Below are 72,089 nucleotides of genomic sequence, written 5' to 3'. Positions count from 1 at the left end.
TCGCCAACTTTCACTAACACTTTGTTAATTATTCTAAAAACCAATAACCCCAGTAGGCTATTATCCCTTTCCTTTCACCTTGTACTTTTGGTTTTTGAATGCCCGCCACCACCCCGCCACCTTTCTACATTTCCTAACGCCTTATTTTGCCTACATTTCCTTATCGATCATATTAATTATGAACAGTTAATATGTAATTTAAAAAATGTGTGCGCTTTTTCGAAATTTCTCCCCGTGTTTTCAAATTTCAAAAATTTAATTTCCCACTTAAATTTTATAAAATAAAATTTTATCTCAAAATCCTTGGAATTCTAATGTTTTATTTTTCCTACCTGATAATGACGTGCTGCCCAAACATACAGCAACCAACAGTAGAGTCTGGGGGAGGTTTAGAGTCTTCTTGTATCAGTCCACTTCCATCCCACCTTATTGCGCTTACTCCCATAAAACCCAATCTATTTCGTTCCATTTCCCTTTTCAAGTTTTCTAACTTTTCTGCTCCGATTAGGGATGTAACGTTCCATGTTCCTATTCTCAGTCTGCGTTTTGCACTTTTTGTAGAGTTCCATGAATACTGTCTCCCCCGAAAATCCAAATGGAAAACTAGTTTTATTTTAACTCCACTACCTTAATTTTGGCTGGTCTTCAAACATTCTGTTCGAAAAAACATTAGGGAATTTTGTTAATTGAGCCTGAAAAAGGGCAAAACTGCAAGTAAACCACAAAGTGGTATACATCATTGAACTCAAAATAAAAGGGGCTGTGATATCAGAATATCAGCGCCGCAGTTAAAAAAATGAAATTGTTGGTTCCTCAAAGACGAAACGTCCGATAAAAAAATAAGAACGCTCCCTTGAAGGACATTAAAAGATGCTGTGGAGGTATTATTGGTTTTGCTGTAGGGCAAATATTCCTTGCGCAACTTTTCTCCCATTCTCTTTATACAGTGTATACAGGGTGTAGCACCTAAGATCCCTCGGATCATAACTTCCTTACCATAAAAGATATCGAAAAAAGTTTTAATGCAAAATTGTACACAATACCGCCGGCATGTTTCAAAAATATTTTTGATTTGCTGTATTCTAGTGGCGTATCAAACTTGCATTTTTTTTAAATGGAACACCCCATATTTTATTACTGATTTGGAAAGTACCAGAAAAGTACTTATCTTTTTATGTAACATATCCTGAACTTTAACGGTTTCGCTGTTATAACCTTTTTTCTTCCAAATTTGACAGTTTTTCGAATTTTTTTTAGAGAAACTAAATGGCGAAGGCGGCTAATTTTTGAACTGAGGCACAGGTTAAGACCTCTTCTACAATCAGATAATTTTGTAAGTACTTTATCGAAACAATAAAATTTTTGATTGACAAATTTTGAAGAAAAAAGGTTATAACCGCGAAACCGTTAAAGTTAGGGATATGTTACATAAAAAGATAAGTACTTTTCTGGTACTTTCCAAATCAGTAATAAAATATGGGGCGTTCCATTTAAAAAAAATGCAAGTTTGATACGCCACTAGAATACAGCAAATCAAAAATATTTTTGAAACATGCCGGCGGTATTGTGTACAATTTTGCATTAAAACTTTTTTCGATATCTTTTATGGTAAGGAAGTTATGATCCGAGGGATCTTAGGTGTTACACCTTGTATAAGGAGCTTCTTTATGACATAGTTTCGTGGAAAAAACTCCCCTAAAAGAGTTGAAAAATTAGTTACCAATAGAGAGAAAGTTCGAAAACTCTATTTACGTGTTTTCTATTTCCCATTTTACATACTTTCTCAATAGATTTTGTATTTTCTATATATTACATTCATTATTACAGGGAATTTTTCCTAAATGTATAAATAGGAACTGTGTATACTAAAAAAACCATGTCAATGCATGGAATAGATGGCTATAGGCAACCGACGTAATAAAATTCTCCCGTGAAGGCCTGCAAAGGTTACGTGAGCGATTCAAAATGTGTTTTGTGATGACGTCACTACGAACTTTCCCGAACGCGTACTTAATTACTAATTTTGGGCTTATTTTAAAACGGAAAGCGTAGAGAGGGGTCTCAAAAATTCACAAAAAATTCAAGAAGAGTTTTAAAATGGGTTTCGGGAACGTTCGGGCTTTAATTTTTAACTACTAAGAGAGAAAAAACAATTTTAAAATTGATCTGCTTATATGGAGTATAATACAGGGTGACACTTTTAAAACTTTCAATGGGCGATATCGTTTTTTATATTAGAGGTATCACAAAATGGCCAAAACCGTTTCGGTAGAATCGAGGGGGAAGCAAAATGGTCGTATAAAGAAGGAACCAACTTCAACCTCGTACCCCCCGCCACCCCATGCCTAAATTTTGAATTGTGACGTATCACTTGTGATACATCATTGGAAAGCTCTTAAAAAATGCTTTTCAGAAATACCATACACTGGTGCATTTAAACTGCCCATTCACAATTTATGTAATAAAAATGAGTAATTTGAGTATTTGATGAATTTGTCAGTGTTTGAAATAAAAAAAATTTCTTAGATCTAGTGATGCTTTGGAAAAACAATGACAGCAATTTTTAATAAATAATAATTTCTATTGCTTTATTTGTTGATCGGTTATTATTATTTTAGTCTCGTTTTTAGTATTTCTTGGCAAGAAAATTACAAATTTTGAATTTAACTAAAGATTTCATAATGGTGTACACGTTAGCCGAAAGAGTTGAAATTATTTTCATCTATGGTTCTGAAGCGCGATCTGCATTTAGAACAGCAGCTGTTTTTAATGCCCGACACCCAGAACGACGTGTCACTCACACTTATGTTGCAATGTTAGTGACTAAATTTGAAGAAACTGGGTCAGTGGAAAATAAGGAAAGAGACGGACCAAGAATAATGGATGAAGCTACTCAGATTGAAGTTTTAGGTCATTTTGGTGCAAACCAAACGTCATCTATTCGAAAAGCAGCGACTATGACCGGACTTTCGCGAGAAACTGTACGACGAACTCTTAAGGTGCACAAATTCTACCCTTATAAGATGCAGATTGTACAGGAACTAACCGAAGACAAGACTCCGATCGAAGAATCCAATTTTGTGAAATAATGACCGAGAATATTCAAAATAATCCGGAACTGGTGAAAAACATTTGTTTTAGTGATGAATGTACATTCTTTTTAAATGGAAATGTGAACAAACATAACTGCCGGTATTGGGACGATAAAAATCCTCATCTTTTTCGCGAGGGGCATACTCAACGGCCCCAAAAAATTAACGTCTGGGCAGGTATCTTAGGTGATAGCATTATTGGTCCTCTGTTTATCGAAGGAAATTTAACTGGAGATACTTACCTAAACATGCTACAAAATACCGTCGAGCCTCTCATCACTCATGAAATAGAGAATCAAATAAATCCAATTGACGGAAACATGAATTTGATTGAAGATTTCATACATTTTCAACAAGATGGGGCTCCTCCTCATTACTCTATGGCTGTTCGTGAATTTTTAGATGAGAAATTTCCGGGACAGTGGATAGGACGAAGAGGTCCTATAGAATGGCCAGCACGATCTCCAGATCTGACACCATTGGATTTCTTTCTTTGGGGTCATTTAAAATCGGTTGTGTACAAAACTGAACCAGCTTCCATAAATGATCTTCGCTACCGGATAGTCAGGGAGTGCCGTTCACTTTCCAGGGAAGTGTTTAAAAATGTTAGAAATGAATTTGAAAACCGTTTGTGGTATTGTTTAGAACAAAACAGTGAACTTTTGAACATTTTATTAAATAAAAGTTGTTTATTTGCGGAGTTCAAATTTTAGTGTAATAAATTGTGAATGGGAAGTTTAAATGTACCAGTGTATGGTATTTCTGAAAAGCATTTTTAAGAGCTTTCCAATGATGTATCACAAGTGATACGTCACAATTCAAAATTTAGGCATGGGGGTGGCTGGGGGGTACGAGGTTGAAGTTGGTTCCTTCTTTATACGACCATTTTGCTTCCTCCTCGATTCTACCGAAACGGTTTTGGCCATTTTGTGATACCTCTAATATAAAAAACGATATCGCCCATTGAAAGTTTTAAAAGTGTCACCGTGTATATGTAGAAAAAAAAATTACTTACACTGAAGGAGAGATAACATAATGCACACTTGTACATGCAAAACGCAGAGATTAGCAAAGGTATTTAAATGGTTTAGAAATTTGAAGCATTTCAAACTTCAAAACATTTAGTTTTTTTTCAGTAGTACAAAAATCGGATGGAATGAGGTGTTATCCAACACTTTTTCTCCTACGCACTAAAATTTTTTATGCAAAATGAAAGCTATACAACGTCAAATTCCTACATGTGTGATATTTATTATGAAATAGACATAGGGATTTACGTGTATTGTTTTTCCCTATGTCTACTTCTAAATGACAAAATCACTTCTGAAGCGCGCCTAATTTTATGTAACCATAATAACTTCTTACAACAAATAAAGATCTGGATGTCATATTAATTAATTTGAATTTGGGTTCAGCGGAAATAAACCTCTTACGCCCCTTAAACTGTTGCCGGCACGATACTAATTAACAATATCAGTTATATCACCAACAATATTCAAATTAATTAATCTTTGTTTGTTTTAAGAAGTTATTTTGGTTGGCGCCCATCAGAAGAGATTCTTTTAAAAGTAGACATAGGGAAAAACAATACACGTAAATTCCTATGTCTACTTCTTAATACATATCATTTCATATAAAAGTTTTCGAATGGAGAAAATCTAGAAAAATCGTTGACATTGTTAGGGAAACTGTTTGTAGATAGGGTGACTTCCATTGCAGTTGAGCCGTTACTTTAATCACCCCATACAGAACAAAAATTGTACGTAAAACAACATAGCTATTACTCTAAACGCGTTTACACCATTAGGAGACCATTTGTAGGTGATCTGACATCTTCTGTCCTCGAATCGAAAACGAAACTAAAAAATTACACCTCACATTCCACGATGAATGAAGGGAATCAATGAATGGTCCGGGGACTGACTTTGCCATTGTAAAGGGTGGCCTTCAACAAAATTAAATAACAAATGTTTTTAATCAATGACGTGTACCAAAATCCAGTTAATCTTTTAAACGGTGCTGTCGTCGTCGGATTAGGCGTGACTTGTCTCAGCAGGATACTTTTGTTATCCCACAAAGGCGCAGTTTAACAGGTATTTTAGGTGTTAAATTTATCCTATTCTACGTCCTGTCTATTTAATAATAACGGTTGTCAATCAGACATTCCCAAATATGACCTCTCTGTTTATTCTAAACTGACGAAAAGTTGACAGATTTATATCTTTATTTCTCTTTTTTTTGGTGAAAAATTAGGGTGTGGGAAATTCTGGTAGTACGCCACTGCTCGATATTGTTTTGTATTAAATCGTAAAATAATTTGAGACCACCGTGGATGTCCCTTTGGAGAATTCGAGTGTAGGTTACATTGACACGGGTCGACATCAAGTACGGATACGGACGAAGACTAAAAGACAAGCCAGACTGCTTGGCACCACACAAAGACAGGAAGTTGTAACACGCCCGTCCCTCTTAGTACATCATCATCTGCTCATAAAATCTTTCCTAATGATGATTAAGGAATGTCGAACTGCCACGTTTGTTGAGTTATAGTCGCTTTAATTACTTTGGTTGGGGTCTCAAAATGCTGTAAATTGATAATCTAACCGATTGATAATAATAATTTTCTTAAAATTTATAAAAAGAACCAGTTATAATAGCGTGGTGTAAAAAATATAAATTGCCATTACACAAACTTTTATCTTATTTTGCAACCCATTTAAATGATCGGGACTCCTATGCTATACCTTTAAAATTTTCTACTAGACGAGGAGCCCTCCTGTAGGTTAATAGGTCCTCGGACCATTCGTAGGTACCTTGTAAGATATGCTAGGGATATGCGAATGGGAATATCTCAGATATTCTGAGAATAAACTTAAAAGAACCTTCTCCTTCTACTCTGAACATTTTCAGAACATAATGCATATATACCACTTCTTTAAAAACGAGTCATGAGTGAGGCCTACTTCACAATTAGTTTTTTCATTTTTCTTGGAAAGGTAAATCATTGGAATCGCAATTTTCGAGCGCAAAACAGCACTAACGTTGCACTAATAATCACATGTGGTTTCGTAATCTATGTAAACGCTAAATCTAAAAACAACGAAAGAATACCAGCACTAACATAGCACTAACACCGTGTGTGTTCATTATTTCGATAAGTAAAATTTGAGTGTAAAGTTGACCTCGCCCCGGTTATTTGGGTGGAAAATCCGCCTACGCAATATTCACTATATAAATTTGACAATGGAATATTCGCCCTCTCCCTATCTTGTAGGCGCGTTGCCTAATATTTCGCGCTATTGAATATATTTGTCCTTGTCCTCCAAAATATTTTCCCAAAAAACTAGCATCGGAATATCCACCTCCAAAGACAAATGGAAACATACTCTGGAACTGCACGTTAATAAATTCACCCTCAAAGCGGAACTGCGTATGTGCAAACTATTCGAACATTCATTAATTAAGAAATCGTTTCGGCCATATCATTTTAATGGCCATTATCAAAGCACTAAAATTAAAGTTTTATAAACTATACTTATTACATAGGTAGGTATATGAATTTATATGAAAACGACGTTTATATTTAAATTAATGAATTAAACTAACTAGATGAAATATATGATTGAATGTGGTACTTAATAACGATATAAATTTGACATTTTTGTTAGAAGATACGGGCATTCACTTATCATTTCATTGAAAATTTTTGGGTTGTTAATATTTTTGTGGATTTCTAAAAGTTCATGATTTACTAAATTGTGATAATTATATTGTGTTTGTGTAATAACTCTAAATTTTGAGGTAATTTAAATTCATAACCAGTATTTAATATGTGTGAAGCAAAATAGGATTTGGTATTATAAATTTGATTGTTTTTAATTTCTTTAAAGTGTTCGTTAGCTCTAATATTTATATTTCTGTTGGTCATTCCTATATATAAACCCCTACAAGTATTGCATGTTAATTTGTATACACCGCAATTTTCAAAAGGAGGAATTTTGTCTTTATGGTTGCCGAGAGACATATTTAAATTTTGATAGGGTTTACAAGCTAGTTTAAAATTAGATTTTTTGAAAATGTTAATAATTGAATCTGAAATGTTAATTTATATAAGGAATTGTACCGATATATTTGTAATTATTTTGTGTAATAGGAGTTAAAGTTGTTAAATTCGTCCACAGTATCTTATTTTTTTTTGTTGATAATTTTTTGTAAAGTAGTCAAAGAGAAACCATTAGCAATCGTAATTTGTTTAAATATGTTTAGTTCCTTATTATAATTGTCTTGATTTGTAGGAACGTTTAATAGTCTGTACTATGGAGTTAATTGCAGCTAGTTTATGGTTATAAGGACTACAACTGTATGCAGGGATGATATTATCTGTGTGTGTAGCTTTTCTATAAATTTCAAATTCAAATGTTTGTGGTGTGAATTTGGATGTCTAAAAAAGGTAAAGCGTTTTTTTGTGGATTATTATTATTATTATTCGAACTTTCATTTTATGGAGGGCATTTTTTTTCGAATTTTTAAAAACCAATTGTTGATTCGGCATGGTCATGTTAAAATACCATCAAATTTTGTCGTTCGGTCTGGGGGTAGGACACATTTGTGACACTCGGTTTACTTGAAATTTTATAAAACACTTCCAAGTTCAGTGGCGTTAAAAAAAGCACAATATTGTGTTTACTATCACTGAGAAAATACTGGAAAAGGGTAATAATAATAAAATCTAATGTGAAATTCCTGACTCTCCTCCTCCACTCACTTCCTGTCTCGCACATCCTCTTCATCCAACCTCTTCTCTTTCAAGTCCTCCAAGACACAGTCATTTTACTCTCCCCTCGACCTGCATTCAGCTCGCTCTTCTTGTAAACATATTCCTGTTCCCTTCTCATTACATATCCAACCAAACAATTGCACATTTCGCTCGAAGGCATCAGTCACTTCACCCATCTCCCTTATTGTATCATTCCTGATCCTACCTCTCCTAGTTTTTCCCATCGTTCACCTCAATATTCTCATCTCATCTCGGTAGGTTTATACTACCAACACTGACCTCTCCTCCAAACCACATGATGTACTTTGAAAACTTTTTTGAAAGTTGGAAGCAACTGTCTTTGTTTGCCTATAAGGTTTTCAAATTACCTGGATAAAAAAAATGATCGAGAAACTTCTCTTACTAATGTGATTAAAGGAAATCGCAAGAATCTTTCTAAGGTGATACATCAGATCTTTTTGGAGTGGGTAAATCTGCAAACCGGGGTTTTGGAGATGGAGATAATCTTTTAGGTCGTCGGGTTACTTCGAAAATTGAAGATGGAAATATTAGCTGAGCTGTACGTATGCTATGTTCAGAATTTCAGATGATTCTATCGCTGCTTACTCTGAGGATTCACTTCGAATGCTGGAAATGAAGCATCCACTGTCTCCCCCTAATATTGACCTCTTGCCTATTCCAGATCATTTGCCACCATTTCCGGAAATTACTTTGAAAGAATTGCTATTCGCTGTAGCAAGTTTTCCTCGTGATTGCGCTAGAAGTGTCGATGGTTTTCGACCACAACACTTTAAAGATTTGCTTTAAAAGTCTTCAACATCCATCATATCACTAACACGACTTGTGAATTTGATCTTACAAGGGGAAATATCTGAATTTTTCATCATATTTCCTTCGGAGCTTCACTGATAGCTCTGAATAAAAATGATGGACGAATAAGGCCTATTGCCGTCGGAATGACTCTACGCCGCCGTTTAGTTGCGAAGATCATCTGTTCTTCCAGCCTATTTGGCTTAGATCTTGTTCGTGCTTCCTGTCGTTTCTCAGATTATTGATTTCAATGATGCAGAATGGATTTCTGATACAATTCACCAATGGAACATACTTGCTGAATCTCAAGAACCTGTTGAAGAAACTGGTAACATCCAAAAATCTTGGGACACTCCTTTGGTTGAGAAGTTATTCGATCAATTGTTCAATAAATTCGTCAATGATCCAGTACATCAAGCAAGGCTGTTAGCACTGAAAAAAAGGGTTAGGCGCTTGGTTACATGGTTCCTGACAGGCAAATCTCCACAGATCTTGAAGATTCTGTTTTGCAGATAAGTGTTGCTTTACGCTTAGGTGCTACAGTTTGTACCCCTCGTATATGTAAATGTGGTGCCAATGTGGACAAGTTTGGGCATCATGGTTTACCTTGTCAGAAGAACACAGGAAAATACAGTCGCCATCGAAACATATAGAATGTCAGAAAAGAGCATTCTATGAGGCTGGTTATTCAGTTATCTTAGAACCTCCTCATCTTTTTGGAAATGATAAAAAACGACCCGATGGGAGAACTCTAACACCTTGGATGGAAGGACGATGTCTAGCATGGGACTTTACTTGTGTACTTATGTAATTCATATCTTTCTCCTCGGTGAAGAAACCAGGTTCGGCAGCCGCTTTAGCAGAACGCAGGAAGAAAATGCTTAGCTGTCCTTGAACCTACATTTATTTTCAATGGATTCGCTGTAGAAACCATGGGTCCCTGGGGAAATGAAGCCAAAATGACAGAAGCAATTGGTCAACCCTGTTTATTTACCAGCGAATAAGTTTAGGAATCCAAAAAGGCAATTCCGAATGCATTTGAGGAACTTTACCTTTTTCTTGAGATTATTTTGATGAAATTTACTATGTTTTAAAACCCCGTTCTTATATGTAATTTGTTCCTGTTCTATTACTTTCATTAAAAGTTTACTTATTAAAAAAAAAGATCAGACAATTTATTTAGGTCGGAAGGCCAGTAGGTTGGTTCGCCGGTGGAAACATAGTTCAGATTATTTAGAAGTTCTCTTCCCTTAGTGGTTGTTATTCTGGATCCCCATTGAGAGCTCTTGGCGTTGCAATCGCCTCCGGCAATGAAGCGAATTGAAATAATGCATAGTGCCCTTAGTAAGGTGCGTTAAAAGAGATTTTGTCATTTAAAAATAGACATAGGGAAAAACCATACACTTCAATACCTCTGTCTACTTCTTATTTTATTTATTTATTTTATTACTGTATATGGAATAAATTCTTTTTTAGCGTTATTATGAACTATTTCCTAAAATTCTAAAACAAGTCGATTTGTACTCTTTATAGTATGAAAATTTACCTCTACTAACTCGCTTCTGAATTATAAGCACCTCTCATTTTGAAATAAAAAGGGATTATACCGATTATTTTAATTTAGTGCAATGATAACTTTGAGTGTCTAGTTTTCGATTCTTTTAATTAACTCTTCACTTTCAAATCATTTTTGGTTACAAAGAAAGGCTAGCTCGACGTTTTCGTGTGAGATTTGATTTAATTTGACTCGACCAACTAGCATGCATCAAACGAAAATAAAATGGAAGGGTAAAATTTAGAAGTGCCGCCACTGAATTTCACGTGGTGCCAAGCAGTCTGGAAGAAACGGAACATGTGGTCCTTCGAGGAACGCCAAAAACTCACCTACCTACTCTTTCGGATTGGTGCTGACAAATTAACGCATTGTGAAATGAAATTTAACACCGTTACGGCTCCTTTAAGTTGTAAAACTGCAGGATGCATTTTAAACATATGGACGGAAAAAAGGAAGTCACAAAAGTCAGAGCGATCAATCATCGTATCCTAATTTTCCCGAAATTTAATTACTTACTACCGACTTGGCGCAATAATAAGCTACCTGCACGTGGAACGTATTTCGGCCATCTTTGATGATATGCGAGGTTTTGAGTAAGTTTGTTAGATGTTATTGTTTACGAAAGACGTACTGTTTCGCTGATAAACTTCGCAACTTGCCCGAAGGCAAAGTGTAAAGTTATGTAAGTTAAATTTCCTGATCGGTGAACTTGCATAAAATCCTCGGGAAATTTGTTTAAGATCTACCTACCTACATTCGCCTCGTTGTTTGAAGCTTTGGCTTTCTAGAAAGATATACTTAAGATATATGAAGTAAGTTGATTTCTGATCGTGGAACTAATTTGGTAGCCGCCTTCTTAACTTAGTTTGTTTTTTTAAATAATGATAAAAGTATAAAAGTCGTTGAATTTGCGAGTCGTGATTGGGCGTTAAATATTCATTGTCTTATGAATTATGCGTTATTTACTTGGTCTTTAGTCATTACTATTGGATTGATACTATACTACTTCTTTATATTGCAAACTATCTAAAAGATACAGTATAAATATTTTTTTATTTTGGACAGATTCTCATTTAGAACCTTTCTTCTAGACGAACCTATTACCTACCTAGCATTTGCAGGGCTCTCCTATCAAAAAGAACCGCAACCAAAAATTGCGAGAACGCATCTATTTAAATATCTAGGGGGTAGTTTAATGGCAGGTTTACCTTACTTTTAACCCGCACCCTCAGCAACCACCACTTTAAAAATGTAAAATGCACCCCCAGTCGAGAAATTGAAAGATTACCTATAAAAAGAAAGCAGCCCATAGTTTTCCCATAGGTGCAATAAACTTTATCGTGTAGTATATATAGAGATTTGTTGATGAAGTTCCCTTTTAGCTTTATTTTTTTAACACACATTGGAATACATAGTTCCTTTTGTCTGAGAACTGTGGGGGATGCAAACAAACGCGCACGCTTAATTCACAATTGCATTATTTCAAGGCGAACGAAAGCGATTACATATAAACTAAAATCCTAACATGTGTAATATCATGTCATCATGGTCATCCAGTCTTCCTTTATCAAGTTATCGTCATTCGCAAAAAAAGAGTTTACCTTCGATTTAGTGAATAATACAAGTACAGAGGTAGTTTGAAATTAGTGTTGGAACCGATTGGTTCGTTCTTACCACAGCCCCGCGTATCGTGTGGAAAAATTAGAGGTGAGTCCTTTAACTAATTAGAATGCCGTATTTAAGATCAATTTGACAATCCTCAATTGGCTAATTAATATAAAGGTACCATAAAAACTGTTGTGACATGTATGTACCTTAAACATTGATATATCCACATTTGAACGTGTCATCAAAGGTGTACCACAAGGGTCTATTCTAGGACCGCTATTATTTATTATATACACCTCAACTTTGATAACTAGCCTTCAGCACGCACGTTTACATTTGTACGCCGATGACACCCAAATTTATTATTCGTTTCGTCCTTCTGATGTGGAAAATGCTTGCCAGTATTTAAATTCTGACTTAAATTCTTTGTATTCGACCTTTTCTGCACATTCCTTGCAACTTAACTCTAAAAAATCTACTGCCATACTGTTTTGTCGTCCTCATCATCGTGAAATGTTACTTGCTAAAATTAATATTAATATTCATAATCAAACAATTATTTTCAAAGACGTTGTCAAAAACCTTGGACTATATATTGACTACAAACTGCGGTTTAAACATCATGTATCTACTTGTCTCCAAAAAGCGTACGGCAACTTGAAAAAAATTTATCCTTTCAGATCTTCTTTTAGTTCAAAAATCAAATCTTTACTTTGCGAATCACTCGTCCTTTCTCCCTTAAATTATTGTGACGTTGTTTATAGTGCGTGTTTAGATTCTATCGATCAACGGCGAATTCAAAAGCTACAAAATGGATGCTTGCGATTAATATTTGGTATAAGGAAATTTCAACGTATTTCTCATAAGCTAAAGGAAGCGAAGTGGCTGAATATGCATTGCAAAAGCGAAGGGATCTGCATAGCTTATCGCTTTATCACTCAATTATTCTAAACAAAACACCAGCGTATTTGTATGATAAAATAACTTACAGAACAGATGTTCATAATTTAAATTTGAGGTTTAGGGGATTGATAAGTCCACCATTACACATTACATCTTTTTTCGAAAGATGCTTCACTTTTAACATCTACAAATTGTATAATCCCCTCCCAAATTCTCTAAAATCCAAAAATCTAAAACAATTTAAACGCATGTGCAAGTCAATCATGCTAGAAGCTCAGGTATAGTGGTCAGGTAGTGTGCTAAAATCGTAGATGTTACAATGTTACTGTTGCTAAACTTTATAATTTATGTTTTAATTTTACTATTTTTTTTCTTTTTTCTTGTTACATGACGCATACAACTGAATTTATAACATTTATGTGATCATTTAAACAATCGTTATGGGTTGAGTGGAAGAGCAGCGAGTAATTTTTATTACAAGCTGAACGCCCTTTGAGCTGTAATACTATCATTTTCCTTTCTACATTTTGCAGCTGCTACTCAATAAAGGCATTATTATTATTATTATTATTAAAATATTTCAAATTAACACCCCCTCGCACGAGACACACAAATAAGTAATCAATTTTAAAAATGGTCTCATAAAAAATCGGCGTGCAATCGAACAATCTTGTTAGCGATTCTCTTCAACCGATCAAATCCTTAATACAAAAATCCTCCAACACGCACTACGTAATGAGGTGAGGTCATGAGGTGCCATTTTACTGAAGATGGGTGAAGGTTTCAAGTTCCACTCGCTCCTTGCAATTTTTCCATCTTTTCCATAACATCCTCTTCGATAGTTCTTTCTAGTAATTTCGCCATTTGTCAATAAGCACGTGTTTGATACTGAGGGGGCTAATAATGGCATCTCTAACGAAAAGCGTTAAGATTCTGGGGTTGTTGCGTATGTCCTTTCGAAAAAAGACGTGGATGCCCAGAAGATTTACTTTTTTACATGGACAAAATATTCTTCCAGTTTAGCAACTTCCGCCACCCATTCCAGACAAAGCCAAATTTTTCAAATTGTGATACTAACATTAAGTGGACGGAGATCACTTTTGAGACCATTGCATTTTATTTGTTTGAAAAATGGTCAATTTAGTGTAAAATAACGAACATTTTCTGTGTTTAGGTAAATTATTTGGTACCAGACCTGGTATCAGAAGAAATTGAGAAATTCCGGCAAGTGGACGGAGATATCGGTGAGACCTTTGCTTCTTATTTCTTTTAACAATAGCCGGATAATTGTTAAATAATGAGCCTTTCTTTCTGTTTAGGTAAATGACTTAACTTAGAGCTTTAGTATTAGAGGAAATAGAGACAATTTGATTTTTTTTTATTGTCAATAAGGTGCAAAATAACGAGCCTTTTTCTGTGTGTATAGGTAAATTATTTGGTATCAGAAGAAACTGAGAAATTCAAGGAAGTGGACGGTGATATGGGCGAGACCTTTGCTTTTTATTTGTCTAGAAAATGGTCCATCAATGTAGTGTAAAATAACGAGCCTTTTTCTGCGTTTATGTACATGATTCGGTATCAGAAGAAATCAAGAAACTCAGACAAGTGGACTGGGATATCGGTGAGACCTTTGCTTTTTATTTGTTAGAAAAATAGTCAATTTAGGGTAATAAACGAACCTTTTCTTTGTTTAGGCAAATGATTTGGTACCAGAAAAAATGCAGGCAAGTGGACCTAGATGTAGGTGAGACCTTTGCATTTTATTTGTTTAGAAAATGATCAATTTAGTCTAAAATAATGCTTTTTCTGTGTTTAGGTGCATGATTTGGTATCAGAAGAAATCGCGAAATTCAGGGAAGTGGACAGGGATATCGGTGAGACCTTTGCTTTTTATTTGTTTAGAAAATGGTCAATTTAGTGGAAAATAACGAGCCCTTTTCTGCGTTTAGGTACATGATTTGGTATCAGAGGAAATCGCAAATTTCAAGGCAGTGGACGGTGATATGGGTGAGACCTTTGCTTCTTATTTGGTTAGGAAATTGTCAATGCAGTGTAAAATAACGAGCCTTTTTCTGGTTTAGGTACATGATTTGGTATCGGAAGGAATGGAGAAACAAAGGCAAGTCGACAGGGATATGGTTGAGCCTTCCCATTTTATTTGTTTGAAAATTGATCAATTTAGTGTGAAATAACGACCCCTTTTCTGTGTTTAGGTACATGATTTGGTATCAGAAGAAATCGCGAAATTCAGGGAAGTAGACGGTATGATATGGGTGAGACCTTTGCTTTTTATTTGTTTGAAAAATGGTCAATTTAGAGTAATAAACGTACCTTTTCTGTGTTTAGGTAAATAATTTGGTACCAGGAGAAATGGGGAAACTCAAGCAAGAGGACGTGGATATCTAAGTTTTTTATTTGTTTGGAAAATGGTTAATTTAGGGCAAAATAACCAGCTTTTTCTGTGTTAAGGTAAATGATTTGGAATCTGAAGAAATGGAAAAAATCAGTAAAGTGTATGGGGATATCGGCGAGTCCCTTTTAAGATCGTTGGGAAAAAGACCAAGAGCATTATCTCAATGACCAAAACATGAATTTTGATCTATTTTTGGCAACCACATGGATTTTGATCAAAACATATCAAAATCATTATTCTTGCACTGATATCGTTGGGACCAAGATTAAGAGCATTATCTCAATGACCAAGACACGAATTTGATGCATTTTTGTTAACTATAAAATGTATTATGTAACAATAAAATAAATTGTCGTTAGAAGTGATTGTAATACTGAGGATCCTTCGATAGTTCGTGGTATCGGTTTATTTGTTTGGAAAATGGTCCATTTAGTATAAAATAACGAGCCTTTTTCTGTCTTTAGGTAAATAATTTGGTATCAGAACAGATGGAGAAGTGCAGACAATTTAACGGAGATATCGGGGAGACCTTTGCTTTTTATTTGTAAAAAAAATGGTCAATGTAGTGTAAAATAATGAGCTTTTTTCTGTGTGTAGGTACATGATTTGGTATCAGAAGAAATGGAGAAACAAGGGCAAGTGGACAGGGATATAGGAGAGACCTTTGCATTTTATTTGTTTAAAAATTGGTCAATTTAGACTAATACACGAACTTTTTCTGTGTTTAGGCATAGAGGAAATACAATGTTTTTTTGATACCACAAGAATGGAGAAACTCAGACAAGAGGACGTAGATATCTTTGCTTTTTGATTGTTTGGAAAATCGTTAATTTATATGTAAAAATAACTAGATTTTTCTGTGTTAGGTAAATGATTTGGAATCGGAAGAAATGGAATAAATCAGGAAAGTGGATGGGGATATCGACGAGTCCCTTGTTTCTTATTTCTTTGAGAAGTATGAGATTGAGTGTAAAACAACGAGTCTCTTTCTCTATCTTTAGGTTCACCGTATACGACTTGGTATCAGAAGAAATGGAGAAATGCAGGAAAGTGATCGGAGATATTGGTGAAACCTTTGCTACTTATTTCTTTGGGAAGTAGGCGATTGAGTGTAAAATAGCGAGTCTCTCTTTGTGTTTAGGTAGGTACATAATTATCGAATAAATGAAGAAAATCATCAGGCAAGCAGGCGGTGATATCGGGAAAACCTTTCTTTTTTAAAACAAAGATCAATATAGTGTAAAATAAGAAGCCTTTTTCTGGGTTTAAGTACATGATTTGGCATCAGAAGAAATGGAGAAACAAAGGCAAGTGGACAGGGATATGGGTGAGACCTTTGCTTATTTGTTTAGAAAATGGTTCTCAATGTAGTGTAAAATAACGAGCCTTTTTCTGTGTTTAGGTACATGATTTGGTATCAGAAGATATCGAGTAATTCAGGCAAGTGGACGAGGATATCGGTGGCACCTTTGCTTTTTATTTGTTTAGAAAATGGTCAATGTAGTGTAAAATAATTTGCCTTTTTCTGTGTTTAGGTACATGATTTAATATTAGAATAAATGGAGAAAAAAAGGCACGTGGACGGGGATATCGGTGAGACCTTTGCTCTTTATTTGTCTGGAAAATGGCCAATTTAGTACAAAATAACAAGTCTTTCTCTGTTTTTATAGGTAAATGATTTGGTATCAGATGAAATTGGAGAAACTCAGACAAGTAAACGAAGATTTCGGTGAGACCTTTACTTTTTTATTTGTTTGGACAATGGTCAATTTAGTACAAAATAACGAGCCTCTTTCTGTGTTTAGGTTAATGGTTTGGTATGAGAACAGTTGCGCAAAGTGGATGGAGATATTGGCAAAGAGTATGGGTACTCTTTAATATTGGTGAGTGAGACCCCAAGATTTGCAAGAACGAGTGTTTATTTTTGCGGTATTTTCTTGGGTTATAATTTATTTGGTTAAAATTTGATATATTTTGAAGTAAGGACGTATTATCTTAAGATACTTGTTTGGTACTTAGAATAGAAAGACTAAGGTTTTGAATTGTGTGGTTTCATAGCCGGATTTAAAGGTTAGTTCGCCAATTATATGCGCTTTTGTATGTCATAATTAAGTATTTTTTTAGATGAGTGGCGGTACCTAACACTCTGTAGCATATAGCTAACTCCAAAATTCTACCGAAGACCTTAACATTGTTGAAGAATGGGTAAGAAAATCTTGCCGTAAGGAGAAGTGGGTCCCTAAAGATTAGCGAATATGTGGCAAGCACTTCCCTTTATCTGACAACTTCGACTACCATTTTGTACTTATTGTACTCGTAAATATATTTCATATAACACAACAGCATTTTATTTAATGTCTCCTGTTAAAAAGTGTCTAGAGTTTTAATTCCCAAAGCCTAGGAACCTATTTATGATTATTAGGTATTTTGGCGATCGCGAAAATCAATTCGAATTACCAAACAACATACCTGTCTCCAGAAATCTTTGGTGAGACTTTTGTTTTTATATGTGTGACAAATAGCCGATTGAAAGTAAAATAACGAGCCTTTTTCTGTGTTTAGGTAAATGATTCCGTATCAGAAGAAATTGAGAATTCAAACAAGTGGACGGAGATATGGGTGAGACCTCCGCCTTTAATTTATTTGAAGAAATGTTCGATGCGCAAATTTGTTTAATGGCGGTTTTCGCACAGAGTTTAGGAGTTTGGAATTTCACTTTGTGAAACAATATCAATAATGACACATATTTAATTGTGCAGGAGGAAAGTTTTTTTACCAAAGTTCTTAAACTGTTCTTGTTCTTTACAACAAATCGTAAGGAAAGTGGAAGTATTTCGGGGTATATTCGGTCAAGAGATGCATAAAATGTACAATGGGTTTCAGTTTTTGTATACATGATTAAAATTCATAAAAATAGTGGGTCCGTAACATGTGGGCATGTAAAATATCTTTGGATATTGAAAAACTGAAATAGTATATTACATACCAAGGGACCGCAGTGTGTGTGTTTCAATCCCTCGGGATTAGGACCCTCTTTAGTCCTGTAGTTTACACCGTGTTCAAGATAAGGAAGTCACGGATCGCGGTAACCATAAAGACACGATGGTCAAATTAGGGAAAAGTTGCGCCATATTCTCTCGTTTCTCTTTCATTTCTCTCATTGAAGACAGGGGAGATTGCTTTTACTTCCTAAATAACTAAAATGTGTCACCTCTATATAATGCCATTGTTTAAACAATGATAATGCCCATCTTTTCTCAACTCCTCTAGAGCATACTAACCGTTATTACTACAGGGCCTTCTAACCATTTGGATTCTATAGTACAAGCCTTATGGGTAATCCGCCACTGATAAGGTGATTGTCCGTCAATTTGAAAATTAGTGATTATAACACTATGCATCGGCAGTTATGGAAAATGTGATCGCGCCACAAGTAGAGAGACTACAATATTACTGTAATTACAGATTACCAATGATTATAGGCACTTGTTCTTTTGTAGATGGGCGAGAAAAGCATGTGTACGGTAAAAATATGTAGCAATCATTCAAATTTATTGTTTAAATATAGGCAAACAAATATTGTCTAGATGTCAGCACCTACTTATGTAAAAATAATACGAAACCTAGCGCACCAAAATAGAACTAAGATTTGTTACAGCATCCTTCACGATCCTATAATCCCCGTACTTCAGTACGTTAAAAGTTAACTGCGACAAACGTTAGTAAACGCCGATAATAGATGGTGGTAAATTCCCGAATTCAAATTTTCAAGGGTAGAAGGGAATTTGCATGAAAAAAACAAACTCGATTGGGAGAATATTTAAACGAACGATTACGTAAGTAATATAATTTTATGTAAGATCGTTCTAAAAATACGCATTTACACACTTGCATCGGATTTCATTCGGTAGTTAAAAAAACGATGAAATAAAATGGTGTAAAAAAAACATTCCGGATGTTGTAAATCATGAAATTTAGGATAGCAAAAGCCTGCGAGTGGAGAAGACATTGTTTACGTCTATCAACGGATTACTGTAACATTTAACATGCCTTCCCTTTCCTTTGCAGGATGAAATATTTGATTCTTTCACCGAAATTCCGCTTTTCGTTTTGAACTATTTTACGCAAGAAGGAATTTTTTTGTGAAGTTGCGAAATTACTTACAGTACATAGAAATATGTCGATTTTTTCATGCTTTTTTAGTTATTAAAATTAAAATGTATTACAGAAAAAAAATGCGAATCCTTTGATTCAGCGCAAGTGCATGATTCACTGAGACCGCTGGTAGTCACCTTTTCTTTATTTTTAATTAATTTTCTATAAGGTAATATGTGCAAATTAGAATCCCTCCCTTCATTTGGGGGACGAAAGTATCAACAAATTTCAATTTCAATTTAAAATGTTTTTTCTTTCTCACATATAGGTACATCAAAGCGTCTTAGGGTGATCTTTTCTTTTAGTTTTACCATTAAAATCAATTCTTCAGTGTGCTTAGATCCGTCGGAGAATAGTTTACATGGTTGAGATTCTGGTATTTTAATTTTTTGAGATTTCTTGGGTTTACTTCTTCTTCTAGGATTATTGTATTAATAAATTAGAATTATAATATAATTCTTAATTATTATTATGTATTATACAGGGTGAAAATTTTGTCTGTAACACTGAATATGTTTTCAAAACAACTTAAAAAAAAGCTCTTTATGGTATCCAAAATTATAAAAAGTTTGCTAGCAATCTACTTACCTACTTTAAATTTGTTGTCATCAGTGGCGTACTTTTGCATGGTGAAAGTTGGCTTATTTTTTTAAATGGCAGCCATCTATAGGTACCTACTGTTCATTTCATATTCTTAAAGACCTAGACCTGGCAGCATAAAGAACTTACAATATTACAATATTACATAATCAAATTTAAGGGAAACACCTGAAAAAAACGTTATTCTTGCGTTCTTTATGCGAACGCAAATTATTGTATCAAAATTCACAACACACAAAAGGGATGGGACCAACAGATTTTCCTTTGTTGCGGATTGCCCTTTTCAATTGTGAAAAGAATTAAAAAAACTCCTATCCCAGGATGGCGAAAGGAGTGCTTTAATTCCGCATTATTCCACATAGGTCTCGTCTCTCTCTCTCTCTTCCTTTCTTTCTTTCTCTCGTACCTAAACATATAATTAAAGTAATGAATTTAAAATTTTTTGGAAATTAAAAAAGAATCTAGATTCTAATAGGATTGTAATAAAATGTAGGAATTCTGAACGATTTTAAGATCCTGTAAGTACTAAAGATCATATAGGTACTTATACATGCTAAAAGGACTTTCTGAGATGATTGTAAGAAAATTTTACCAAGAGAAGATTGTAATTTATATTGTTATTAACATTTTTATGAAATTTGGTGTACAGCGTTCATGTAAGTATGAAAGATCATTTTTTGACCTCTAAAACATTTTTTTTATTTCCAACAGTGACGTCCGTACTAGACTCAGACTAGATATTGTTTAAGAAAAAAGTAGTAGTACGCCACTGCGTTATCTTAAAATAAAATTAAAATAAAACAAACAAATTCGATTTAAAACAAATTTAATTTCTAGACATTTTTCATATCGTTTTCGCATAAAAAATTAAATTCATTCATTTGTACGCTGTTTTGAAATTAAGCAGTAGGTAATAAAAATTAAAAACGATCTTGTATAGGTAATAAGCAGATTTTGTTTTGTTTTGCAAAAATAAACGCTTGTCGTACGGCAAAATTCATAAAAATATTTGAAGCGGTATGAAAATGACAATAAAAATTGATTTTTTTCTTAAAACTTTTAACACCCTGTATCTCAAAAGTCCAGGCATTTTGGATATACTTGCATAGAAAGCTTTTTCCTGAAAATCCAAAAATCATACCCTTAAATATTAGCATGTTATTAAAAAAACACCCTGTATAAGTATTGCTAAGTTTATATTTTCAAATTTTTTGACTTGTTTCCTTTTATATTTTTTGTATTTTTAGCGTATGTGTAAATAATGCAGCTAATTTGGCGTCCGAACCGGAAAACCGAGAATACTCAACCCTGATTCCGTAAAGAGAGTTTGGGGAAAATTTCATGATGGAAACATGTATTGTTTGTGCAGGCGTATATTTCTCTTATAATCAGATTAACTTCATACCTACTATCTCAGTAAACCAAGGAAAATCGAAAAAAATCGATCTTCTCCTTCATTATTGGATTTTGACGAATCCCCTGTTTAATCTTTATCCGCATGGCACTATGGCAGTTTTACGATTCTTTTGTCTTCTATCGTGTTGATATACGGTCATTCCACTCCATTTTCACTTTCCTGTGTATGTGTTTTTACGAGTAAGTATATGGATTCATTTGTCTCTGCAAAGCAGACCTGTTTCCGACTCCCATTCCAGAGTCTAAAGGATTAGAAAAAGGATAATCTAAATCTCATCGTCCGATGGCAAAAAAAGGGAACAATAAGCTTAGGAACTCAACGAGTTGGGGGTGGCCAGGTTAGTTTGCCCCAAAATCTTCCGTATAGAGTTCCTGTTATGTTGAAATTACAATTCCGAAATTCCTTGAGTATAGGTACTATTGGCTGTAAAATTGACCGTAAAATTAGGCAGGTATGTAGGGTACTAGTCGGGGTACTAGTTGATCTGGATTATCTTTAATGAAAGCAGTACTTACCTACGCTACCTATAGCTACTTTTTTCATAAATTTTAATTTTCATTTCCTCAGACGCAGTCCAGATTGGGCCGAGTATGAGAGAACCTATAAGAAATTCGTCTCTTTGGAGAACTCGAAATTTAAAAGGATTTGATAAGAACTTGAGGGGAACTTATAGTGGGAAACTAAGGGATACTACACGAGGGAGGGGTTTGAAGAAAATTGGAAGAGCACTGAATTTTTTGGGAACATTAGATGACCTGAGACTTACTGCCTATTTAGTAGTATTTAGACTTCCATTAATAACTTAGGTAAATCTAAAAATTTGCATACATAGGTACCTACTTACTTAGTTTTTCTTGATCTATCGAAAGAAAATATTATCATGATCGTTTCAGTTTCGGTTTTACCGGATATGGATAGCAACATTCTTATTTTAAATAGAACACCCTATACCTATATTGTATTGCATTTTCGAAATCCACATGTAAGTCTCTCGATCTGAAACCCCATAGCTAGACTTTTGTGTTAAACAAAAATCTCCTCTTACTCGACATTTGTTTAAAATTATCTCATCGAAAATGCGTTCTATTCTATTGATGAATTCGTCCGAGAGTGTAAATCTATTTAACAAATTTGTTTATGTTTTTGCGATTTTTTGTCTTTGCGTAATGTAATCTCGTTTTATATGTATACCTACATTTATATTTTTATATAGCTATAATTCAAATTGCATGTTTTCATATATTATAGATATTATTTTTATTAATTGTTGACGAGTGTAACTGGCACAGACACGTTCCACACAATAAAGATCTATCTATCTATTCATCTTCCTTAACTTGTTGTATTGCTCAATTAATCTACTTCAATTTTATTTTTCTCCAATGCAATTTTTTTGTTTTTCTTCCATTTTCACTTGTGCTATTTCCACTCTACAATATAATAAAATAACAATTTTTTACAAAGTTAATCAATTGGTTTTGCTCCTGGGTTCTTTTTCTCTTTCGAGGACTAGTGGAGCTCCCGGTCCCTGGCTCGGTATAGTCTTCAAAGAAACCTACGTTCTAAATGCCAAGCCTCATTTCGACATTAAAACATAAAAGCCTGTTTTTTCCTGTTCCCGTTCCCGTGGGAATTTCAGAAAATGTTTATATATGCACTTGAATGGGGCTTGTGGATCCTGTAAACAATATCAAAATACGAAGAATCGCATATACCGGTTTTCACAGTGGAGGAATTTTTGACAGTCGCATTCGGAAACACAACTTTTAATCCGGCTCATATTCAATAGCACTGATCCTCGAACCCGTATAGAAATCAATTATGGCAAAAGGTTTGACATCGCTGTCTCTTTTCGTTCTCGTGTTAAACGAGGAACGGGCGGACGGACAGACGGACGGGCAAAACTTTCCCATGAGGGAATTTTTTTTCGAAAATGAAAGAAACAAAAACATTTTAAATGCCGCAATCGCAATATACGGATTTTTGAGTAGATATGTACCTAAGATTTCTTAAAAAAATTGTAATTTTTGGGACTATACTTTTATGTCCCTTGTGGACGCTGATGTATACAAAGTCAAACAAGGAAACAAAAGCACCTAGGTATCTGAAATACCAGAAAAAAGGACAGACCTTATATGGATTCTTATATGCAAAGGTATTACCTAGTTTTCATTTAAAAAAGTCAGTACAGGGTGCCCCATGACTCGATGGACATAGCTGAACACCATATTCATTCGTCAATTTTAAGCCGAAATTGCCTTATACACTTTGTCCATAACTCAATAATTAAGGCGAGCAATATTAAATTAAACACAAAATCAATCTAGTAGGCCATGTAATTGTTTTGTCATATTGTTATGGGGACATTGTTTATTCTTTGACGTTGTAATTTTCAAATTAAGAATATGCGGATATTCTCTTTATTTACTGATAGGTATTGTGACGAATATTTAAGAGCGACAATGAGCAATGAGGGAATCAGCGGAGGTTTCCTGATCGAAGAATACCTATACCTGATAGGCCATATCAATTATTTACCTAATCTTAAAATTACAACGTCACAAAATAAACATCAATGTCACCATAACAATATGATACAACAATTACATGGCCGACTAGATTGATTTTACGTTAAATTTAATATTGCCCATAACTTCTTAACTATTGAGTTTTGGATAAATATAATATAAGAAAATTTCGACTTATAAAATTTACCAAGGAATAGGTATGTTAAGCTATGTCCATCGAGTCACGGGACACCCTGGTATTACCTACTACAACTCACAGTAGGTACACGAATCATCTAGGTATTCTAATAGGTATTTATGTATTAAGAAGGGCATAATAGTGATGTTTATATTCTCGAGGGCCTATGGCCCGAGAGCTTTTTAGTCGCCCGAGAGTATAAACATCAGCTCATGCTCCGTGGTACATACAAAATTTTATGTTTTACAAATAGTTTTCTTCGTCAAAATTCGTTTACAAAAATTATCATTATGTTTGATTGAGTATGCGTGGTTCGAATTTGTTAATGTGATTGAAAATCATCCAAACGGCAAACGTAATTTTAAATAATTCAATTCATCGTAATGAACAAGAAGTTCCAGAAACTATAGGTACGAAATAAGGCCAATCTTGTGATTTAGTAGGTATTGACGTTTCTAATTTTCAATGATCTGCAAATATTTGTTTGTTTTGTCATTAAGTATGAATGAGTTACTATGGTGATACTTAATGCCCTAGGGCATAAAGTGGTACTTTATGCCCGCGTATCACAGATATAAAATGTGCTATGATAGGTTAGTAAGACATAAAAGTGGTTTATAGGAAGTTTATAATTTTTACAGGGTATTTTTTTAAGAATTAAAAAAAAATGTTCCGTTCGTCCATTTATAGGGGAATGATCCTAGAGCCCTGGAATTTTTTGCAATATGTACCCTATACCTTGAAGGTGTACCAAACGTCCATCAAATTTCGCTGTCTTAAGCCCCCCTCCCAAAATGAGTTATTTCCCGACGACACGCTGTTTTTGAATGTGAAACTTGCATAATTTTTACATGAGACAGCCAAGAGGTCTCAGAACTTGCATAGGTGCGCAATACCATACCTACACCTTTAGTGGTGCCAAATACGTACTTACCCTTCATGCATTGGATTTTAATAAAAGGTCTCACCGACATGATTTGTAGGTACTTGTACAAACTATATAACTTTCCTGTGCGACTCCTTTCCGAGATCAGTAGGTGGTAGGGGTGAGAAGGGAAAGGATATAGAAATTAGAAATTAATTTTATCTTTCATGGTAATCCAATTAAAGGTCTCAACAAAAAGAACTATTTTCTACCAAATACCGCCCTATACTTTCTGACTCCTTATCAAAAGAGAAAATGAGCGGGGGGGGGGGGGGGAAAAAGTGGATACCTATTAGGCGATCATTACTTTTGTCAGTGATCGTACATCAGGGTGCCCACAATAAGGGATGGGCAATTCTCATACATACGGAATAGTATATATACCTATAGATGTACATAAATAGGTACAATTTATACAAAATATGTCTTATTTACGTAGGGATAGATACCTAGTACCTACAATTAAACTATACCATAGAGTAAACAACTCTATGACTATACATAGGTAACCGTATTGAAATTTTTACGACCATCAAGGCAAACAAAAATACTTAGTATATTTATACGAATATGATGTATGCATCCCTTCATGTATAGATGCATAGGTATACCTATTTATTCCTGATTTTCTATAGAAAGAATCGCTGGTTGCAGGTATTTCTGGAATACCTACATCTCATCAGGCCATATAGCCGTCAAAATTCTTCTTCTTTGCCAAAACTTGCTAAAAAAACAAAAAAAAAGAATGGTACGTATTCTTAACGCACGCGTACGTATAAAAACGATTTCTGGCAGTAGAGCTATTTAAGAAATTTATAGATACACTTGGAGGCTGCAGTGCGCGCCTTAGATAAATAAATATACGAAAACGATTCTTTGGGAACGGAACGTCGTAATTTTGTGATGGACCACACGTTGTCGGTCGCATCAGGCGTCTTCGGAGCAGATCGAATTCAAACTTTGGCAGAATTTTGCTGTCCTACAAATTAAATCTAAAAATGGTCGGAAGAAACAATCAAATAAAAAGAAATACCCATCGTCTTCTCGTTCACAAGCTCTAAAACGCTTAATTGCTGATAAGGGTCATTAACACGATTTAAAAATATGATAAAAAATGTGAGTCATGGCGTCAGGATGCTGATGGTTCGCCATATAATCTGTAGGCGGGATCGCATTGTAGAAGGGATATTATTAAACTTGCGTTTCACATTTCTGGAAGGGGAATTTCTTTCGGGGCACACGCATCATTGGACGCCCTGCTGTGTTAGTTACCTGGTACGTTTCACCTTTATGATAAAATGGTGACTACTGGTCGCTCTCAATTTTGCATAGTTATCAAACACATGCTCCGCTATTTTAGAGCAGATTTCGTTTGTGAAGTAAATTAGGGAATTATTAACCTTGCTCCAAATTCGAATTAATTTTGTAGGAGATGAAATCATTTCCAGTTCCAGTTACACATCAGATTCAAAGAATTTGCTTGCCTCACTACATTCAAATCTTAGTTCCGGGTTTAAGCTGAATTGTTGGAACGTCAATGCTTATTTTTCAAAGCCTAAAAGTCACTTTACAAAACGATCACACACCTGGTAAAGGTAGATTTAACTGATGGAAAACTTTGGCTGTAGGTAGCTTACCTACACTGTACACATGGGAAAATGTTGAACAAGGGTGTTTTTCAGGCAAATCATTTCGGTACAGATATAGGTACGTAGGTATACTTACCTAATCGCATTAAAATTTTTCGTGTTTCCGCTTTTGCACCAAACTCTATTTTAATAATATAAAACTTTATTTAAACGAAATATTTAAAATTATGTGTAACAAAGAAAACAATAATTAACTAAGTATAATAAATAAATTTCGTCGAACTGTTTTTCAGTTGGGAGAGTGCCCAGGATATATGCGCTATTTCCACGTTGGATAGCCATAAGGATATCCTTTGGAATAAAAATTCTTAGCGCGTTTGTCGCCGGTTTCCTTGCACCATGGGCCAAGTGTCTCGAAGGCAAGTCCCATAAATATATAATCTTTCTTTAGATTTCTATGTTTTTTGTGTTTTTTTGAGCATGGCCTTTCAGCTGAAGCTCCGGCCCTTATAGAAGTACTTTTCATGTTTGTTGTGGATAAAGTGTCCACGGATATATACAGTCCCATGCAAAGGATTGGCGGTCAAACGTCAAAAATTTTCAAAAAAACTTGAAAACGTTTGATTCTAGGTATAGGTCAATGTTGTATCAAACGACGTATATTTTACAAGAGAGTAGGTATATGGAAAAGAAAGAGAACAAGGAAGAAAGCATATTATTTTAGAAAAAACAAGATGTGAAAAATCAAAGGGAAGCATCTTCGTTGCAAGAAATAAACCGAAAATTAGAACGAGAACTACGACACAAAGGAGAACAACTTAACTTATGAGAAGAGAAGTTAGAATTACCCGAGCAGAAGTTAGCGGAAATGGAAAAGCAGCACGAAATGTTGCTGGCACTGCTGGAAAGTCTAGTGTAATAATACAAGACATTAGATGACAAGGTCAGAGAGAATTTAGGAGCGGCGTTAGAGACAAATTATGCATTAAAGAAAGAATTAGCAGTGACAAGAAGAAGATTTGAAGGTATGTAGGTAGGTATGTACATAGGAAGAAAGAGATTTGAAGAAAATTTTAAAGAATACCTACCAAGAAAAAATCACTTGAAGGAGAACCAGAGTATACGAGAAATGAATTGGAAGAAAAGGAAGAGAATATATCACATTATACATGAACAAGTGAAGAGAGGGGGTGTACATATTTTTTTTTTTTCATTAGACAGGTTAGGTAGTTTTTTAGAGTGTTTGCGCCATTAACCTATTTTTAGGTAGAAGTTCTTAAGGAAAGTAGGGTGTTAAGTTCAGGTTTAGGTTTTTGGACATCGTTAATTTTATATGGAAGGGTTTTGAGTATAGCTTTAGGGACAGGTTAACCCCTTCAGTAATTGTTTGTTAAGAGGTCTATTTGTGTGACGAAATAGAGTCAAAGAGTTTAGTAAGTGGAGTTAACCGAGAATGCAATTTTGAATAGAAGATCAAATTTAACTTTACGATAATTAATAAAATATCAGGGGTGTTTACTCTCAAGAATAACAATTTGTTACATAGGTACTAGATTTGGATTTGGCCCACTTAATTAGATTCGGGTATATTACGTCAATAGGTATGATTTTATTTTATTTCCCTTATTTTTAAATTATAATGGTCTTTAATTTAAAGCACTTTTAGCGTTTAAACTCGTTGCGCGTGCTTTAAGGACTTAACAGTGGCGTTTTTAGGCCCGGGCCCAGGGCCTCGAAGTCCTGAGGGGCCCCCAAAAGTTTATGTGAATGAAAAAATTTTAGTGCAAAATCTGCCGCCTTAAAGTAAATGCAGATTTAAACAAAATTATGCATAGAGTAAGGGATATCGGAAATTCTAAAATCCTGCAGATCAAGGTTAGGTACCATTTAGAAAGTTAAAAAGTCCTAATAAGTGATAAAAAGCCTAAAGTGGGTATTACACTGAGTTTTATTGCCCATGGCTAATTAAAAATCAACTGAGATTAGATCATTTATCCCTGATGAGTATTGAAAATGATATGCCCCAAGAAATTGATTTTAACAATGTCATGGAAAACTTTGCGTTACTAAAGGCCCAAAAAAAACCTGTCTAACCTGCATAACTTGTAAAATAAATAAATCTGTAAAATATCTGTTTTTGTTTAAAAATATTTTTATTGGGGGTAAGGGGGGCCTCCACGAACGAATGGCCCAGGGCCCCCAAAAACTTAAAAACGGCTCTGGGACTTAATTATACATTTGTCGCTTAATATACCTACTGTTTCTGAAAGATTAGGCTGAAGAGGTCGCAGAAATGCGAACAAATTAATTGTATTATTTAAGGGGCACACAAATCATTTTTTTTTTCTGAATTTTCCGTATTTTTTCCCAAACAGCATATACCTGTCCAATTTGACAATTACTGCATTCATTAGAAAAGGTGCTTCACATTTGTATTTACAAATGATTAAAATTAGCGCTTACTAACATCACGATTATCACAAAATAGTTGTTTGCATGGCCCGAGTGAGTGAAAGGGGAAATTGCTGCTGTAGGTATACTTCAATAATCAACTGCAGACAATTTTCACCACAAAAGTGCATTTATTTTTATTGCAACGTGACATACCTATACGAACAGGTATAGGTAAATTTATTTAAATCCTTGCACTTACAATTGTCTGGTGGCGAATGGCTTCATGGTTTTTACAGTGCAATTGGCACCTAAACAAAATGTTCATTAGAGTAGAGTTGCCAAATTAATAGGTATTGTGAAATGATCTCCATCGAGACAGTTCAACAAAAGCTTTTTATTCATAGGAATTGTCTTATATAAACACAAATGCTCAATAACCCCATGGTATTGTTCCGCTAGTTTTTATTTTACTCGTCACCCTTAAAAATAGAACTTTTTTGCGACAAGTGATCGAGAAGACCGCCGGGGCCGAATTTAAGGGAAACCTGTGGAAATGTGTTTACTACTATGGGTAGGTATACTGTGTACTAAGACATATTTTTTAGCAATTTATGGGATCAGTAAAGTACCACTTCTGGCACTTCAAGATTACGTCAAAGTTTCGGTTTAAAGGATTTCTTAAACAATTTTGGATACAAACACTTCAGAGGTACTCACTTCCGGAAAATTTATCAAATTCCAATTATAGTCACACATGTGTAGAAGTTTTTTCTGAAACTACGTGGAATTAGAAAATGTGAAAATGAAAATTTTGCTAGTGTGTCAAAGTCGTGATCAGTGGTATTTATTTCCATGTACTCTTAATATGTTGGGTATCATGTTTAGGATTTAAGACGTTTAGCTTAATCAAGTCGGAACGAAGTCAACATTATCCTGAAGGTGGTTGCGCCTATTTGTCTAAAAAGGACGAGTTATTTTGATTAAAATGTTTTTAAAGTGGATGAACAGCGCATACGCATCTCTCGGTAAATTGCTATACGTTGTTTCAGCAGTAGCAGCAACGTGTGCTCCCACCTCCTCGTCCTAGGGACTCCCAACAGTTTTGGGAGTTTACAAGATCAAAGAAATTTACATATTTACCACGATTGGTTTGCAAAAAACGTTTTTTTAAGTTTAAAGCCACCCTTGATTTTTTGAAACTAAAATTATGTCACAAATTAGTTTCTAACCAAGCAGGGCCGATTCCCAGAAGATCAATTTTTTTTGTTTTTTACAGGGGGCGACCAAACAATAGGGGGGGGGTCACTGTGCCCTGCCACCCAACAAACACCTACCTACCCACCTCCTCTCAAGGCTACAAACAAAAATCTTAGCATGGACCTTAAAACTTTTATGCGTTTCATAGATGCCAATGTCAACACTCCAACTTTGAATTGAAAATAACAGTCAGATTAAAAGAAATTTGTAAAATCAAACAGTGAAAATTAAACTATACCTCAATCTCCAATAGAGATTCAAATTGATTAATAATAAAAAATGAGGATGGAGTTAACCAATAATTATGATGGATGATCGGATTACGAGATCTTAATTAACATCATTTTATCAAAAACTTCTTCTACTTGACCCGCAATCAGCCCAGTTTATTTCTTCTTCTACGTTCCATCTCGTAGTTCTCCGGTTATTCTCGAAACACCGCGTCGTTATCTCGCACATGGCGTTGTTAGTAAATAAAGTCAATTAACTTGTTCGATAACGCTTTTATTATATCAGGCCAGATAACACATCGAAATTGCGTTTTATATCTATACAATTAATAATAATAATGTTGCACCAACAAAATTAAGCTTTGCTTAAAGTTAAGTCGACTTAAAATCTATGGCAACGATTATTAAGACAATCGTTGCTAGGGTATTTAAGTTACGCTTAACTTTAAGGGATACTTAATTTTGACGGTGCAATTGGCCATAAGTTTTTATCTTCTTCTCGGACTGGGTCCGGCTCATTTCTCTTGTATAGTTGTACTTGATAGTAGGTTATAAATGTGTGTTGTCTAGATGCACTCTTGTTCCCATCTTTTTTAATGTGAGTGTGGGTCATATTTGAGTTTCAGAAAACCTTGGCAGTATCTCAATCAATCTTTATTGTACATCAGCTTGGCAAAACTTTTGGCAATAAAATCTGGCCAGTAACGTAGGTACTAGGCACCCTTCCAACACATTATTGCTTATGGGGGACCGCGCACTTGTCAGCCAACGATTCCGGGCTGCGGCAGCCAGTAGAACGTGCACGTACTGCAAAAAAATGGCTCCTATGATAACAACATCGGCAACAGTGTAGACTCTAGTTGGAGGAGATCGTATAGACACTGCAGAGTTTGATGGTGGCGTTACAAGAACATCCGCCTTATAGTCCAGATCTAGCACCCCAGTGACGATTTTTTGTTCCCGAATCTCAAAAAACACTAAGGGGTGCTAAATTTAGGGACAATGGCGAATTTATAGCAGCTATTTTGCGGAAAAACCAAATGAAAATGTTTATACTGGATTAAAGATGTTTCAAACGCAGGGAAACTATATACTATATTGAAAAACAAAGTTTTATTGTTGCTCTAGTCTTCTGTTTTAATGCCGAATTCGGGAATTTAAAAAACAACCCCTGGGCGTACATGTACTTATTACAAAAAAAATGCATCAAATTCACGTATTGGTCGTTTGTGGCACACCGTGTGGATGCTTTTCCAACGAAATTGGTAGAAATTCACTTTGTTGTAATGGTTTATAAAGTTTACTTTTTTAATTTTAAGCCAACTCTGTAATTAAAATTTAAAAAAAGTGTATCAACTAACTTTAAAAAAAGTACTTAGAGTTATTTTGTTGGCTTAAATAGAGAACACGTAAACATATTTTAAAACATTTAAAATAAGTGCTTGAAGGCGTCTATTTAATTAACACTGGTAATCGTTCTGAGAATGGTCCTATGCTGAAAACGTATCAAAATTATCAATCTAAATAGAAAATAAACAAGGACACTTACGCATTCGATGACTCATTACGCGATTAATAAGAGTAGGTATTTGATAACCTATACTATACAAGGAATAAGCTTATTAAAGCATCTACTTACTTACAGTCTAAATAAACGTACCTAAATGGTTTTTAATACAGAAAAAAAGTGAACGTTTTCCGTCTCGTTTATATGAATATTTATTTTGAGATTCTTCAAAAGCATCATAGATCGTTTAAAATGTGTTTATTTTTTTTAATTCCATCAGCCGTGATCGGATTAAAGTATAGAAGATATCATTACCATATGTAAGTTAGAAACCGGTCTCGTACAAAGAAAACTTAATGGTAACCAAGGCAGGCAGTTTACTAATAAACCGCGTCGGCATCGCGGCGCTCATAGCGTCCTTTAATCTCTTACTTTAAACAAAATGTCTCATTCTGTGGCAGACCTCCCAAGAAGTCGCGGCCTTTTTCGAGTATACGACCCGGTTTTATAATAATAAACAAATGTAAAGGTACCTTACATATATTTTTTTTATATTTAGGGCAGGATTGTGACAATTGTCGAGACGCTAAACGAAAGCATCGAATTTATTTTCAAAGATGCAAGCAACGAAAAGGGAATCTGATGTTTTGGGTTTCTTGATAAAATTGACCATTGGAGATCTAACTATAGTCAATGGTATAATTTGATTTGGCGCGATTAAAATGGGGGCAAATAAATCTACAGAGCGGGCAGGCGAAATGTTAATAATTTGCTGTGTTCTGCTGAAGGAATTCGTTTTTAGCGCAATCCACGAAAGTGATGCGCTTATAACTTCACAGTTCTGCCCGTCTGCGTGTCGTTCCGTACTATTGTTTAGTCCCTAGACCTCGTATTGGCTATCAAAAATTAACTTTGGCATTCACCATGTGTTATGGCTCTAAATTGGCCAAATTATGATTTATGCACCAATTTTGTTGGGACAAAGATCAAACTCGATTGCTCGATGACCAAGAAATGATACACGTCTATTTTTTGTGACCAAAATATTTTTATCCAAAGGATGTCAAAATCGTTATTTATGCATCGATTTTCTTGGGAAGAAGAACTCTACTTTCGCTATAACAAAGCTTATGGTTCCAGATGGACAACTATCAAGAATTAATTTTAGTCTCCATCACTTTATTGCCCAATATCGATCTAAATCCTTATTTATGCACCATTTTTTTTTGGGAAAAGGACCAAACTCGATTGCTCGATGTGTGTATCATACCGACTAAAAAAGTTGGAGGTCATTTGTAGACCTCTCCTTGGATCTTGCCAGTACTACGTATTGCAGGTGGTAAAAATGATAATAATACAGAGTGAATTTCTTTTTATTGTCACCATGGGGGGCAAAATTACGCTAACTTTCATGCTGATTCATTTTCCCTTTCTGAGTTTCTTGTAGCTCTACAAATAGCGAAATTCTGGCCAAAAAACCGAAAAAATGTCGTTTTCGAAGAAGCGCTGGCGTTATTTAATAATAGAAAACTATTAAATCCATCTTTCAACCTAAAATATGTTCTAAATTAATATCGTCACTTAAAATGGTTGAAGTTTTTATCTCTTATTTTGTTAATTTTTTAAGAAAGCAAATTTTAAGAGCGGACAAAGTGCCCCCCCCCCCCGCTCTTGCTCTCTTCTGGCTACGACCCTGACTGCCGGCATTCTTCCCTTTTATTCAACATGAATAACAAAGGTTTAATCGGAGGGTCAACCCGAATACGCTATTATATTCGTTGTGGCAGGCTGGCTGGCTGTCCGGCTGAGATCTCAGCAATTAGAGACTTGAAATTTTCACTAAAATCTTTCTGTTACAGTGTATATATGCACGCTTTAGTCTATTTTGAGTTAGATTACTCATGAGATCGATAATTTTAAACTTTGCTAATGCAATACTGATCTGCATTACCAAAAATTCGCTTTCATCATGCATATGCTGATTTACAACTTATTTTCACCTAATTTCCAGTTACTCCAGTCAATTAATGCTCATAGCAAGGTTTAGACCTGTGGTGGCGGTGGGAGGGGGGGGGGTTGTAAAAAGGCCCGTTTTTCACTTCGCTTTTATCTCAATAACGGTGCCTCCTACCTAATTAACTGTGTCCAAGATAAGAATCGTCTATCATAGAAGATAGGACGATCCTCAAAAGATGTTCGCAATTAAATTCAGATACTAGGCGTCAGCTTAAGTACTACTCTACAGTGGAACATACATGTGAACAATGTTGCAAATAAACTGACAAGGGTGAGTTACCTTATTAAATGCTTAAAGAATACTGTTTCAAGTAACGTCTTAATGAGTGCATACTACGGGAATTTTCAGAGTATATTGTCTTATGCAATTGTTCTGTGGGGAAATTCTTACGCGAGTAAACGCCTTTTTGCTATTCAGCGAAGAGTTGTCAGAATTCTTAGTGGTATCAATTATAGAGTCGACTGTAGAAACTCATTTATTAAATTAAAAATCTTAACTATGCCGTCATTATTTATTTTAGAGTCAGTCACATACGTGCATAAATTTAAATATCAAAGCATACAAAATCATTCTCATATACATTATCACGACACAAGAAATAAAAACAGCATCTACTTACCCTTTAAAAGAATATGTAAAACTCAGTCCAGCTCAAATTACCTTTGCTTTAAACTATATAATCATCTTCATATCACCAGCAAAATAGAAAATTCTAACACTTTTAAGAAATTAGTTAGAAACTTTCTACTGTGTAAAGCATACTACACAGTAGATGAGTTTTTAAGTGACACAGACATCGGTGATATGAAGATAGGCGACTGAAAACATTTTTAAGCTTTTTGTTATTTATATGACGTTTGTAAATACATAATGTATATTCACAACAATAAAATATTATTATTATTATTATTATTATAAATAGTAATTATCAGTCTTGAAAGAAAACCGGAAAATCGCCGATTTCGTTGCTATTTTTTTATGTTACCTATTTGAACAGATAAAAAAATAAACGCGTTCTCAATGCCATTCTTTGAGCTCTACAAGGTACCGTTGAGAGATTTTCAATAAACGTTACGTTTCAGAGAAAAATCGTCATCAGCTTTATTTTTTTATGCGGCCATTAAAAAAAGTACACACTATATTGAGTATTTTTTATTACGAGTATAACGTTATATGATGCACAAAAAAAACAAAAGTTGGGAACTAAGTATTCATGGTTTCAACAGGATGGTGCACCCGCGCATAACGCCCTAATCGTGCGACAATGCCTAGCAGACAAATTTTTCGTTTTCCAGGAATAAAAACAAAAAATCACCGTTATATACCTACCATTTTTCCTAATGAAATCCGGCGAAATTTGATAGGTATTGTGATTAATGATGGGTTCCTAATGCATAAAGTGGTTTGGCCCAAAACGACCCACGATGTCCACCCTTTCGTTTAACATTTACCTGTAGGATTAATTAGGAACTATTACTCTGGACGAATTGTACATCAGTTATATTCACCGGGTGTAACAATTTTCCAAATAATGCCACAGCTGGAGAACAGTGTAGTACCTAATCTGAAAAAGTGATGATTTAATGAAAATACTCAAAGCAAGATGGCTCCCTTTTCAATCAAATCAACGTATCAAAAACTAAATTAGCCAGAACGGAATTTAGTCCAGTCAAAATAGGCAAAAAAGAGGGTTCTGCTGCAAAAGGCCAAGGAGTTTAAAAACTTGGTAGATTACCATATTTTGGGGTCCTGAATTGCCATAGGTATTGGAAAAAAGGTACGAAAATTTAGTTTTTCGATAATTTCTCGGTTCCAGTGCCACCTACGTTAAAAGTAGGTAGTAGCCGAGTAAAAGTCAAGACATTTTTTTTAATTTGCAAAATCGCAATACTATTTTCTCCAAATATGAGCGTCAAATGTTCATTTGTTTCGTGTTTCGTATTTAAAATTTTTCTGACATTTATTCAACTGTGGCTCGTAAAATATTCATCCGATTAAAAAACCTTAAATACGAAAGTTATAGAAAATGTTGTGCTCTATAACTTTTGTGATAGCTACTTTTAACGTAGGTGGCACTGGAACGGAGAAATGATCGAAAAACTGAATGTTCGTACCTTTTTTGAAGTAATGGAGTTGAGGATGAAAGACATGCTTTTACCGGATGCGATACGACATTACATCATACTAAAAAAAAGTTGTTGTCGTGAGACAAAACCAAAAGAATCATTATAAAGGATGCTGCTAAGGATAATTGTACAGATTTTCAAAAGAGGGAACAAAGATTCTGCGGGAAATTATAGGGGAAATACTATAATCATAGACCAATTGGTCTATAATGCTATAATAATGAGTACGGAGGGCGTATACAATCTATGCAATGATATGATAGGGAACGAAAAACTAGAAAGAGAAATGGAAGAAAAGAGAATGTTGGAGGAAACACAAATGGGCTTCATAAAAGGGAGGGGAAAGGTCGACTGAATACATTATTACATAGATTGGTCGAATAGGGATTGGGGAAGGAGGGTGGAAAGGGAAAAAGTATGGAAGATGGGAAAATTGACAAAAAGTTAAAGGACAAAATGAAGGAACTATATGGAGGGACAGAATTGAGAGTAAGAATAGAAGGGACAGAGTCTACAATGTTTTGGACATGTAAAGGACTAAGACAAGGATGCCGATTTAGCCCAACCTTATATAATTTCTAGTTAAGAGATATGGAAAAAATATTAAGACCAAGGTGGAGGGATATTAGTGGGAAGTAGAATGACATACGCGGGCGATACAGAGATTATGGCAGCGGAAGTAGAAAAGATGAAGAAAATGATGAGAAGAATGGAAATGTATTGCGAAAGGAAAGGAATGGAGCTAAATGTAGAAAAGTCGAAGATGATTAGATTTGGGAAAGGGGGTGGAAGGAAAATGGAGATGGAAATAGAGAGAGAAAAGAATAAAAGAGATTAAAATATTTAGGCCAGTAACGCGCTAGGCAGCCTGGATGTAGCAGCCAAAATATTGAGCAGTCAATTACTTACTTATTTACTATGCCCCTACAAAAAAGTCCAAAGGCGTCAAATCCGGAGACTTATTAGAGGGACCATTATTGCCAAACTATACCTATTTTCAAACAAAAAAATAAAAAGCTTATTTGTAACGGTTTTTAAATAGTAAGTCATGGATTCATGGAGATTTTGTTGCGTTACATAATATGCCTATACATAATGATAAATAATTATATTATACCTACGTTGTGATACATCAATGTCATCAGGAAAAAGAATGCAAAACATTGACTTTAATACAGGGTGTTTCATTTAAAAAATACCAACTTGGTGTCAAATCTCAGAAACTTTGAGGAAAGCTGTCAGTTTCCACTTTTTTTCTATTTTACATGAAGAGAAGTAAGATATGATATCATAACATCCCAAAACGTCAAACTTTTCGTTTTCGCCCTGTACCTCAGAAACAAAGGTAGCTAGATTGATTCTGTTTGTGGTATTAAAAGTTTTACAAAAAAAAGTGGCACCGGCGGATCGCGAGAACCGCGAGTCTCATCCAAAATAGGACACACCGTACATCTCAATACCATCAAAGTAATTTTTCTGAATTCTACTAGCTCTTCAGGCTATGATGTTTCAGAGATATTCATTTTTCGGTCGATTTAAAACAAGTCAAGTCTTGGCTATAGGTACGAGGGTTGTGTAAAAAATAAGGTTCCCACATTTTTCAAGCAATAATATAGGTATATGAACTGAAAACTAAATCTTTTATCTATATTTTTCACTTATAATTGCACAAGAGGTTTGTATTTTACCGAGTAAATTTGGGTTGTTAAGGTAATGAAAATCTGTTGCCTAGCAATTCGACGAGAAAAACTGTCAACTAATAAAAATGCGACACCGCAGGTGGAGCATTTTTAGGTTGACAGTTTTTCGAGTCCAATTGCTAAAAGGAAACAGATTTGAATTGCCACAACCCAAATTTATTCGGTTTAAATACAAACCTCGAGTGTAATTCGGCAGGACAATTTAACGAACAAGAAATTCACCAAACTAATCAATTATTGACAGACGTCAAACTAGTCATATGGGTAAGGATAATGCGATTATTGGTTCGAAAATGAATAAGTGAAAAAACCACTAGTGCATTTGTCGCTGGAAAAGTTGCAGGTAACTTTTTCCGCTGTCAAAGTGACAATTTCACTGCGGCTTATGCGATTTTTTATACATGAGTTGAATTGTCAACATAATCGCCAGAATGATGTTGCTACGCATTTTTGTTGCAAACCCGCTTAAAAAAGTCCACCGTGAGGAATTTGGTGATCGCTTCTTGCACCTCTTCGCCCGTCTCGAAGTGTTGGCCACTCAAGCTTTAATTTTGAGAGCAAATGGAAATGGCTCTGTATACGAGATCGGGGCTATTACAGGAGATCCCAGTCAAATTTGGCGACTAAGGGCCGATTATACTGCAGGTGTATACCGAGAATAATCTGTAACTAAGTAGAATACCTAAATGTCGACGGTTGCGTTGGTTACCATTGTGTCAACCAATTGGATACCTACATCGTTGTTATTCCATTCCATCTTATTCTGCGTAAAAGTGTAATTGTAGAACCGGCCCTAATTACGTGGTTTGGGGAGAGACGGCTTAATTTTTACACAGTCCTCGTAGTTGATGCACTTTACTTGTTCACTGTAAGTTCACTTCTACCATCAGCTTGATTTCAGACTTTAATCTTTAAGAAAAGTTTATTTTTCAATCAATCTGAGGCAAGTCTATGAATTTTTCCCACTAACGACAAACTATAATCTTTCAGAAATATTCATTTTTTTTATATCACAGGCAAGATAATTGTTTATGAATGTAGTGAGGCAGGACTATATAATATACAGTGATATGTATTAAAAAGTAGACATAGGGATTTAGGTTTGTTTTTCCCTATGTCTACTTTAAAAAGACAAAATCCATTCTGAAGGGTGCCTAATTTTATGCATCTACATAAAATACCTTTTTAAAAGAAATCATCTGCTTATCGTATTAATTAGTTTGAATATTGTTGTTTTGGCTTAGCAGAAAATCAATCTTTTACCCCTTTAAACTGATTCTGACACTATAGCTGAATACATCGCACAAAGCAACAATATTCAAATTAATTAATGAGAGATACCGATCTTTATTTGTTTTAAGAAGTTATTTTGGTTGCATAAAATTAAGCGCCCTTCAGAAGAGATTTTGTCATTTAAAAGTAGACATAGGGAAAAAACAATGCATACTAAGTACACATAAATCCCAATGTCTACTTCCTAATGAATAGCATCCTATATAGTTTTTGCACTAGCCTACCCGATCCGATCTACCGACCGTATTATGATTACTCTGGAGCGATGTAAATAAAGGAAACTACCTTTGGTCTTCGCTATCTATAGACTCCTCAGACTGTGCTGTTCGAAATACGCTCGCTTAGTTTTACTTTATCATGGTAAAGCAAAGAACTGATACGCAAACAACAGTTTTAGCATCATGTCCCAAAGTTAAGACTAGCGCAATTTGATTGTTTGACTTCATTAGGGATCATAGCTAGATGGATAATTTTAAGAAACGCCCTCGTATTTCGTAGATCACAGTTTTAAATTTTTTTGTCTACAAATGGCACTATGTGAACTTTACTTATTACGTTTCCACTTTTCTTAAAAGCACGTAAAAAAGTATAACATTTAAATGGAAATAGAAACGGCGTCAGAAAAGGAAATGTCGATTTGGTTTACGTCACGTCGTACATCATACAACTTTTTTGGACAATTCTGTATGTAAAACATCTGTAAATGTGTTGTTGCACACCCACATGTCAAGATGCTCCGCCTGGTGATAGAAAGGAAGCTGGACGGCCACCGCCCAGAAATTTTCCTCCTTTTCTTCTTTTATATCGGGCGATTACTTCTCGTTTTTTGTTTTACCTCGCAATTTCGAACGCCGGCATTTCGACTTTAAAATAGATTTTATGTTCCACCAGACGAACGCACTAAAACTTTGTATTCTTAGGGTCAAGTGCGATCTGTCAACCCTCGAGCTTCATGGGTGGTTTAAAGCGCCACTAAACATTGTTACACAATACCTCAATATTTACGGACAAGACACATGTGCAGCAGCGTTTGTCACTTTCGGAAGATATCATTTTACCATTTAAGGGTTGAATCTGTTGTTTTATGGTCTTATGCATCCTGACGGCGCACAAAAAATTTTTAGTGCGTTTCGCACAAGGGCGAATGGTTATCTATAAGTAGGTAGTGGTGGATAATAGCCGTGAGACATAAAGCTCTCATTTTAAAATAGATAAAACGGGTCAAAGCAGCAGAGGCACATGAAAAATTTAGAAAGAAACCAGATTTCAGGTATTAGTAAGTAGAGTATTGGCAGACAAGTGAAGAGGTGGCTACCGTATGTAAACATTTGATAATTCAAGTGGGTGACAGACGTAGTTTAAGCGGAACTAATTTTGCTTGATGAAGGGTGGAATATGTAAACTGTTACTAAATGGATGATATACAACCATCTATAAAGCCATTTGTTTTACATTTTGATTAATTTGTTATTTCCTCTATTATTTCGTTTTGCTCCCCCAAAAGGTAGATAAAAATAGATTTTGTGTTTTTGCAAGTGTGGGTGTTTCCAAAATCAATGTCCAGCCGATCCAAAAAAAAATGGTTTGAAAAATTAACGCACAGACAACAGATGCGCGTTGTTTTTGATAAATTTATCAGTGAACAAACGGGTACAAGAAAAATATTACTACAATTACGCCATTCTAGCTAAGCACCACCTTTTCAGTGTCACTTTTTAGCTTAATCTTATCTTCACTGCATTTACTTTCATTTCTGGTATCCGTAACATAAACTCAGTTTAATTAAGATAAAGGTATTCAGATTTAATCAAGAATGATAACATTCCTTTTATTACTGTCCGAATGAGATTGGCGGTAAATGCTTCCTTTTTGGGATTTCCGTTTTCAAAACGAGGATAGGTAGCGATCCATGGGTTGAGAAGATGCCCAGTTTTGCAACCAATAGCGGACTATTCATATGAAACTATATATAAGTTATAGCCTAGGGCTTTAAAACACTTTAAACTTTCCAATTCAACACACTACACTTTCGCCACATTCTGTTCCTGCCTAGGGCTGTTTAAAGCCCTATGCAAGAACTGAATGTGGCGAACGTTATACCTAATAGGCAAACTTTTCTTCAGCATTGATTAATATTTTAAATACTAAACCGTTTCAAACTAATATAGACAACGAGCGACAATAAGTTCAAATGCCTAAAATTGAATCAGTTAGTTCGTTGATCATTGTCTACCTATTACTGAAAACAAAATTGGAAAAATCGAAACCGTTCGCGAATTCGCAGGTACCTACACAGACGGACGAACAGACAGAAAGTTCAAAATCATGAACGAGCTAGGTCGTTCGTTAATAATCGCACAATCGATTATCCGATTCTTCGATTATTTCGACAGTTCACTTGAGCATTGATCGAGTGCATCGTCCTTAATACTTTATATGTATTCGCATATGCCGTAAATTCGACCTAGTAAACTCATCTCGGAAACTTCGCCCTCGGAATTTTCGTCTCTCTCTAAGAAGACTTACCCTCGGAAGATTCGCATGAGGAAGGTTTGGGTCGAAGAAAACTCGCCTTCCGAATTTTCGTTCCCAACGAAACAAAAGTAGGGATGAAAATCAATTTTTATTACAAAAACTTAAGTGACCCTTTTGTGTTCAAATAGTATTGCAAATACATTTAGTTTTATTACTCGATATCTGGTTTTTATACTCCGATATAAAATTACCTACACTTTGACGAAAATGTAAACAAGTAGAAAGGTTTTCGTCCAAAGGCGAGTAACTTTGGCGCATTTTCCGTACATTTATCAGTATTTCCCAATGTTTTTCTTTACTAAAAGCATCTGTGGTTAAAATTTCAAAGAACTATCTCAATAAATAAGAAAATTGGCATTCTGCGCCATCGCGCATCTTATTTTTGCAATATGCGATATGTTTGCCTTTACTAGAAGCATCTATGATGAAAATTTCAAAGGAAATGCATGAACACATTTAATGTTTACAATATGAGATATGTTCAGTTCAGAGCCATAGGAACCAAAATATTTGGAGGGGGGGGGGGGGGCAAGAATACAGAGGCGAAGCCCGAATCGACCTTGTGATGTCAAAATCAAAATAATTTGACATTAACAAGTTTGGATTATTCCAATGTGTATTAACTGACCATGATTATATATATGATTAAATATAAACAAATTGAAATTCATACTATGCACAGTGAAAATGAGATCAAAATACGTTTATATTGAAGTAACTGTCAATATTTTTTAATCGAGAAGTTTTAAAAATAGTATTATTTACCGTTTTCGAAGCAAAATGTAATAATACGCATTCACGAACAATTCAATTTCAAGCAACACTACCAATAATTTTCTAGTCAATTCAAAACAATTTTCTTTTTCACATATCCTCGGTGCTGTCAAGTCTTCTAAACAGCCTACACTTTGTATTTGTAAAATTAGTTTTGGAGTGAGAAGGCAGATTCAAATTTACTCTGGGTTTGAGAATTAGGAAAATAATTAAATTAGTTATAATATTAATTGTGCATATGAATTACTGAATGGGGGAGGGGGGGCAAAATACAGTATTTGCTCCACCATTATAAAATATGGGAAGGCAACTGCCCCCTCTGCCATCCCGGTTCCTATACGCCCCTGGATACGTTTGCTTTTATTAAAAATTTCGAAGAAATATCTCAACAAATAAAAGGGTTGGAATTGGTCAGTCTGCGCATGCGCACATCTGATTTTTACTATATGTGATATGTTTTCCTTTTCTAGAAGTATCTGTGGTTTAAATTTCAACCAAATATATTAATAAATAAGACTGTTTATATTGCGCAGACTGGCTGGGGCGAATATTCCGAGAGCGAATCTTCCGAGGGATAATTTTCAAGGGCGAATCTTCCGGGGGCGAATTTTCGATGTGGAAATATCTCGTGAGAGAATTTATCTGGGAGCGAATATCTCGGTGGCCAATTTTCGTAGGGGAGGGAATTTACCGGGGCGAATCTTAACATACAATCATTTATCCCTAATTCCCACCCACTTTATCCATCATTTTGAAAAGAGGAAAGCTTTTGATGTGCATTGTGTCTAATGCCCGTTTGCACCGACAAATTTAAGCGGAGCTTAGTTTAAGCGTAGCTTAAAATCCATGGCAACCATTGTCTCAAAAATCGTTGCCATGGATTTTAAGCTACGCTTAAACTAAGCCCCACTTAAATTTGTCGGTGCAAACGGCCATTAGGTAATGTTTTAAATTGTCACGATTAAGTCATTGTTTCATACTTTGATTATCGATTATTTGATTATTATACACACTAATATTGAATACACGAATGAAGCTTTTAAGTCTTATTATACACTGTGTCCAAGATAAGGATGTCTCTCATGGTTGTGGAGATCTCGAAAACCATAGAAGACAGAAAAGTTGCACAACGGTTTATTATCGTGTTTCAGAAGAAATTCAGCAAAGTGTGAGGGGAACCTGAAGGAAATTAACGTAAAAAAATTCGATGGGCACTTCAAAAAAGTTTAAGAGAATCTTTGTGAGATATTATCTTGGGAGGGGCATGCATGAAGGTAATTTAAAAACTCAAGAAGGACCTTTTCACTTGGTAAAGATAGAAACGCACTTGATCCAGATATTAGGCCATGGGTATTCCTATACAAAAATTTTTACTTCTACAACCGCTAACTTCGTCCGTGTCTTTGAGTGTCTTCCGCAGTAAAGAGAATGCCGACTTTGCGGATTAGATTTCACAGGCAGGGGTGGGTGAAATGCCACTCAATCTGGTAGTGTCCATCCAGTACCTACTATAGCTGCACACATTCCGTGGTTGTGGTGGTGTCATTGTCCATTTCTGTAAAATATATATAAATTAGTGTACAGGTACTCAGATCTGACATGACACTTTTTTGGGGGATTTGGTCCATACCCTAATTTCATTTTTCCTTAAACCCTTAAAGTTTGATTGAAATCGGTTCATAATTACGACAGTTAGAGTGTTTCTTGGAAGTGATATATATCAACCTATAAATATACTGGTAGGTATACTATTACGATAGGTAGATAGATAGAAAATCTACCTAAACTCTATCTCTATTTAGTACTAGTTTTACTAGGGAATCTCGAAAATGTAAGTCATTGTTAAGTAAAACGTAAAAAATGCGTAGAATTATAGTCCTGGTAATCATGTTTAATAGGCGAGTTCTTAAAGGAGGTTCAAATTGGTTTCAATCCTAGTTTTAAAGGTGCTATAAAGTAAATCAGCGAGAAATTCATTTCTTAGGCTTCTGCCGTTCCTTTGCAAGTTTTGCAACGAATCAGTAAATTACGAATTTACCCTTCTCGAAAATAGCACCTCCCCACCACTCTTTAAATTTGCAATAGATCTCCAATTACCATTACCACTGATTGATCAAATGTTTTTCAAAAATTAATTCCAGACTCGGTACGAAATTCGTATTCAAAACAAAAATTTACACACGTCTGAGTGCTAAATAAACACACAAGAGAATGGTGTGAATGTTCTAAAATTCACTTTCATCAATTAATGACAAAAACTGTACCAATATCTCTGCTTGGGTTCACTTATCGTTCATAAACAATACACAAATTAGTTCACGGGATAAACTCCCTTAAAATCCCAAAAAGCGGTCGATTCCTTGGAAAGGTAGCAACGAGTAGAAAAATTGGATGATGGAACGCCCTTTTTACAATACAATCGGACTTTTGTATCAGCAGGTAAAAATGTGGATACTACACATTGCTAGCTAGCTTCAGGTTCCTCACAATTTATTAGTTATAATTTGTTATATTTACAGAAAAATTACCAATGTTCCGGAGTATGAAATGTCCAAAATTACCCTTACAAGTTACAACAGCTCGATAGCCAAGAAAATCAGGATTTAATTGTCTTAAACCTTTTTACCGATTGCCGTTTTATTGATAATGTTATTAGCACCTCGCATAAACAAATTAGGTACACAACTTTGATTAATAATTGTTTTTTTTAATGTAACTTGGCACTCCTGAAAAATAGCGCAACGCTATGTTTGCACCTTGAACTCCAACGCTTTCGTGGTAACAATTTATTTAAGCGTGAGTACAATAATCCAATAATGCACCGAAAATAAAATGTTCCCTCGCGTAATAATACCAAATAGCCCACTTTATATTAGTTAACTCGAAATTGCGACTAATGAATTTAAAATGCACCCAGCAACAAATTTTGTCGAACTTGCGGAATGATGAGAAACTTCGCAATAGAATAATACGTTCTACTACGCGGCTGAAAAATCTGTTTTCTATTTCGATGTGGAAACAATACCGAAACCGTACTTGATTGGCCCAGTTTGCGTGCGTTTCTAGACAGAAATGATGCTGAAAGAAATAGGAACGCATTTTTTTTTTTATTTTGTTGGATTGGTACCCCTCACTTTTTGCCGTCAACGGTATCCGTCAAATCAAAACTAAACATAACCTGTAAAGTGTAAATAACGTACGAGGAACTTGACCGATTGTATTAATTTCGATTAATTTTGAATATATACTCCAAAGGGTAGAACTTTTTTTATTTTTACTTAGCGTAGTAAAATATGCCAGCAGTACATTCTTGCTTACTTTTTGAACTCCCTTCTCGGCCAGTCAGTTTTCAAAAATTTTGTACTCCTCGTACTTTACTTTCGATTTTACAAGCAGTAAATTTAACGTCGCTTCATTGGCAATCTCTTGGGTCTCTGGTGGGGTACAAGAGACGTGTTTGTCATCCGTATTCATCATAACTGCCGCAAAATGGAATTATGACCAAATAATTAAAAGTTTGAAAATACAGGAATCAGGTTAACCAACGTGAAAATAAATGAATTGTGTCTATTACCAACATACACTGAATGATAGTTTAAAATTACCTAACAACGCCTAAAGGCAATATTTATAATTTGTATAATTTATTATTTAAAATAAAGTCGAAATAGAAAAAATAATATAAAGCACACGTGTCATTTGTCTACTTGTCGCACTCGGCTTTTGCCGCATTCGCCGCTACGCGGCTTATGTGGCAAACTACCTCGTGCGACAATCTTCGTCAAATGACACTTGTACTTTAATATACTATTCTTGTACCTCGATTATATAAACTCGTCTTGAAGCTTTCCGTTGAAAAACAATTGCTACTCGAGTTAAAATTGTCGCATTTACGTTACGAAGTTTTGCCTCGAAGGTCTGGCTACGAACTCAATACACGATCGAAAAAATGCAGTGTTCAACCTGCATAGATTCTCTTCGAAGGTTTGAATAAAAATGCCGCTCTCCCACCAAATTTTTCATAGTCTATTCGCCGATCGGAAAAACCGAAACGGCCTCCCAGAGAACCCGGCGTCGGGTGCGTTTTTTCTATATGGGTAGATACAGCGGAAAGTACTCCTCCCATGCTCCGTCGCAACGGTTTTTGAGAACCGGCAACAGGGTAACGTTTCGACTCTTAGCTGTTTGAACATCCGTCCTTATCTTAAAGTTAGTAAGGGAGGTATTGGGGTAAAAAATGACCCCCCACTTTTTTGACGGAAATACCAGATGGAAGCACCAGGAATCCGAATCAAACCATATCTGGATGATGTTGAGTTATCGGTCCGTCTGTACTCTCATTTCCGGCTGAACCGATTGGGGCCCAATTTCGTCATATTTTTAGACATAAGAGATGAAAAGCTTTTGGGGAGAATCGCGCAGTTACACGTGTGTAAAACTCTCGCTAAATGGCTCAACCGATTGGAACTAATTTGGTAGAAATATTCTTCGGTAGCTATTTGCTCTGCATTGAAATTTCTTATACTTTTCCAAATATGGTACAACTTGCTAACTGTAGGTACCTAAATTGGTATAAATTTGTCTATTGTTTAGTTTTTTTCGAGAAAGTCTACTTCTTCTGTAATGTTCGTACTATCTAAAAATCTGTTTTTTTTATGGCCTATTTGAGACTGTGGTAAGGCACTTTTAAAAAATTTGCTGTGGCTAGCACAGATACAACCCGCAGCCCTGCGTATTCGTCTACCCAAAATCTTTTCAGCTCTTCCTTTTATGGGTACCAAATTTGATTTCAATCGGTTCAGCCGTGAGAGTACCTACAAGCAGACTGATCGACAGACCGATCGACATCATCGAGATTTTGTTTGATCCGGATTCCTGGTGCTCTAAAACGTGTATTTCCGTAAAAAAAGTGGGGGGGTCATTTTTTACCCCAATGAAATACCTCCCTTACTAACGTGCGGGTGGTACAAAACATCAAAGTACAGTTTCGTTTGCATATTCTGTGAAAAAAGATGTTCACCTTTTGAAATGTCATGTAAATTGTTGCAAAATTAGCCCCCGAAATTTTCGCTCCCGAAAGATTCGACCGCTTAAGAATCGCGCCTAGGAAGTTTTTCCCCCGCAATATTCGTCCGCAAAAGACACCCCTCCCCCAGAAATAATTGTTCCCCGGAACCTGCGCCCCCAATCGTTCGACCTTCGAAAATGCACGCGCGCGGGGCATTCATTGCGCGGAAATCTGGAAGAAAACTCGCCTTCAGATTTTCACCTCCCTCTCCTCCCTGGAAAAATCCCACTGCAGTACTTGACCAGCGAATTCACCGTATGAACATTTGCAGCCGTTTTAAGTGATTATACCGCAAGGGAAAGGAGGGGGAGGGGTCCAAGAGCGAAGTTCAGTGTATTGTCAATCCGCCATATATGTAATATGTTAGATACTCTCAGATGGAATTTAATTGAGGCTTTTAGTTGTGTTTCTCATTTATAAAATCCGTTAAGGCCCAACTTTTCTGAACGTAAATTTGCCTCGGAGCGAGTTCGTAGCGAATTCTCCATGAAAGAATATTCTGAGAGCATTTGCGGGCACCGACGCCGCGACGGGGTGAATTTTTATGCCGCGTGAGAAGTTTTCGTGGGCGTATTTTCAGGGGAAAAGTTGTCTGAGAGCAAATTTGATTGAGGTGAATTTTCGGGGGCGAATTTTAAGGGGTGAGAATCTTCCGTACGCCAATTTTCCTGGAAAAGTATTCCAGAGGCGAATCTGTCGGAAGCGAATTTACGGTGGGGTGAGTTTCCTTAGGGGCGAATATTCGGGGGGAGAAATTTCGGAGGCAAATTTACCGAGCTGAATCGTCTTACAATAATAAAATTACACTAAACATGTATTGGTGCCTGGACACGTTTGCTCTCTGCAAAAAGTATTAAAATTATTAGGAAAGGGTCCTTTGATCTGAATGAATTTTTTCGATAATTTCCGAACATAGTCTTAAACAAATTCCTTACTGTTCTACTTATATGGACGAAGTTTTCATCTAGAATACGAAACTATTCCAAAAAGAGCTATACCTATCCTTATAGGAATTGTTGGAGATCCTATCTTGTATTCGCTTTTAAAGAAACCAATACCTTGATAGCGTCGTAAACAGAAATTTTTGCGCGTCTGAACCAAAAGAATTATCCCTCTAAATGCTAAAAGATCTGCCAAGGAGTGCTGCAGCCAAAAATATAAATATTCATTCTGTTTTTATCTGGTTCAAAAATTACTGACGTAAAAATGTGATGGGAAATCAAGATGAATGTTTTGCCTCGTGTTTTATTGCTTGACTTTCTGAGATAAAGTGGGATTTTTCTGTGTATACAAAATTCTGAACTTCTGAAACTTAAGGAGCGAGAAGCGATCGATTATAATTACGGAATCGACATTACGCTCATTAAAGAGATACTGTAAATTGTCTATCTTAGACACAGATGGAAATGATCGAAAATGTGATCTATAAACTTAGTGTACGCACATGAAAATGAATTTTTTGTCGTAAACTAGATTCGGGAATTAAGTAATCAATTAGCAAGGCCTTGATCGATTAATTTTTTGCACGATTTGGTGGCATTTTGAAAAGCCGAAGGCTCAGAGAGATACCTACTCTGCTTTTTTCCCAAACCGCACTGATCGCCGTGACTAAAACCGACGGTCAAAAATTCTTCAGGAAAACCTGCAAAATGGAATTTTGAAAGTCGGCACTTATAGATGAGATAGGATGAGTCTTTGGGACTTTTCATTCCAGCGATGACATGTAAATAAGGAAGAGGTAAATGCTGCGGTTTACTATTGGTATGAGTGACGGACGGGCGACGTAATTACCTAAACCGATTTTTTTTTCGCTTTTCAATGTTACGTAAAGTAGGAATAAAGATGAAGTTGGTGTTAGGTACCAATGTTGTGAAAGAAGATGGGGGTTCGGGCGGTGCGCCGTCCCACATATAGAGCACGTTAACAGTACGTCTGATTCAGCCGCAAGTATCGCTCCGGGCATATCCATCTCAAAGCTCTTTACTCAGTCAGAATAGCCGAATCGAAACGAACGAATCGCATTTAATATCACTGAAAATTTACGGTCTCGACATTTGTATATAGAAATAGTAAATTGTGTACGAATCGTCGCGTGTTTGTATATAAACTGTGTATACAATATTTGTGTATACAACTCGCGTATCAAATGTTTGTAATATAAAGACGCCAGGCACTAAGTCATTGAGAATTTAAATTGTTTGGACAAGGATTTAGTTTAAACCTATGAAGTAAATGTTTACCCATTGAAATCCAAACGATATGATGAAGGAACAACAGTTGCCGGAGGTTAGCTGCTCTGAGCAGCTGCAACAATCCGTCGTCCACCAGAGCATCAACATCCACCAGCAGCTCCATCACCTCCACGTTCATCAGCACCAACATAGCGTCATCCTTTCAACCGACCAACACCTCTTGGAAAACCAACATGTTACCCCCGAAAGCACAGCACCAACATCGGAACCGAAACCGGCAACCACCACCGAGAAGAAATCGGGCATCCGTCGTCCAGAAAAACCCCCGTTCTCCTACATCGCCCTTATAGTGATGGCAATTCAGCATTCACCGCTGAAACGATTGACACTCAGTGAAATCTACACGTTCCTCCAGCAGCGTTTTCCGTTTTTTCGCGGCGCGTACCAGGGGTGGAAAAACTCAGTGCGTCACAATTTATCGCTCAACGAATGCTTCATAAAGCTACCCAAAGGACTGGGACGCGCGGGAAAAGGACATTATTGGACCCTCGACAAATCAAGTGAGTTTATGTTCGAGGAGGGCTCGTTTCGAAGACGGCCGCGCGGTTTCCGTCGAAAGTGTCAGGCGATGAAACCCCAATTTCATACTCCGTCGTTTTTCGCGAACAATATGGGCGCCGTAATGAACCAGCCCACTGGTTACGATCACCAAGGTTTGATGACGACCCAGGACTTTTCTTGTCCCTCGTTTAACGCACCCCCAGCGCAAGTACCCTCAGTATCCGGTTCGCATTTTAGCGGTTACGATTATTCAGTGTACCAACAGCAGGGTGATCGAGATTGGAACGCACCCTCGACTTTACCCCATTACGGTGAACCATCCCTCTCGTCCCCCTACATAAAGTTAAGCCCAGTGCAAGAGCAACACGAAGGTCTCACACCACCTCCTCAAGACATCCTTTACAATTATCAGTACGGATTACCGCCATCAAACAATGGTAAGAGTTTCGATTTATTTTCCGATGTAAAAGGGGTGGCGGCGGCGCTGTCAACGAATATGCTGTTCTTGTAATTAGATATTTGTATGTTAACCAATTTTACAAGGCAGATGACGTGACATTTGACATTTCATGGCAGGCACATTATGTTCTCTAATGGGTGGTCTATTCGTGGCGCCTGCCAAAACATACATCACACCCTAGAAAGGATTAACGCTTACTGCACAAAAAGCAACAGAATTCCAAAAATTACAGCATTTTCTATTATACATTTGTGCACCCCCTTTAAAAATTAATGGTTATTACTTGTCCGTCGGTTATCGTAGGCACATTTCGGGAGGTTTCCGTCAAATTTACTTACTTTAAGGCAAAACAATTATATTATTTACCTATGACAAAGGCCAATTTCTTTCGATACTTAGGCTTATTTTTCAAATTTGAAATGAGGGGCATAGAATCTATAACCCGATCATTTAACATTTTTTGTGATGTGAGATAAACGTGCATATAATTCAACAGGGTGCGGAAAGACTGTTTGGAATTTGAATTATTAAGTACGAGAATAAAGTTTTCGCAATTAATTCGTTGAAATTCGTTTAGGGACGATCTTCTTTTCATAACAGTCCGGTTATATCTTTCTCTTGAGCATTCGTTCATCCCCTCATCTAACACGAAAGCGACAAAATACGAAGAATCGCATAAGATTTTCGGTAGGGGAATTTTCTGCCACTCGGAGAGTATTCGAAAACCAGACTTTTAATCCGGCTCATGTTCAATAGCAGTTAACACTGATCCTTGAACTCGTAGAAATCCATTGGCGAAAGTTTGACATCCCTCTCTTTTCGTACTCGAAGAACAGACGGACAGACGGAACCATCACATAAGGGGAATTTTTTGCGGTCTCCTTCGCCAAAATATTGTCAAATGCGAATGCACGGACGCTGCTTGAATTAGATATACGACATTAAAAATTGCCCTCCCAAAATGTGTATGTGCATGATTCCACTTTTAAATTTGATAATTTCCACATCGCCTAGCCCTTAAGGCAATGGCGTAGCATACCCAAATTGCGTCTAGGGCAAGCATTAAAATTGCGCCTCTTCGTAAATTACCTTAACGTAAAACGCGATAATAAGAATCGTATACGATTTTCAGTAGGGGAATCCTTTGTGCGCTGCTCAAATTAATTAAATCAGCTCGCATTCGGAAACACGACTTTTAATCCGGCTCAAATTCAATAGCACTCAATTTGCCTCCTATGTAATATTCGACCCCAGGAAAGCTTGCTAAATTCTCGAACTGAAGAACAACCTTGGAGGTAAAATATGACAAAAAAATTGTATCGTAGGAGATTCTCCCCCTTAATAAAACTCGCATTGAACCTCTCTTCCAGAAGATTCGCAATAATTTCCCCGCATTTGTGTGTCTAAACTTGAGGTCGAATTTCTCACGTGCTCTTTTGCACATTCGTCCCTCCGTTCGGATAACGTGAGAATTAAAAGTAGTGACTTTTGGCCTAGAGTTTATTTTTCTCTAGCGTTTTATAACTTTTAGCTTGTTCTTTTTGGTTGGACCAATGAAAATTTCTTGTAAGGAAATATGCAAGAAGCAAGATTTCTCTACATAAGCAAAGAATACTTAATAATTACTCTTTGCCATAATTTAAAATAATTCAGAAAATTCCAGGTTTTTATAGCAAGAGCTAGACAAAAAATGAGACGACAAGAAGTGCGTATGGAAATAAGTTAGTAATTGGTTCTCTTGCAAAGTAAGGTAAGGGATTTTTTCGTCTAAGACAAGAAATTTTCCTTTTTACTTTGCAGTACACAAAAATTTTGCCCTTAGCATTCCTCCACGGAAATTGGTCGTTGGAAAATCTTCTTTTAAACATTGAATAAACTCTAATTAAACCTACCACTAAAAAGTTCGTTTTTGGAATATTCACCTTGAAGAAAATCGTCCCCTTAGTCGAAAATTGTTCCTGCTTCTAACATTCGCCTCATGGAAAAACTGGATCCATATGGTTCAGAAGGACCTCAGAATTTAAATAACGACAAAAGAAACGTATGATTATGCTTCAGATGTGTTTTTCCTCGAATGCGGATCGCGGCATATTCACGTTCATAAAACCCCGTAAGGTTCGGACAGGGAAATTGGCTCTCAATATTATCTCTTCATTTCACTCATGATAGTTCCGAGAACAATCCACTTGAGATATTGGATGAAAAAAAGACTTCCGCGGTATAGTTTTGTACCATAAAGTTCGATCGCGTTCAGAAACGGTTAAACGTTATCTTTAAACCTTCGTACCCATAAATTTCTCCCCTGTAATATTCGTATTTTTACCGGAAATTTACCTCCCTCTCCTTCCAGTTTCAGGTGGATTAATTTTTCGTAATATTTACCTCCAAAAGAAATCCCTTAAAATATTAGTAGTATTTTCGCATGAAGTTTATTCTGAGGAAAATTCACGTTTAGAAGAAAAGATTGTGTCAACTTTTCTTTTTAATACATATTGACATTTTAAATGGGTAAAAGTATTTTTCATTATGATAAAATATAGTAAACCAAAAACACCTAGAAACCACAATAATATTTTAAAACCTCGAACGCGTTTCGCCAGCAAGGCTGTCATCATCAGCGAACAAGTGAACAGTAAAATACAAATACGATCTTTTTTATATTAATCACAAGTGAAAGTGACAGTTTACGAGCTCTGATCCTAAAGGACCATCATAATGATGCCAATCAGTGCTCGTAAACTGTCACCTTCACTTGTAATTAGTATAAATAGGGTCGTATTTATATATTATTATTGTTCAGTTGTTCGCTGATGATGACAGCCTTGCTGTCGAAACGCGTTCAAAAAAATTAAGCAGCTTGCTTGATTAAAATGTAGTAATAATGAATTTTACTTATAATCTTTATGTTCAATAGCACCATGTCTTACATCATAAAAAATTATTTAATCATGTAAAAAGGCAATATGGCACCCATTTAAAAAATAAAGAGTTGATAGGTATTAATGATGTGTCAGTGGCAGCCATATTATATTTTTATTTTCTATTTTTATATTTTTTTGTTAATCGAATTTTTTTTAATAACTTAATCGGGTCCGATTTTTTCAGTTTCTATACAGAGTTTTAGTCAACGCCTAAAACTTGAAAACCTTTCCCATTTTCCTAATCTCTACCTTCGATTATGACAAGTTATCCATGCAATCCTACTTGATCTAGAACACCCTGTACCGAGTCATGTACATTGACTTGCAGAATACGGGTCACCGCGGTTTCAGGACTTTTTTCCCAAGTAAATTTTAAAATTTAACTTAGAAAAATTCATTCACGAAGTTTGAAAAGCGGAAAATTGGCCCTCTTTATATGATTCACCCTATGAAATGTTCTGACGGAAATTGGCCTTTGAAAATTTCTCTCCGAAATTTCACTCATAATATGTTCAGAAGAGCTTCTATACGCCGCCGCTATACTATAAATATACGAAAAATTCCTTTGCACGTCTTGAAACATTGTTCCCCAAGAAAACTCATACCAGAAAATTCATTCGCGAAAGATCGCTTCTGGTACGTTAAAGTTTAAAAAAAAATTAGGGGCGGGTTTAATTTCACAAAATTTCCTTTATGTACCTATACCTACTCGTTTGAACGTCGCCCAATCTATTCCTGTAACGATTATTATTGTTGAATGAGCCGAATGAAAAGTTAAGTTTCGATGCGCGCTGGTAAAATTATACATGATTCGTATGCGATTCTTCATATCAAATTTTTAGATTTACGAATTTAGTTTAGAATTTCACGTGGGAGCTGTAAAGATGGGGTGTTTTTCTCATTATTTTGTTATTGGAAAAATTCTTGCTTACCATCGTAGCCACAAGAAAATCTTAAAATTTGTGCTAAGGAAAAGAAGCGTAAAAAGGATTCGGCTCGGAAAATACTCACGAAAGTTCGATCTCAAAATATTCACTTCGTCTTCTCCCAACAAAAATTTTCCCATACAGTAATATTCGTCTCAAAATTTGTGTTCAGCTAATCTTAAAATCCATATGAAGGCATTGAAGATAATAAAAAAGATCATGAGTCCTTACAAAAATTCGTCTCCGTTTGGTAAAAAAGATCTCCTGCGAAATATTCTCCACTTAGATTAGCTTCTGGAAATTCTTCACGGGATAATATTCTCCTCAAAAACCAGCGCCGGGATATTCATTTTCGCAAGTACGTTTACTCTCGCGAAAATCTCGATCTTTAAGGAAAATTTGACCTCACGGTCACTCAGAAAATTGGGAACGTTCAGCAAAATTCAACATAAAAATAAAGGAAATACTCTTGAAATAATTGATCCATATGGTCAATTCTGGACTTTACTAACTATTGAAGGGTAAAAAATTCCTTACCGCCTTCTCTCGAGAAGGTAATTTTTCGTAATGACAGATCTTTCAGGCCTCTTGAATTTTCTCAAGTTGGAATTTTCTAATGGTTGTTGGAGCGAATATTCGTGTTGGTTCCGAGAAAGAAAGTACACACTAAAAAATAAATTGCGCTTTTATTTTAGTACGATGAATGCTGGCGGTTTACCTTTTTCTTTTGTAGACATATTTTCGAACACTCGAAAACGCTACTTTACAATATAATTTTTTAGTGCTCTAATCGGAAAAATTAGTGTTAAGATACGAAAAATATGCAATCTTCATAATTTTTCCAGCCATCGAAAATTTTAATATTGACTTATGTTTGGAAGAGCAAAAGCTATCAAGACATATTTGTAGAATTTCAATCTAAGGATGCACAACTTGGGATTGTGATATGCTAAACTAGGAATTTTCTGCGAAGGATGCTTCATGAGGGAGCTTATAACATTTAAAACAAAAGTGTATTAGATGTAAAGTTTCACTTCTTTTGTAAAACATACTCTAAGCATCAGTAGATGTATCAAATAAAAATCCGCGCATGTCTTTTTAGAAAGCTTTTTGAAACGTCTGTCTTGGATTGATTTTTTAAAATGTTTAAATCTACTGAAACCCTAGGAATTTTAAACAAGTACCTAATCTTCAAGCGTAGAATTTCAAATTTATAATTCATACATTCAAGGACTCGAATTTTCTGCAAATTCTTTTACCATTACAGTTTTGGGTTGTTAAATTTTTAGGAAATTTGGATGATAGGTACCTATTCGCGTTGTGCGCGGATGCACCATCCTGTTGAAACCAACAGTTTCCAACGTCTGCTTTTTTTGTATGCCGTATATCGTTGTATTCGTACTAGAAGATGCCATTCAATAGAGTATTTTTTTACGGGTCATACGAAAATATAAAGTAAACGAAATGTATTAAAAGCCTCTCAACGCCTTCTTGTAGAGCTCAAATGGTGGCGATGGACTTTTCTCTATTTTTTCGTATCTGTTCAAATATCAGACAAAAATAAAAACCAAATCGGCAAATTTCGGTTTCTCTGGCATATCTTTGGAAGTACCTAATCAAACTTTTCTGGTTTTGTTTACAGCATGATAATAAATGTTTAATTGCGCAACTTTTCTCTAATTTGACCATTTTCGTATCTTCTATATTATGTTATCCGAGATCTCCATGATCGATATCCTTATATTGGACACGCTCTCACACCATTTCGTCCAGATAAATTTGTCCTTGCCACCCTCAAAAACTTCAACCCCATAACATTCCTCACCGGAAAACCCGCCTCAGAAATACTTACGTTGGAGAAAGCTCGCCCGAGTAAATGTGGATTGGTGGTTCGAAACTTTTCCCCTGGACCGTTTTCTTATATTTATTTCCCATTAAACTAGATCGAGTGTTTTTGGTGCCGTATATTATGCCACTTTTTTATTAATACAATATTCCGATCGCAAATATGCTAAGGGCGAATATATACATGAGTCATTTGCATTACTCAATGGGACATGATTGTATCCTTTACAATTTTCTTGTTACCAATTCTTCAAAAGTAAAGTGGGCTATTGCTTTGTCGGTCCATCCGTCCGTGTAAGGGACAACATCTTGGCGCTGGAAGGTCATAGAAAACCAGGGCCGTCTTAAGCATATTCTGTGCTGCGGTGCGAAAGGTCAGCTTGCGCCCCCCTGTCAATAAAAAGAAAAGTACAATGTGATGTTTCGGTTTCATTTATGTATTTAGGAATCTTAAATCACAAGACTTAATTTGTACATTCATCAGTTTTTCGAGCTTTTGAATTAGCATAGTTTTTAATTATACCGTGTATTTTAATATTAATTTTAGATTCTATGCTAATAATCGCCAAATTTGTCAGCCTATTTTGAATTATGTGCCCCATATGAAATATAGATTCCGGTTTCATACTACTTAGGTAGAATTATTTTGTAAGGGTTCTGGTACCGGTTCCGGTTCAGTGGTTTCAGTGATTTTCGGTTCCGGTTCCAGTTTTTTCGGTGTTCTAAAGGAGCGAACATGAATAAATAGAATTATTATTTAAAAAACATCAATTATTAATTATAGGAAAAACATCAATTATTAATTATAGGAAAAAAATAATAGACAAAATTATAGTATATTATGCAATGAGCATTTAATGAGGGCTATTAAGACACGAGTATGAGAATTACGAAATGAGCCTTGGCGAGTTTCGTAATAAATACGAAGGCTTTAAAAACGTTCCAAAATTTATGCCATTTATGCTATGCCAAACTAATAAATTTTAGATCTTTTGAACCAAAAACCACTTCACCTCCTTTCACGTTGTGCCCAGCAGGGTAATTCCCTTAAAAATTTTAAATGACAAGGTATCGAGTAATCGCTTGTTTGAAAGGTCTTTCGAAGTCCTTTATTTTGACTTGATTTTTTTTAAATCGGTCGATTCGTTTTCGAGAAAATTAGAAAAATATTTATTTAATTTATTTAATCGACCTATCTTAATTTGTTCAGATAGAAAACAAAAATAAACGAAAATATCACTTATTTGCTGCTATGGGAAAGAAAGATTTTAATTTGCTGTCAGTTTTCGAAAATGTCCGCCACGAACTTGAACATCGCCTATATCATTGTTTGGCCAATAACGGGCAACATTTTGAACACTTATTGAAATAAAAATTCAAATGAACACCCTGTATACCAATTAAAGTATAGGAGTAGAAAATATTTTGTTGAAATTTTAACCATAGATGCTTCTATTAAAGGCAAACATATCGCATATAGTAACGCTCAAATGGAGACATTTCTTTGAAATTTTAACCAAAGATGCTTCTAGTAAGGAAAACGCGCTAAATTTACACGCCTTAGAGGGAAAAACTTTCTCTTCTCCCCTATCCTCGGTAACGCATCTTCATTCCTAACTATATCTGGCCATTCGATCTTCAGAACCCTGCTTCATAATATCATTTCCAGACTTTCTATGGTTTCCCCCTGAAACCAGTTTGAATAGAACATACTCATTTCCTTCCAAGTTTTTTGTTAGTCTTCCAAGTATCTTAACTCCATGACAGATGAGATGAGTATTATAGCGTTTTCGATTGGCAAAACTCGTACTGCACGAGTGTTGCACGAGAAACTGAAGAAACTGTAAAGGACCAATTTTTGGCGTTCAGTTTAATGAGTAAGTGCAACTTTTTGTAAAATAGAAGTTATGGCTAGTTCATCGTCTTCGCTATCGCTAGATGACGACAAAAAACTCTCCCAACGCAAGAAACAAATTCAAATTGTCGCACGTTTGTTTTGAAAATTTGTTAACTAGCAGCTCCACGAGCTCTCGGACCTCGTGCGTCGAAATTTGCACTGAGTGCGTAATTGTTGCATCACATTTGCCAATGGAACACAGAAAATTGCCCTAAAATTACCAATAGAACGTAAAAATTGCACTCGTGCAGCACGAGTTTTTCCAATCGAAAACGCTATATTGTTCTAATATATACAGGGTGTTTAATTTTCATCAGTAATGGAGTTAACATACTTGGAAGACTAGCAAAAAACTTGGTAGAAAATGATTCTATTCTATTCGAATTTGAAATTGTTCTAATGTATACAGGATGTTACAAATTCGATGCATTAGCATCGCTATCTTAGCGATCCAGATTGGAGTCTATGATTTGTTTCTTGAATAGAACACAAAATATTTGAAAAATACGAATTTAGTACAAAAAATAGATGATGTTGCCCAAATGCTCTCCATGACTATGCTGAGTTGCTGACATGATACCGTTCTTTCAGTGAAGTTTTCCGTAACAAGTTCTAATAAAAGCGGTGCGATTTAAGCAACTGCAGGGAGCAGGTTTGTTGACATACACCCTTTTCTTCAAATGGTCCCAGAGGAAAAAGACAAAAAACAAAATGTTGCAATGGAAGTCAATTTTTTTAGCGACATTTTGTTGCGCAACAAGAGTTTAAAGTCAGGGCAGTGTATTTCTTTGAGAAAAACAGACGTGCTTTACTGTATTTTTAAACGATATTATTATTATTTTGTTGTTTGTGTATAATAATAAAAAGATAGACGACATCATAGATCTTTGTCTATTCCTTCGACAGAACAAGGATAGGTAGGCAATTTTCTAAATGATGGATGGAAAAGAAGGCCATAGGTTTTGGGCTCACCCAATAAACGCAAAGAAGAACATCATTGCATCGAGTCCGCTTATTTTCGCCATAATTTATAACTGTTTGTTTCGCAACGTTGCGCAACGTTTCAACCCGCAAGCGTCAGACCCATTCCATGAAGGAAGCACGTCGCTCGCAACGTTGCAAGATGTTGCGAAACAAAATGTTGCGTCCGGTGCGTTTCTGACTTTGAAGGTAGTGTGCAATTTTGTAGTAAAAACAGCAATTTTTGGAACCTTTGCTCAGATACTGAAACTATGCCCTTCTGACCCTTACTCCACATAATCTCTTTGAAATGCAATGGATCACTCCTCATTTACTAGCCTGCACATGCCAAAAAGAAAGAGATCAGGTTACTCAGAACGTACCTCTGGTGCTTTACGTGAATGTGAGCAGCATACTGCATATGTCTTCATAAATGTGTCCTTACGTTTTAAAAAGGACTATTATTTATAAATACTAATTGCTCAAAGAAGTTGATTTACGAGATTTAATAATACCTATTGTTTTATTTACAGTGATGCGTACATCAGGTGGAACGATGCAACCCATACCATGTAATCGAAAGTCATACCTGAATTCACCGCCTCCATCAATCCAGACATCGCTACCATCACCGCCTGTAGGTAACACTCCCTACGCATATTACGATGAACATATCAAATCCTACGTGTAACTCTCAAAACGCACCTTTTGTTGCTCAATGAGGCATTTTCGATTACCATGGCAGCTTTCACCAAAAAAACCAATGTTACCAAATTAACCGAAACGAATTGTGACGTGTAGATTTAAGTGTAAATTATTAAGATTGTAATAAATAATGTAGATAAGTACGTAAATTAATTGTTTATACAAAAAAAGACATACAGTCTGTTGCGTTTTAATCACTGTTATTAATAAGATGGTGTAATACCCGCTGACGTATTCGGGTAACCGCATCCGGGTTCCCTCAACTCCTGGAATACCTACTATACGATGACAAACCTAAGGAGAAATCCCTACGACAACGTGACGGGTTTGTTTACGTTTTGCACGACAAACCGAAACACTTCGACAGAACAAGGATAGGTAGGTAATGTATGTATCCTTGGAAGGATGTCCATCATGTGATGTTGTCATTTCCCTTTATGTCATTTGAACCAAACCACTTCCCAGTTATCAAATTAGAAATAGACGATTGTTAAGGAAGTTACCTAAGTCACAAATTATAAATAAAGGCATTTGTATTACTTCCGGAAAGATATTTCACGAATGCCCCTTTTGACTGAGAACCAACTACAAAAGGGGCTATTCTGCTGATCATTTCTCTGTATGGAGTATTCGGAAGTTTCTGTGAAAATTTCGCACGGTCTCGCAATGTGTTCACTTTTGAAGAGATACCGCGTTCTCTTTGTTGGTGCCGCCAAACCAAGACGGGATTCTTGTTTTACGGTTGATTTTCCTAATAACCACAAATCCAAAATTGTTGGTAGCATTGTTGGTTTCAGTAGGGATTTTTTTGTGTCTAACCCTAACCGTTTCCTTAACCTGGGAGTAAGTGTCATCGTCCTTATAACCTTTTTATATTTTATAAGTGTTTTGGGTGCACGTCAAATTAATTAATCAAAAAAGTTCATGATTAAGTTGCTCTCAAACGACCCTGAAGTTCCCGTCATGTTTTCCCAAGCTTTTCTCAAATCCGTCGCAAGTTTTCAAATTTTCTTTACGTTCTCCCCAGTATCGTCAAACTGTTTCTTAAAGTTTCCCCGAAACTCGCTTTTTTGTAACATGTTTTCCAAGTTTATTTTAGATTTGCTTAAATCTGTACTGAAGGTCCTCTAAAATTAGCTTTGAACTTCCCAATTTCTTTTGATTATAAGCGCGTCTCAAATTTCAAATCCTTTCAAAATTCACTTCAAGTTCCCTTCAAACTTTTTGCTCAATTTTGTCTTAAGTGTATTCTCTGGCAAATCTTTCCCATCAAATTTCTCTAAAATTCATTGTTCCTCTCATTTTTCAAGCTCCCTCTCACGCTCCTTGCAAATTTTACACAGTTTCTTTTTGACACCTTTCTCCTAAACTTTGATCAAATCTACCAGTCCCTAAGCTAAACTTATCTCTTTGTTACCATAATATGTCCTAACACACTGTATAAGTAGGTAAGTATTGGTTGCTCGACAAACAAACCAATGACCCATCAGCAAAAGCATGTCAAAACACCTAGGGTTGTTTTATCTTCCTAAACGTTAAAAAATTATAGAAGAAGCGCAAACTTTGGAATCCTTAGGACACTTTGAACAGTTATTTGTGGTACTGTATACCACTCAATGTTACGCTCTGTATATCTGTGTGTGGTTACCTACTTATTGAACCTTTTCTGTTTAAAATTTACTTTCTAAGAATTTCCATATTACCATTGAATAAGTAACTTATTCAATGATATTACTCATGTCTGGCTATGAGCGAAACGAAAGACTTGGACTAATAAAATTAAAGCAGATCTTTTCGGTCATATAACTTCATCAATTACTTCAATTTGTTTAAGTTTGGCACATCAACGTTGATCTTTAAAACGTTTTAGTGCTAATGTTCTCAGTTCTCAAAATAACAATTAAGATTAAATACTTAACCTGCTCGGAATAGCGTAGCTTGTATTAATAGCTTGAAAGCTGAAGACATTTTTGAAGAATAAAAAAAAATGTGCTGTTGTTTGTGTTTTGTCCGTCCGTCTGTCCGTCCGTCCGGACTCAGTTCTGCGGTTTTTGAAAAAATTTTAGGACAATTGTTCTAGTCTTTTTTGCAAAAGGTATAGTCCATATGTTGAAGATGTGCCTAACACAGCTATCAAATTTTGTTGCATGAGGGGCTGTTCCTCGACCTATTATCGTGATAATTCCTCATATCAAGGGGTGATTGGACAATATCCATTGGTGATGTCAACACTTTAACAGCGAATATCTCAAAAACGGTCTGTAGGATGAGAGTACTCACAAAGGCAGAACGCCCTATTTCAATTCTACTCTCAATTTTAAGAAAAATTTGAAAGAATCGTAATGTAATGTAATTTCGACTGTTTCCGGGTTTTCGAGTTTCGAAAATAAACGCTATTATTTAAAAACTGTCACACTATGCAGAGCATTCCGTTTCAAACAAGTTAATACCGACGTCATACATACCTCCTACTTGAGACACCCTGTACGTAAAATTTCCCAAGGATTTCGCCAGAATATTAAAACCGGAATTGCGAAGGCACTGAATACGGCGGGATCCGAAATAGATTATAAAAGGAGAGAGAAAGATAGAGGAGGTTCAAAAAGGTACTTCTTGAACGTGAAAATGTGGTATTATCTATCCTTTCGACCGCTTCTCACTACATCCATGTAAAGGATCAGTACAAATCTCATCCACTTTTCTCATTTTCTAGATAAAGGTACCCTACTACCCTACGACCAGCTTCATATAACAAAAAAAATAAAATTCTGGATCATTTTTGGCGGCACAGCAAAATTTTTGTAAAAATAGCTCTATCGACGTAGCAGCCTGTGTCTGCGTCGTTTTATCTTATGACACAATGAAACACATTTCTCTAGACGACACATACAATCTGTAAATTTTGAATAAAAAATTCAGTACTGGTCACATCAAAAGTTTATCTTCAGAATCAGACGCTTTCCGAGCAAAATAAAATTACCACCTCCAACACTATGTATTCTATGAATTCCGTGAACAACGCGAACCATTTATTACTTCGGTGTTGAAATTGGAACTATCCTGAATTGCATTTCGATTTACTTATATAGCAAACTCGAGTGCTGCTGAATGTTCTCGAACATTCTAGAACAAAACATATTTCCAGGAAAGATTGCGTCACATTCGTCTACATTCTATATCACCATTTGCACCGTATCACTGAATTCTGTCGATCCTATAAAATCGTACATACTATATGAATGATTCACTATGAAATTCACGAAGCCTATGAATCCGTCGGCTCTATGAATCTTAAGGGTGCGGTCTGGGTAAGTCGTATCATTTGATTTCTAGTTTGAATTGACATTGCATTGAAGACTATGCAATTTAATGTGAAAGTTGATGGTACAAAAAAAACATTGATGAAAATAATTCAATATTTCAAGTACTATTTTCTATTTCTACCAGAGATATGGTTGAGAGATCTATGTTGCAACAGTGTTAAGCTTAGATGGTTAGAGACGATGTGAGTGTATTTGCAATGGGAATAACAGAGGACCTTGTACATGTCCACGCGGTACATCACAGCAACGGTCATAACCCCTCGACTCTGTAAAATAAAAACACTTTTTGCTGAAGAGTAACCTTTAATTTATAAATGGGGAACGAATTTTTTTCTTCAAACGTCAACTAAATATTGCTCCTGGATTTTATAATAATTATTATGTTATATAAAATAGGAAAATCAATTATCTATAGTGACAATTTTTTACTTTTCCGGTAAAACTGCTGGTCTAAGGGTCCCTGGTTCGAATCTGGGTTCAAGCATGGACATTTGTAAATGTAGAGTAGGTTAGGTTGGTAGAGCAGCCTTGACTGAAACCCTGCCCATTCAAAATTTAAATAAATAAATAATATAGTAGTATTTTAAATGTTATCAAAATCAAAAATCTGCAGAATCGGAAGAGAAAATCTGAAAAATCTTAAGGATCTAAAGGACCGAAAGATTTTGAAAGAGTTGAAGAGTCCAAGGAATCATAAAAATCTGAAAAGTTTGCAATATCGGAAGAACTGAAAGGAACTGAATTTTGCTGAATTCGAAGATTCTGAAGCATTTATGATTAAAATTTCAAAGAAATATTATCTCCATTAATGCGCAGAATGCGCATGCTCACGTCTGATTTTGAAAAAATGCTTGTCTTTACTAGAAACATCTGGAGGTTAAAATTTCAAAAAAAATCCCGTAAATAAGGAAGTTGACATTGCGTAGTTCGCGTATGCCCACATTTGATTTTTACAATATGCAATATGCTTGTCTTTACTAGACGCATCTGTGGTTAAAATATCTCCTAAATAAGAAAGTTGACATTGCGCATTCGCAAATTAATCTTTATGGAAATTGTTAGCGCATTTTCCAACGAAATTGCAGTCACTTTCTCTGTCTGTCCGTCCGTCCATTTCTCTGTCTGTTCATCTGTCCGTCCGCCCGAGGTCTTAATTACTCTTACAGTTTTCATTATATATTTAGTTCGTTATTTTTGAATTCGGTAACTTATAGCTCTGGCACCCGAGCCAAGAAAAATTTTGAAGATTAATGTGTGCGTGCGCAATATTAACTTTCTTATTTGTTAATATATTTTGTTGAAATTTTAACCGCAGATACTTCTAGTAAAGGCAAACATTTCGCATATAGCAAAAATTGGTTGTGCGCATGCGCAGAATGATAGCGCAATGCCAACATTCTTATTTATAGAGATATTTCTTTGCAAATTTTAACCAAAGATGCTTTTGCTAAAAGCAGACGTATTGCTTATTACAAACATCAGATTAATGTGCGCATGCGCAGGGTACGCGATCGCCTGTCATATTTATCAAGATATCTTTTTAAAATTTGGATCACAGATGCTTCTTCAAAGGCCTATTGCAAAAATTAAGGCTGCGCATTCGCAGTCTAGGCGCATTCTATACAATGCCAACTTCGTTGCTTCTTTAAAGGCAAACATATCGCATATTGCAAGAATAAGATGCGCGTCAGATTCATACCCACTTCCTCTTTTAGATTCATCCAGTTTCAGATGTTTATTGTGAACTTACACTCCTTAATTTTTGGAATCTATTCTTTTATTTGTTTTTCTAGAGGGATTCGTCACAAGAACATACAATAATGCAGTTTATCCCAATAAATCTGCAAAGATGCTGTTCGCCAGGTCCTTTCTGGCACAGAGCCATACACTGCCTTTTTTTGAGCCCCGAAAAAAAAATTGTCTCAGATCAACCTGGAAAAAAATTAATAAGAAAAAGTGTTTTCCCGAGAAATTTTGGTGTTGTCGATTTTTGGTAAACAAGGAAGGTTATACACTGCCATTTTTTGAGCCCCGAAAAAAAAATTGTCTCAGATCGACGCAAAAAAAAACTTTCTTATAGAATGTGGCCTGTAGAATCCATAATTTCAAACAGTTCCAAGATTGGGCTACTAGTTCAAAAGTTACAGCCCTTTGAATTTTTTTTCGAAATTGGTTTCTAGCCTATAACTTTTGATTGAGAAGTCTGATCGAAAAAGTACGAATTGATTTGGATTCTACGCACCCAAATTAATAAGAAAAAGTGTATTCCCGAGAAATTTTGGTGTAGTCGATTTTTGGTAAATAAGGAAGGTTATAACCTGCCTTTTTTTGAGCCCCGAAAAAAAAATTGTCTCAGATCGACCCGGAAAAAAAATTTTCTTATAGAATGTGGCCTGTAGAATCCATAATTTCAAACAGTTCCAAGATTGAGCTACTATAAGTCATCATCAACCCCAATTAGAGAAACGTGTTAATAATTTATTAATAGTGCAAGAAACTAAATACAGCACATACTTATAAATTTCCAACGGGCCATTATGATCTACAGGCCAGGTGGCAGTCGCCACCCGCCGCCCTGGGCTAGTCCGCCCCTGCACAGAGGGAAATGTTTAAAGCGAATACTTCCTTCTAATTGAGTTTGAGGATAATCCCGTTCTCCTTTACTCGACAAAAAAGGGTGCTTAAAAAACTACTAAACGTCAATATTGAAAAAAGACATAGTGAACCTTTAAAATAAAGTGGCACTATAATAAATAAGGTACCTGTACTTCGCTATATGTCGTTCGGTATCTTATCGAGAGCTTGAAGAGGCAATTGAGTTAATTTGATTCATTGACTGCAAAAGTTCCCATGGATGGAAATGCAACGTCGTCGGTAGCTGCAGCGTTCCTCATAAGGTGTCGTTGTTCGTCCCAGACAAAGAATTCTCTATTTCATTTTGACACCACGTGCTTAATTAAGATCTCTGAACTAGACGGTCTAACTGATAAGGGGCAGCGTGAGAAGCGGTCATCTCGTTTCGCGAGTAAATTTAAAAAATCCCATAAATTACTAATATTGTTTTACGTCTCGCGCGAGCTTTGCCAAGAACTTTAGAGAAGTACAAATCTGTCCGCACGACAGCAATTTTGTTAACTTCAAGTGGAAGGTATTAATATACATAAATATCCAAATAGTTATACTTGAAAGTGTTTTTTAGTGTAAGTGGCCATAATTTTTATTCCACTTAATACTAATTTGGTACACGCTTTTCGTATTACTAAAAACGGATTTATGGCGACGATGCGTGTTTTATTATAATAATATGACGCACCTTTTGTGGTTGCAATTTCTTAAAAACGGTGTATATTTATTTTCGTTTTTCCGTAATCTAGAAATAGAATCATCAAGTCAATTTATCTGTACAGGGACAATTTTCGGGAATTTTCTTTTGCGAATTCTTGGGAGTTTCTGTTTTCATTCGTGAGATACAGGAAAATGTATTGCAAAATTGTCGACAGAAAATTATAACAAATAATGCAATTGGATTAGAGGATCTTTAATGTTGCAAAACTGCTAAATTTATTTTAAAAAAATTAGTCAGTGCAGGACCTGCGTGTGAAACTGCACGGCGTTAAATACGAGGGGATATTTTTATTTTATCTATCTAGACATGAAAGAAGGGGAGTTTAAGGCACATCAACATTTAATTTTCCACAGATGATGCCCCTTCAACACACCTATTCCTCCGTTTCTGCAATAAAAATAGGCTTTTCTCTTGAATGGCAACTTTAAGATTCTATAATAGGTAGTCAATTTCCCCTTCTGCACTGCGCTTTCCCCAAAGGATCCTTTATGCACCTCATCGCAAGTGATAGGTAATGTATGAACAGTATCGATATCTTAATTTAAAGCATCCACATTTTTTGGCAAGTTTCTGTTCTGGTGTGAGAAGCCTGATACTCACTTTATTGAACCCCAAATTTTCGTGTAAAATTGTTGCACCTCTCTTGCAGTAACTGAAAAGTTAATTTTTCCATCTGTCAACACCACCTTTTCAATTCTCTTTATTGTCTCCTGTGTTATTGCCACAAGAGACCTAGCTACCAGATTTTGGATCACCTTGTATTCATTCTTAGGTAGCTTAGATAAAAATGTCACCTCTATTATGTTGTGGTGGTTATCATGGTAATATAGTTCTTTTAAATTTCGTTTGGGTTCTCCCTTCAATTGTTCACAAATCCTTCTTAAGTTGTTCAAGTTCTCATCATCCTCACATTCTGTTCAGGTTGCTCTCCGTTTCTCCTCAGATTTCACTAAAATTCCCACAACACCTCTGAACTTCCCATCAAACTCCAGTTTCCCTAAAATTCATTGCCTCCTCGGTTCAAGTGAAGTTTTCTCTGCACTTTTTGTACCCATTTTCCCAACCGATCGATATGAATATAGATCTATTTGACCAGTAGATAAAGTTGCCAACGAACATTTACCAGCAACGTAACGTCATCACCGGTATATGCGGTCTCCCCTAGGAAAACTAGCAACAAATGAAACACATTGGATCAAATTTGCATCGATATCGGCAAAGAGTACTACTCTTTGATATCGGTCAGTAAATAATGAACAAATCTATCCATTTCTTGCTTAAGACGTGAATTTTCCTAAGAAAAAGGTATTCCACTTGCTACAAAAAAACTAATGTATTAAATTTGCGTCCATATCGGCATCGGATAATGTATCAAAAGCGTGTAGACGTTAGGGGTTGGAACGAGTACCGAAAAAAACCCGTTACTGGAACCGGAACCTTTTACATTTATACGTCCTATACTTGGAATCGGAACCGTTATTCAAGAAGTTATAAATATAATAACCGACACCGATACCGGTACCGATATTATTAATGGTAAAGAACCGGTTGCGCTTTTTGAGAGGGCAACCCGTTTTATATTGTTGCTTTTAAAATTTGGTCCTGAAGTGTTAAAAACTTTCCTTAGATTTACCCTACGAGTAAAAAATAAAATGAAAGAATCTTGCATTAAAAGGGGACGAGACGGAAATAGACAAAAAGAAAGTTATAAGAGTGGGGGGAAACGCGTCATTATTGGCAGTGGTGTAATAAAACAAAACTGACATCTTCTCTTCTGTTTTATGATAAGTCAAGTCGAGATAACTGACCAGTGCAAAGAAAGTAATATATGATGACGACTTCCGTCGTGTGCTATGCTATTTCCCACCACCTCTCCTCTTATATTTTTTACTCGTAGGATTTACCAGTAGTGATTACCATAGACATATGGTATGTTTATGGCGGTTACTGTATTTATAATTAAAGCTAAGCGAATATTATACGTAATATAGCAAACGAAAAGCTTCTAGAGTCAGTAGATCATACTTCCTAAAACAATACCTACGTTACAATCGCTTTCATACATTATTACTCGTCACTATAATCCTTTATCGACTTGATGGCGCCTTGATATCGCTCTAGAAAATTCGCTACAATAAAATAACTGAAAAAAATATGTACTTAGTTGATTTTATTGCTTAAAACGATAATCTTGTCTTGTGAATTACGTTCAAGCTGTAAAATTTGCAATACATTTCGAAGTCAAAAAATCAAACTACCAACGTAACTGCAAATACTGAACACACATACTGAAAATGAATTAAAAACAGTAAGGGGGTTGAAAAGTGTGTGAGGAATGCAATCGTTGAAACTTGGGGTAGTAATTGAGCATAAATAAGCAATGTTAATTGTCGTATTTAATTATCGTGCTAGTAATATTTTCATAAGCTGAATACGTTGATATGGTGTTCATGTAGAGTTTCAAGGAAAGTGCCAATGTGGTTACACTGATATAAAACAACTCAATTGGTACCCTAAGCTGACTACAGTTGGCTAAAGACAATTGATTTATAGGCGCCTTATTAAAACAAGGTAGTTGAAATAAATAATAAAAATATATTATATTATTAACCTTTTTGTCTTCAAATAGAGGACACCGTGTATAATTAATAATAATTTATATTCCTTAATAATAATTTTATTTATTTATGTGGGAATCCTTATTGTGTCCTAAATTGTAAACAACTCTTGTGTAGATAAGGCGCATTTTTTAAAACCAAAATAGCTTTTGTTTTGACATCACCAATGGATATATTTCTTGCAGACGTCTCAATCGCCCTTTGTGAGTACCCTCTTTCGACAATCCGCTCTTGTTCTTGAAGTATAAGGGAATATACCCTATCACGATAAGAGGTCGAGGAGGAGGGCTATGGTTGGTAGAAATTAATTCCTTTCTGAGACCAATTGGTTGTCGTATGTAGAAGTTATGCACGTTTTACTTTCAAAAACAGCATCTCAGGAAATAATTCGTGGGGGGCCCCCTTTTAGACAGCGCAATTTAATGGCCGTCTGGCACACCTTCAAGGTGTAGACTACCTACTGCAAAAAATTCCAGGACTCTAGGAGCATTCCCCTAGAAGTAGTTTACAACGGCAGAAGTGGGTCTGGACGGACGGACGGACGGACAAAACGCAAACAATAGCACATTTGGTTAATTCTTAAAAAATGCGCTAAAAATCGGTAACTGGAACCGAAAATTACTGAGACCACAGAACCGGAACTTATCTTTCGTATGGGTTCCAACCCCTGGCTGGAAAATGATTAAGCCATTTTTAAAATATTTTAACAATGTTTAGAAAATGGAAGTGGAAAAACTGTTGGAAATGTTTCAGAATCTTAGGAATACTTAAATGACCTGACCATACATTTAACAAATTGTAAGTTGCACAAATTTTGCTAAAACTGTTTTTAACAGTTTTGCAGAAATTGTTGTAAGATTTCTGTTTCAACAACGTTGGAAATGTGCAGGAAAATTTGAAAACTGTTTAAAATGTTTACAGAATTTTGGAAATTATTCAAAAAGTGTTTCGAAAATAATTCGGAAATATTCAAAACGTTTCATACCTAAACATTGGAAATTTATGAGACATTTTTGGAAATGTTCAGAAAATGTAAGACTAGACGAATTTTAAAGAATTTTGGATTTGTTTCAGAAACTTGTAGACAATTTTAGAATAGTGTAAAAAGTTTAATTCGTAATCATAATCATAATCTTTATTGATCCAATATATTCAGTTTTGAATGTAGGACAAGTAAAGAAATTAAGAAATATTTCGGAAGTGATGGAAATGTGAGGGAAACATTTCAGAACTGTGTCTCTAGTTTTGGAAATGTGCACAAAAATTTGGAAACATATTGAAAATGTGTAGCAATTTTAAAATGTCTAAAACATTTTGGAAATGCCTCCAAAACTGATCAAAATTTATAAGAAATTATAAAAATGTCTCAGATATGTTAAAAATGTTTTCGTAATATTTTTTCTTTGTTTCCGCCATATACTATTGGGGTCATCCTGCTTGTCAAGCATTATTTGAGAAGTTTTCTTCTCTTTCTCCTAGTCTATTAGCACTCTGTCTATTCAGCCCATATATTCTTTAATAATGGCCAATATTCTTTTTTATCTCTCGTCAACATTATTTCCAATCTTTTTTCCTAACTCCTGGGATAGGTAGCATCAGCTTTGTTTGTATATCATAAGAGCCTGGCCTGTTTAAGGAAGGCATGCGGATACTAGTTTTGCAGTCGATTGAGATGGGTTGTTCATTACGGGTTTTATATGCAACTATATATTTTGACTTTTGAGATACAGAGCGGTTCATTAGTAACGAGTTGTCTTTGAATAGTGAAAGATGATTTGTATCTTTTCACTCGTTATCCATACTGTTGAAAAGGTCTTCTTTTCCTGTATTGGGACAGTTCAAAATATTCAGGAAGAAAAGCTATTTTAGCCTGAATGCCAGGATTCGAAGTTAATTTTCCCATTAATAATTAATACCTACTCGACAAAAACGATATTGTCTGATTGGAAATACTTAAATGTGTTCCGCATTTGAGCTGAACCCTAACATTTTCGACTTGTAAACCTAGTGCCAACGTTTTCGACCTACTATTAATACAGGAGGTTCCAAAAATCTGGGCGTAGAACTCTAGAATTTTTTCACGATAAATGTTTCTCGTTTAAATGGTTATGAACACATCATTTTTGTATTGAAATAAATATATTTGCACTTATACTGAGTGCAGTATAATCGACAGGCATTTTTCACATTCTTCCGCTAATGAAAACCAAATATTTTAAGTCGTCGAAAATACGTCGTGCTGATCCGCTAGTAGCGCATTTTTTTTTAAAGTACCAAATTATCACATGTGATATTAGAAAAAAGCGTTCGGTTCATTGCCAGTAGTTGTCATCAAGTAGTAAAGTGGCATCATCGACAGCTCATATAAAATAGCAATCAGTGTCGTTCCATCGGTCTCTTTTACTCAATTACCCTATTTATAGTAACCGTTTTAACGTAATTTTAGAAACACGTTCATCTTTACTAAGTAACCCCATTATCGCGAGATAATTTTTTTCTCTCTTATAAATTTACGTTCGCATAAATAGATTTGCTTAAGTGAACGGTATTTTACGAGAATATTATAAACTACCAGAAAGTATACACAAATTTGCGGTAAGTAACGTGAAAAATATGTAAATTATCTTCCGGATATGCTTACCTAGGTACACCGACATTTTTGGGGTAGGATTGCCGTAAGAGTTTCTATACTTCTTCGCTAGTTAGAGACGTATAATGAAGTCATTTTTTAATTCGAATACCCACCTTCTGGATGATGCGATTTAGAGCAACAAATCTACTAAGACCTTTTATTTGTGTAAAATGTAACTGTACTCACCTTTTACATTGTTGTTAAATTGTTAGAGCTGCGCTGCGGTTTGCTTGCAATTTCGTTTATTACATT

At 35.5% G+C, this 72,089-nt stretch overlaps 1 protein-coding gene across 1 annotated transcript; it reads left to right on the top strand.

Annotated features, from left to right (window-relative positions):
- The first annotated feature begins 49,416 nt into the window (after positions 1 to 49,416).
- LOC116174237 (forkhead box protein F1-like) lies at positions 49,417 to 60,061 on the top strand. The gene is made up of 2 exons (XM_031492127.1): positions 49,417 to 50,641; positions 59,747 to 60,061. Exons 1-2 carry the CDS (start codon positions 49,711 to 49,713, stop codon positions 59,902 to 59,904), a joined length of 1,089 nt encoding a protein of 362 aa, XP_031347987.1. The 5' UTR covers positions 49,417 to 49,710; the 3' UTR covers positions 59,905 to 60,061.
- The last annotated feature ends 12,028 nt before the right edge of the window (positions 60,062 to 72,089 follow it).

Source organism: Photinus pyralis, unplaced genomic scaffold, assembly GCF_008802855.1.
Source record: "Photinus pyralis isolate 1611_PpyrPB1 unplaced genomic scaffold, Ppyr1.3 Ppyr1.4_LG6, whole genome shotgun sequence".
In the NCBI taxonomy this organism is placed as follows: Eukaryota; Metazoa; Arthropoda; class Insecta; order Coleoptera; family Lampyridae; genus Photinus; species Photinus pyralis.
This window is presented reverse-complemented; position numbering and strand designations above follow the sequence as displayed.

What these genes read in the sequence shown, in the direction of transcription:
- LOC116174237 (XM_031492127.1), top strand. Translation starts at nt 49,711, where the DNA reads ATGATGAAGGAACAACAGTTGCCGGAGGTTAGCTGCTCTGAGCAGCTG. An exon ending in ATTACCGCCATCAAACAATG is followed by an intron (nt 50,642 to 59,746) that starts GTAAGAGTTTCG and finishes TTTTATTTACAG; the next exon opens with TGATGCGTACATCAGGTGGA.